Genomic DNA, 72,089 nt, shown 5'->3' with positions numbered 1-72,089 from the left:
ATAAGAAGCGGCCTTGAATAGCGTGAGTGAGTCACTTTGAACGCGAGCAAGCTACGCTACCAAGGTTGTCTGCCTTTGAAAACCAAGTCATTTTTTTCACCGTTTCCGAACGCGATTGCTATTATTTTTTAAAAATAAAATAACTCGCATTTTCACAACTACCAATATTCTCGTTTTTCTTCATCACTTCGAAAATTATTTCTCGAAGATATGTGCTATACTACAAGAAAGTAATGCAAAATTAAAGTAAAAGTTCAACCACATGTATACCCAACTTCATTTACAATATAGAAGAGACAGAATACTTAAAAATTGTTGTTTCAATCGAAAGGAAGGGCGTGGTGTAGTGGTTAGAGTTCTTGAAAGCATTGATTGTGGTCCCAGGTTCGATCCTCCTTAGGAGGTGTTCTTTTTTTAATTCTCCTTCTATTACAAACAAGAGCATGGTAACATTAATTATAATAGCAGTGTATAGTAGCTACATTGTTCTGAAAATGGAATTTATAAAAAAAATAAACAAATAAATGAATTGACACACGTTCAAAGGGATATTTTCATGTATAAGATCGTGAATTATAATACTTTAACGATAATTGTGTACTGCTTCAAAGAAATTGACAAATATTAATGAAAGAACGTTTTATATTTGTGGCAATTCAGGACATACTAATTTTACCCCTTTTCCCACTCGAGTTCAATGCAAGGATACCTCCGTAAATATCGAATGAAAAGTTCTCATCATGTGCAATTCTCCATTAAATGTTTTCTCCGAGTCGTACTACCTTCGTTTTCTTTGTTACAAACAAGTATTGTTTGCACATTACATGTAGGAGGAGAGTTGCATCTACATTTCACATTGGTCAACTCCTTCTACTTACTTTCAGGAGCGAAAGCTTGTAGGCTAGTGTTTAACGTTCAGGACTGTCAATCTGATGGTCGTAGGTTCAAACCCTTCCCGTGGCAGAAAATTTTCGTAAGTTTTAGACCTATCCCATTGTGTTCATTGTTCACCCCGTGTGAAACGGAATGATTCAGTTTCGAATTAACGATGGGGTGACGGGAAATATTAAATTACAAAATCTCCATTTCAACGAACCGAGAAGTGGACAAAAATTGGATAATTCTTATAAATATTAAAATTATATTCATGTTTTTAGTGGTATAATCGCAGGTAAAATCAAAGATCTTACATGGAAGATTTTACCTTGCTCTGAACTAAGCCAAAAGGCATTTCGCACCGATTTTATACATTCTCCAATACATTTCAAAATGTTATTGAATGTTTCATGTCGATAATTTGACCAATGCATCAATTCTTGACGCTGAGACGATATTTTCTGCAACTACCTCTTCTCTTCAGTCCCTTCTGTTCTTCTCTTATCCTTCTCCTTCTTCTCTCCCCTCCTTCTGCTCTGCTTTTATCTCATATCGCCTTCCCTACTTTTCTCGCATCTTATCTCCATCCCACTCACCTCCACTCCTCGTATCTCCTTTCCTGTCTTAGCTTTCCGACTCCACGCACTTTTCTCCTCTTCTTTTCGTTCTTCTCTTTTTCTCTCCTTTACTCTACTCTCCACTCTTCTCTCATCTTGTTTTCCTTCTCTTTTCTCTTCTTTGCTCCATTTTCCTCATCTCTCCTAGAATACTTTTCCATTCTCCTCACTACATCTCCTCTCCTCGTCTATCCTCTCTTTCTTCTCTCCTCTACTTTTCCTCTTCTCCTCTCGCTTTCTCTTTCTCCTGTCCTTTGTCACCTCTCGTTTTCTCTTACCTCTTCTCCTTTCTGTAGACTCATCAGCGATGAAATGCTAGAAAACCTATTATTTTTCTTTCGGAAAGAATTTTGTCACTTGATATTTTTAATACTTTTTATAAACTAATACTTGTTTTTATTTCTTTCGCGCATTTTATAAATATTTATTGTGCATGTGGCAACCCTGAAATTGAGCCTAACTCTACACGCAACCCACCAACGCCTTGTGTAAATTGGGTTGCCTAGTTTAAAATGTCGTTGTCCTAAAACTTTTGAGAGACACTTTACATGAGATACGTAGTATGCTATACAACTGGCGGCCACAAAGACACGTCATGTTTTAATAATCTGCTCTGCAGTTGATCATCCGACCGTCCGACGGGTTCTAGACGTCCACTCCTTCATAGTAGAACTTTAACAAATACATTACTTGACTATCGTCGAACAATTGATGAAAACAAGCGCTCGCTTCTTACTTCGTTTGCCAGTGAATCTGTACTGGAAGCAACGGGGACTGACCTAAACCGGAAGTTCCGGGTAGACCGGGCAAGATCTCACCAATGTTTATGTTTACATTTTTAACACGGTCTATAAGGCGGTTTAGTGGGTTCAAACCCCCATTGAATAAAATACTAGAAACTGATCATAGTTTCATAATATAATTATCCTAAAATAAACATTTGAATTTTAAAATAAAACACTAATGTATTGAAAAAATTCCCAAACCAAAATAAAATTTCGTCTCTGGCGCAATGATTGTCGGACTTTGAAGCTCACCCATTGTCAAAGCTTAGCTAGGGGCATGCTGTTAATATTTTTCTTTTGACGCCTGTTTTGCCTGAGGAACAAACTTTTTATTATTATTATTATTAACTATTTATGAAAATCATAAAAATGTGAAGTAATGGGCAGCCACTCAATAAAAAAAAAATCACATGTTTCCCAGATATCTTTTCATCCGCAGATAAATCCCCACCACGTTTTCTAACTTTTGTGCGAGTTGCATATAGCTTCCTATCAGTCACCTCTTCCATTCTTCTTGCAACAACACAGGACACACAAAATCACACACAGAGCCACTAAGACACGTTCTGAAATGATGGATGGAACAAGGAAAGATGTTGAAAATCGCGTCCCAAATTATTTCCAGGTGCCTTGAGGCCTTTCTAGGAAACGGGACAAATATAAGACTGACCGGTCAAGGTCATCTATAACAGGGAGAAAGAAAGCTTACTGAAAAGTATCACTGTTGCTAACTATTCATTTGGAAAAAGTACACGCTGAAAAAAAAAATTTCGAACTTTTTAAAAGAATGAAACGAAAATGTGAGTTTAAATTTCCCTGTCTTTTAGCTATTTTTCATTAAATTTCCCTTTTCTCTTTTCACCCTCAAATTTCCCTGTGACGAGGGAAATTTCCCTGCTTTTGGCATCACTGTTGCCAGGTCGTACGGCAAGCAGGAGAAAGTTCCATCTTACAAGGCCGAGGATAAAAATGCTTGGTGCAACCCACCGCCGCCTAAATCTCCCGCCTGTCGTTATCCAGCACTTTGTAAAGTGGCAGATTAAGTGGCGATGGTGCAACCGGCCCTTATACTCTTATGTTTGGGTGGAAACTCTGACACAGGTCTGGAGTAGGGATGGCCAGATCCGGATCCTGGCGGATCCGAAATCCGGATCCTAAGGATCCGGATCCTAAAATTTTTTGGATCCGGATCCGTGGATCCGGAATTTTCAGATCCGGATCCGGATCCGGAATTTTCAGATCCGGATCCGGATCCGGTACTTTCGGATCCGGATCCGGTACTTTTGGATCCGGATCCGGAATTTTCGGATCCGGATCCGTTTTGCCATCCCACATGCGCTTCTTTGGAAAGTAAGAATGTGCTTATAAAACATATTGTTACCTGCTAATATACGTATATATATAATATACATACATACACACACACACACACACACATATATATATATATATATATATATATATTGCGCGATTTGTAATTAATTAATACACTTACAAGGGAGGTCTAAGTCTCCCCCTTCGATTTCCATGAAACTTGCAGGGCCCAAATGAAGAAATACGTGTTTTTTTGTTTCGGCAAAAAATTTGTTCTAGGGGGCAACCACCTCTCAAATGTCAAGATGAGGACAAATTGAAGTGGGGATCTGACCCCGAAACCACGTAAATATGGCATAGGAAGAAACGGGGGGGATAGGGCCTCTCTATACACCTGTCAAATTTCATGAGAATCGGAGGGGGACACAGGGGTCAGATCCTTACTTCAATTTGTCCTCATCTTGACAATTTAGGGGGTTTTGCCCCCTAAAACAGTTTTTTAGCTGAAACAAAAAAACACGTATTTCTTCATTTTCGCCCGTTTATATATACACCTGCCAAGTATCATGGAAATCGGAGGGGGACACAGGGGTCAGATCCTCACTTCAATTTGTCCTCATCTTGACATTTGAGGGGGTTTTGCCCCCTAAAACTGTTTTTTAGCTGAAACAAAAAAACACGTATTTCTTTCATTGGGCCCCACTATACACCTGCCAAGTATCATGGAAATCGGAGGCGGACACAGGGGTCAGATCCTCACTTCAATTTGTCTTCATCCTGACATTTGAGGGGGTTTTGCCCCTTAAAACAGTTTTTTAGCTGAAACAAAAAAACACGTAATTCTTCCTTTGGGCCCCACTATACTGCCAAGTTTCATGGAAATCGGAGGGGGATACTTAGTAACCTCCCTTGTTAGTCTTACACTTTGTAATTATTTAACACTGCATATATTGTAATGTTTTATTTTAATTTGTAGAACTGTAACTGTAGAACAATTGTATAATTTTTGTATAACATTTCTATCTTGTTATATGTGTTAAAGGTTTCATCCTGGAATGGAATGTCTCACATTTATGTGTGTTTTTATTTCCAATACATTCGAATGAATACATATTCGTTTCAATGGCATTTACAAAATCACCTCTGACATGTGAGCACGAGTGTGTTAGCCGATGCGTAAAGTCCGCGCGTTTATTATGTCCCCATCGGCAACCCTTTTATAAAACTTAACACTGACAACAATAGCAAACAATAGCCAAGCGGCTCCCGATAAGCGCTTGCACTTAGACGTTGTTGCCACATTTTTTTTACTTACATTTCTTGTAGTTGCAAGGCGCCTCTCATTATTTTTGCTCCATAACCACGTGCGGGGTTGATTCTTTTTAACTATACGACGCACGCTTTTAGAAGCGATATCGGGTGGGGCCACGCAGAGGGTGTGCGTGGCGATCAACCAATGGCAGGAGTGCAACCTGCAACGTTGTACAGTTAGGAGACTGCGGCGCGGAAGTTAAAAGCCATGTTCTGTATTTTTCCTGCGCGCAAGAAGTTTTCATAAAACTCGCCACTTTAAGGTTCATCATAAGATGGGAAAAGACATTTTGAACCTGACTGTCCAAATCCCATAAATTTCCGTCCCCTACAGCCGGAGTTATCGTTCCTTGAAGAAACAAGGGAAACACCTTTCATTTCCTTCAGCCTGTTTTTTTCGTTGCCACAGTGTTGACGCAGCTGAGTTGTGTCTAGCGAAAACTGTGGGTGTTAAATTCGCCTCGATATAAACAATGACCCTTCATTGTTCTGGGCGTTCTCGAACATTGAAAGCCTGGGTCAGTTTGAGTTCAGCGTTTTCGTAGCAAGGCCGGTGTAAAATTATTCGCTCATCGTTCACTCGTGCGCCACAAAGAACAGTTTGTGAAAAGATTAAATACAGCCCTTTCGTGCGATAGTGTGTGTTCCGTGTGCTCTTTTTATTATAAATAACGTCACTCTCAAAACTTAGAACCAGTAGTACAGGCACCAAGGGTGCAAAATCTAATCATTAACCTCCAGGAGAGTGATTCGGAAATGAGTGAAATCAGTGACACGGAGACCCATGGGCGTCCGGGAAGGGAGGGCAAGGGTACCGTGCCCCCCCTGGAAAATGAAAGTTAACCAAAAATTATATATTTTTCACATATAATTTCATCACAGCCACAATAATATGTGTTAATTATTGCATGATTATGATATTCAAATTTAAGCAATGTTTTTGAGGGAACAACACTATTATGGATGAAAATGTGCCTTGTTTGCTCCCCCCTGGAAAAAAGCACCTTCCTTGCCCCTCCCTGGAAAATATCCTGCGGACGTCCATGCGGAGACCGAGAAAGACGACGAGAGCGGTGATGAATAAATACATTCAAGCTTCTTTCAGGTATGGGTTTCTCGTATATGCTACAGTGATATGATATTATAATCCTGTGTAGAAATATTCACTATATTATTTCGCTGTACTCATATATACCGTTCATGCATTATCAAAAATAATGGACACATCGCGAATTTTCTGTCCTTCCCTTGCGCTAGCAGTTAGTTTGGCAACAGCGCAGTAGCACTGGCTGCGTATTGGCCGAACTCATGTTCCTTCTAAAAGCGTGCGCCGTATAGTTGTGTTGTGTTATGGTGCTGTTTTGTTGCTTTGTTATAGTGTTGTGCTTCTAGTTTTTTTTCCTTAGACTTTGCATAATGCAAGTTATCACTCACGGCTGCTAGTGAAAATCCCAAGTATGAAGACAAAACTGCAGAATATTATTTCCTTCATGCAGAGCACAGGTGCCCACCCCCCTCAAAGCCAATGGCGCATTCCCCCCAAAAAACATGTCATGCGTCCCCCCAGATTATATCATGTGCCCCCCCCAAAAAACATCATTCGCGCCATCAAACCATATCGTAATTCCCACAAAGTATATAATTACGACAGTGTGTCTACCGAAAGTAACTTTTTCTTAGCTTTACAGAACACTATACTTGATCTGCCCTTATTCCCTAAACAGGGGTGCCCATCACTCAAGACCACCTTTAAAATCGTTCATAAACCCCCGAAAATAGTTTGGATGAATGTGTAATAGATGATGTCTATTTGAATGAAATACCATGTTACATTGTCCATATTTTTTGATTGTTCGATTTTCGAAAAAACTTAAAGCTAGCACATTGATTGGTTAAATGTAGTAAATTAAAATATGTAAATATGCATATAAATAGTATTTTTGAGTGGGTTTATAAAACTCAATTTGAGTATTTAACACGTTTAATTCAGAATCCCCCCAGAACACCGGTGTCAATTAAGGCCTAATATGTAAGAGTTGGATATTTCTCCCCCCCCCCCTTTCGATAATACCCTCAAACACTTCCTTTTTAATCTTTATCTGTATTTATTTTCTCTTTCCATATTCTTTAATCTTGTTTCTCTTTCTTTTTCTTTTTTCCTTACAATTTCCTTGTCCTTCTCGTTCTTTATCTCTTCAATTTGGCAACATCGCTTTCCTACTCCAGTTTGTTGCTTCTACTTCAAAAGAAAACCGCCAGCTTGGGTGTTTCTTTTAACAAAGAGTACCGCTCCCTTTGTTAACCGCTGGGGATATAATGAACGCGCGGACTTTAGCAAAGTAGAGTGCCACACACGTAAATTTGCCGTTGCGTAGAAACGAATTTTCGTTTCGTCTCCCTCTCTCTTAGCATCATGTGTTCTACCCTGCTCGAAAACCTTCGCTATTGTTGCCACATTGTCATTCCATTCCTGGACACACTCGCGCAAACATCATTGAAAACAATTGAATAGCGCTCCAGCTCGCGGTTCCCACCGTTCGGTAGGGACGCTAATGTGGCAATATAGCACGGCGTAGTGCTTGCTTCTTTTATGCAGTGCATGTTCATTGGCTAGCTAGTAACTAGTGTTGCCAACTGTAATAATGAAGCACTATTTCTGTCACGGAAGGGGAAAAGGCAGGTAAAGTGGCGGTGAGTTTTGTTGGATTGGAAGCACCATATTTTTATTTTATACTAAGTATTTGACCGGTTTGACGTTGTGTGCGTGTATTCCGTGTGTGTATGTAAAAGTGTGTGTTTGCTAATGAACGTTAAATTCCATAATGCCTCCAGTTCTGTCGAAGTTGAAATCAAAAACCTTGCATAGCCAAGCTCGGGAAATTCTAAGCAACGTGCACGAGTTCATGAAGGAGGAAGCCAGTCATGGTGTTAGCATCCCAATAAAGCATTTTGGCAAGAGAGCAGCGAACAGCAGCAACAAATTGTTCATATTTCATAATTTTGGAATTATTCAAAATAAATAAATTATGTGGCTCCAACATCATTTCAACTCTGGCTCCGGCACGTGTTCTTGTAGAAATTGCATAGAGGAGGCTGTCATTTTTGCTGCTTAATGCAATACATATTGTTTTCTGTGTTAAAATTGCCATGCTTTGATGGGTGACCAAGTTCATAGCAGGGCCGGCGGAAGGGGAGGGCGAACCGTCCCATCGCCCAGAGCAGCAAAATTTGAAGAGAAGAAAAAAATAAGCCTATTGAAAACTGTGATCGAGCGAGATATTCTTTTGCGCTGAATAGTATTGAAATAGCATAAGAAGTCTCATTATTTACTTTATATTTTGATGTTTTAGTTAGGAATATATTGATTTTCAATTTTCCGTTGCTGCGTAATGACCGGGGGGGGGGGGGGTCGAAATAGAGCGGCATCTGCCGCCACCTCCCAGGGAGGCAAAATGACTACCGCCGGCCCTGGTTCATAACAAAAGAAAAAGCCGCGCAGCTTATCGTCTAGTGGCAGTATATGTACTTGTTATTGTTGTGGAAGCCGGCATCCTTTGTAAATGTACAACAAAGGCAACCGACTGTCGCCGATCTCAGAGAGGAAATAATAATACTGCTTCAGGAGGAGAGTTATGGTGCAATTGTAGCGGTTTAACACGTTGGCATGTTATTATCTGCCGTTGCAGTTCCATACCAGTGTATACGGGTTTTGGGAGTGAAAAGTTAGAACGCCACCAGTGCATTAATGCAATGAAAAATAATATATATTTTTTTTATTTTGTTTGAAATCACTCAAATAAGGAATCGTATGAAGAAGTCTTCTTTGCAGCATTTTTGGTAATTTTACTTATGTGTTAGTTCATATTTTGCGAATTTTTAGTCCATATGTATGTAGCTACATACAAAGCCACTTGTTAGTACATATTAATCCTAGTCCTGGTATAATGCATGACGTTTAAAACTCAACGTTAGATAGATCTGAATTCTCTAATTTTATTGTTGTACGTAACAGCTGTGCATCGGCGCACTGCAGCGATTTTTCTATCTGCTCCATTAGCAACACTGCTTCTTTAGTTGTTTCGCGCATCGCACGGCAGCATTATCTGCGCTGGACTCTATTTTAGGAACAACACTTGAAAAAATTCTTGTAGGACTAACGAAAAATTTCTTTGTAATCGAAGATCATAATACCTTTTAAGGTGTGGTAATATTATAATGGGATTGAGATACGAAACTCTCGGATCCGGATCCGGATCCAGATCCGAATCTTTCGGACCCGGATCCGAAAATTTCGGATCCGGAACTCTCGGATCCGGATCCAGATCCGAAACTTTCAGATCCGGATCCAGATCCGAAACTTTCAGATCCGGATCCGGATCCGGAATTTTCGGATCCGGATCCAGATCCGTAACTTTTGGATCCGGATCCGGATCCGAATGGATCCGGATTTTTCGGATCCGGATCCGTTTGGCCATCCCTAGTCTGGAGCAAGCCTGGGAAATTCATATTGATGACCAACCTCCCCCCTCTCCGCAACATATCCATGCCACATTTCCGAACAGAGTTTCACATTTTGGCTCATTGTTCAACTTGTATGGCACCCAGAAACATGAAACATGTTTCAATCTCTTTGGAAACATCCAATCTTTGAAGAGAATACTAAGGTTTGCGCCTTCTCCCCAAAATAGAGGGAGAAGAGGAGGTAAACTCCAGATTTTTATGTTGTTTTTTTTTTCATTGAAATTCGGTGGTCGCGCCCCCAAACCACCCTTCCTCGGTTCAGTGTTCTGAATTGTACACTGTTGCCTGCTATGATGTTTTAGCTGCAAACCAAAAAACTTATCCGAAGTAGATTGCTCCCATAGTACCCGAGTTATAACAATTTTCCTCCAAACATGCAAGTTACCTATTTTTCGTAAAAAAACAAACAAAAAAAACACATTTTGGCATATTATTCAACTTGTATGGCACCAAAGAACATGGAACATCTTTCATTCTCTTGAGAAATGTCCATTCTTTGAAAAGAATACTAAAGTTCGCGACCTCTCCCCAAAATAGCGAGGCAAGAAGGGGCAAACTACAAATTTTTATGTTTATTTTCATTGAAATTCAGTGGTCGCGCCCCCAAACCCCCTTCCTTGGTTCGGCGTTCTGAATTGTACACGGTTGCATGCTCTGATTTTTTTAGCTGCAAAACAAAATTTATCCGAAGTAGATTGCTTCCATAGTGTCCAAGTTATAACAATTTTCCTCCAAAAATGCAAATTACCTATTTTTCGTAAAAAACAGTTTCACATTTTGGCTCATTATTCAACTTGTATGGCACCCAAGGAAATGAAACATGTTTCATTCTCTTGAGAAATGTCCATTCTTTGAAAAGAATGTAGCAAACTCCAGATTTTTGTTTTTTCCAATGAAATTCGGGGGTTGCACCCTCCCCCCAAAACCCCCCTTCTTCGGTTCGGCATTCTTAATTGTACACGGTTGCATGCTATGATGTTTTATCTGCAAAACAAAACATATCCGAAGTAGATTGTTCCCTTAGTGCCCGAGTTATAACAATTTTCCTCCAAAAATGCAAATTACCTATTTTTCGTAAAAAAATAATAATCACATTTTGGCTTATTATTCAACTTGTATGGCACCCAAGAACATAAAACATGTTTCATTCTCTTGAGAAATGTCCATTCTTTGAAAAGAATAATAAAGTTCGCGACCTCTCCCCAAAATAGCGGGAGAAGATGGGGCAAACTCCAGATTTTTGTTTTTTCCATTGAAATTCGGGGGACGTGCCCCCCAAGCCCCTTCCTCGGTCCGGTGTTCTAAATTGTACACGGTTGCTTGCTCTGATGTTTTAGCTGCAAACCAAAACTTATCCGAAGTAGATTGCTCCCATAGTGTCCAACTTATAACAATTTTCCTCCAAAAATGCAAATTACCTATTTTTCGTAAAAAACAGTTTCACATTTTGGCTCATTATTCAACTTGTATGGCACCAAAGAACATGAAACATGTTTCATTCTCTTCAGAAATGTCCATTCTTTGAAAAGAATGTAGCAAACTCCAGATTTTTGTTTTTTCCATTGAAATTCGGGGGTCGCACCCCCCCCCCCCCCAAACCCACCTTCCTCGGTTCGGCGTTCTGAATTGTACACGGTTGCATGCTATGATGTTTTATCTGAAAAACAAAACATATCCGAAGTAGATTGCTTCCTTAGTACCAGAATTATAACAATTTTCCCTTAAAAATGCAAATTACCTATTTTTCGTAAAAAAAAAATAATAATCACATTTTGGCTTATTATTCAACTTGTATGGCACCCAAGAACATAAAACATGTTTCATTCTCTTGAGAAATGTCCATTCTTTGAAAAGAATACTAAAGTTCGCGCCTTCTCCCCAAAATAGCGGGAGAAAAGGGGGCAAACTTTATTTTTTGTTTTTCCATTGAAATTCGGGGGACGTGCCTCCCAAGCCCCCCCTTCCTCGGTCCGGTGTTCTAAATTGTACACCGTTGCATGCGCTGATGTTTTAGCTGCAAAACAAAAGTTATCCGAAGTAGATTGCTCCCATAGTGCCAGAGTTATAACAATTTTCGTCAAAAGTGTGTTCGAAGTCAATGAAGATGAAATTTCCTGACATTTCCCTGACTTTTTTTAACACCTCAAATTCCCTAACTTTTCCCGGTTTTCCAGGTCTGTCGCCACCCTGTACATAACTAGTTGCTCCATGTCCATGTCCAGGGATTGATGTGCCAAAATGAGACTACTTTTTCTAATGTCTGTGCTTTAAGAATACAATAGGCACAGTTTTGGAAAGGGAGAAAATAAATTAATTATGAGCTCTGTATGTTTGTACAATTTCTCAAAGAACCAAAACCATTGTTGAAAAAAATTCTGCATCTCACATAAAAAATGATAACACAAACACTTTATTGCCTCCCTGATGGCATAGTGGTAACGTCGTTGCCTTGTAATTAAGGGGTCCCAGGTTCAATTTCACCTAGCAGTTCGGTTCCCACTTTAAACTGTAGGTCTAGACCCGATTAGCTTATCTGTGCATAAAGTGAACCTAAGCAAAAAAACACTTCAAACCGCAACGAACACTTTCTTATGCTGTGCGAAAGTCACGCAAAAGGATAAACAGGAATAATCATAGGTGAGTGTATGTCTGCTATGTAATTTAACCAACATTTTCAAGGCTGATTTGGAAAAGAAATTTGCATTTCATTGTCTCTGGATTCTGAGTTTGAAGTAGAAAATGTTAGCTGGGGGCATGGGCGTCCGGAAGGGGGGGCAAGGGGGGGCCGTGGCCCCCCCCTGGAAAATGAAAGTCAACCAAAAAATATGTATTTCACACACATAATTTCATTTTAGCCACAATAATATGTGTTAATTATTGCATGAACACCATAAATTCAAATTAAAGCAATGTTTTTTAGGGAACAACACTATTTTTGGGGAAAATTTGTCTTCGTTGGCCCCCCCTGGAAAAAAATACCTTCCTTGCCCCTCCCTGGAAAAAATCCTGCGGACGTCCATGGCTGGGGGATGTTTGATAGAGCCTTGGGGTTAGCTGGGGGATGCTCATGTAGTTTAACATGGTGACAGTGAGACAACTAGGGCGGAGGGTTGCTTGCGAAAATGTTTTTTTTTATGGATTTTTATGCTTGCCATATGGAGGGAAAAAGTTTCACCAAGTTTTCTTGCTATATATGCCTTTAGCAAGCTGTCTGGTGGGAGGAACAATGGCTGATGGGAGCAATGGCAGATATCTATATCTTACTGATGCCAATGTTCTGTAAATCAAGGAGAATGTGATGGTAGATTACACTTTAAAACTAGCACAACCGCAAGCCCGGCAAATATCTAATTCGTGGTTAAGTTTCTGTAACTGCAGTGTAAATATGTTAATCTGAATCAGTGTTTTGCTTTTCATGACTTTTGCGAGTAAAAAAATGCAAATTATCCCAGTTTCCATTACATCATTATAACTTACTTGCTTTGTTTGTTGTTTCTGAGTTTGACCCGCACACACCACTTCTGCCATATTAGACACCTCTTGCTCTAGCATTTGGCCAATGTTGGTGAACAGTTCCTAAAAGAAGAAATTTTATGAATTAAATCAGTAGTAATTTATTTCTATTTAAATTGGATTCCTGATGTGGATGAGTAGTCAAATAAATTACTTATGAATTAACATGTGAAATGCTCGGTAGTGCATAGAAGACAAATTGCAGAAACAATAATGCAATGTAATGGACATTGGGCATAGACGCCGACTCCATGGTGCTTAGGGGGGCTCAAGCCCCCCAATGTTAATGATGTGGGGGCAGAGCCCCCCAAATAATTTTGCTTAAGAGGATCTAAGGTATTATTTTTCTTCTCTTGTAAAGTTTACTCTGAATTGTGCCACATGAACTTAACTTAAAATACACATTTGAAATGTTCTAGACCATCAACTTTTGGGGGAGGGGGCTGAGACCGCTAAACAATCAACTTTAGGGGGGGGGCTATGACGGGAGACAGCAAGACACATGACTTATTACTATATACTAAGTATATAATTATTATTTACTATTATACATATATTAATCAGAGACATAATGAATTTAGCCAACGACTTGTTAAAGACTGTTTGGAAATCCCCTAAAAGAATGCAAATATTTAGGAATATTATTGATGTGAATGAGAAGGCTGGCCATATTGGACTGCGAACACTTTGCCCTCGTCGGTGGACATTGAGAGCCTCCAGTATGCAACATACCTTAAGGAACTATGAAAACCTTCTCAATTTTCTTGAGAAATTTTCTGAAGAAGATTCTACTGACGCACCATTAAAATGTGCTGGATACCTGGAGACAATGCTTCACTTCAAGACATTTTTCTCTCTCTCCCTCTACTGCCATGTTATGGGTTCAATAGAAGAGGTAAACTGTAAGATTCAGTTTCCACGCATTGGTGCTACAGAAGTGGAATCAAAACTAAAATACTTGTCTGTCATCTTTCAAGAAAAGCGAATGGGTTTTGAACAGTTCTGGCAGAAATGCACAGAGGGCAAGCCCAGCATCGTTGATGAGCTAGAATTGCTCCGGCAACATCACGTCCCTAAGAGACTTGAAAATCCTGATGCTGCCAAACATCACACGTTCTACACTCCAAAATAGTATTATAAATCAATATACACTGTTGTGTGTGACACAGCAAAATCATGTGTTAAACAAGGACATGAATCTACAGGACTACAAAAAGTAACAGCCGTAGAGAAAGAATGCATCTCAGCTGTGAACAGTTGCACAACAAACTTTGAGCAAACGCGAGAATTCTTTCGCCAAGATTTGGATGCAGATAGGCTATCCTTACACATGTCCTATCTTGGTGATATCACCAAACAGAAGAAAGTGGTTCTAACTACCATGCATGGCATAAGGGAGTTTCTTTTGGAAGACAGCACCCTCCAGGATGCAAATTCATGATGGTCCTTCACACTGTGCCAGTTGAGTTGAGTCAACCACCCAAGATGCTCGGCTACCGAGGCTGGCATAAAACTGTTAGGTTGGTCTCTTAATGTAAATACATACTTTTCAATAAAAATGTTAATTGTTATTTAAAAAAACAAATGAGCAGACACAAAAGACATAAAGAGACTTTGAAACATTTTCTAAACGTTTTTCATGTTACATTTCATTTGCATGAGGAATATAATAGCTGCTTAAAAACTGCTATACGAAGACGTAATTTTTATTTTTAAAAAAGGGAGGGAGTGAGTCATTCATTCATTTATTTCAGTGATCAGAGCCACCCCAATAATTTTGACAAGTCGGCACCCCTGACATTGGGTATATTCTACCCCAGCCCGAACACAACCATAACATGCAACAGTCAACAGTCAGTAATGAACTGACAGGATTATTTTGTTGGGCGACCGATTGTGGAATTAATGTAGAGTATAAAAAGGGTAGTGGTGGAACCTACCCCACATGCAAGGTTGGAGTTAATGTTTCATTTCCCCCATAACATTGCAATTGAATAACGCCAACCGTGGGACCATTATTACCATTACAGCAAATTACTTTTCCCCCCACAATTTAATAATGGAAAATTATTCATCCTTGTAGAATTTTAAAATAATAGGATTCAATTGTCTGGAATGGCACAGCAGCATTTATCAATCGTAGCACCCTTTTGATGGACTTTCAATTCATCCAGCACTAAAATTGTTGCTTGAGAATAAGAACTATATTAGATGTATTTTTTTAAATTATTTTTTTATGAGAGGTATGTTCCTACCTATGATGTTTATATAACTACATATTAACCATTCAGTACCACGAAGGTCCACCTAACTAGCAGACTCACATTTTCATTTGGTTGACAACCCCCAACCCCTCTCATACAAAAATTCCTGGGTGCACCTATGCTTGCACATATTTATTTATTTATTTATTTCTTGTTTTGGATGGCGAAGTTAAGGCACAAGCCTTTTCTTTCACTTAACCATCTCTACATTACATTTTATAAATTGATTTTTATAGCTAACTGTATGTTAAATATATAAAAACTAAAAAACATTAAGATACCAAGAAATGAAATCTATAAAAACTAAGAACATTAAGATACCAAAAAAAGAAAAACACAAGAAAAAATAAGAGAAAGATGCAAAAAAAACATAAAAAATAAAGACAAAAATACATACACACTAAGTAAAAAAAAGAAAATACACGTAAAACATAAACACACACACAACAAACATAGTCAAATTACAGAAAAAGTCGGTGGGTGTTGGTCCTACCAGTTTACACGAAGGTTTAATTTTATTTCCCTGTTTTCAGTTCTGGTAAGTTGACTCCAGAAGATGATTTGTTAATTTTGATTTGAATTGGCTGAGAGAAGAAGAGTTTCTTATGTCGTTGGGGAGGTCATTCCATGCTCTGGTAGCAGTGACCATTAAGGAATTTCCATAAAACGTTGTCTTGTGGGAGGGGATGGCCAGCAGAGAGTTGTCACTCGAACGGGTGGCAAAGGTGTGTGCTGAACTTAGGAGTTGAAATCGAGAAAGTAGGTAGGACGGCTCTCGTGAGTTTACTATTTTGTAGAGCGCTGTAAGAGCGTGGAAGCGGAGGCAAGTGGAAAGGTCGAACCAGCCTAGGTCCTTGAAAGCCGGGGTCAGGTGGTCAAAATATTTGATATTATAAATGTAGCGCACACATGCATTTTGTATTCGCTGTAGACGTCTTGCTAGTTCACCGTTGAGGTCAATATATGTCAAGTCATAGTAGTCTATTTGAGACAGAACTAACGACTCCACCAGTGTTTTTTTTTTTTTTTTTACTTCTTGTGGTAAAATATTTTTAAGGCGGTACAGCGAGTGTAATGCCGGGTAGGATTTTTTGCATATGGCCTTCACATGGTCACTCCAAGTGAGGTTTTCGTCCACAAGGACACCCAGGTCTTTGACCGAAAGCGACAACGAAATGGGGTTTCCTTCGACAAGAATGTCAGGGATGGAGGACTTCTCTGTTGTGGAAATGAGCTGACGTGAGCCAATTAAAATACATTTAGTTTTCTCAGCATTTACTTGCAGACCGTTTGCCTGAGACCACTTGCAGACGTTCATATCATCATCGTTTAGGACTTTGATGGCCATATTGATGCTTGTTTTAGGGAACTACAAATAACATTGGACGTCATCAGCGTACAGATGGTAATTTGACGATTGAAAGTTTCCAGATATATCATTTAAGTACATGGAGAACAGCAGTGGAGACAGGATGCTACCTTGGGGTACATCGCAATTCGTCGGCAGCCACGACGACTTATTGTCAGAAACGAATGTGCATTACTCTCCGGCTGCTAAATATGAGAGAGCCCAGTCAACAGCAGGTTGGGAAAAGTTGAAATAAGATGACAATTTCGCCAGTAGGATATCGTGGTCTACGGTTTGGAAGGCTTTGCTGTAATCGTGGAGAACTAGCATTGTCAAATATCTCTTATCCATTGCCGACCTTACATCATCCACCACTTTAATGAGCACTGTGCTGGTGCTGTGATGTGGGCGGAAACCGGACTGGAAGGGGTTTAACAATTTTTCGATTGCACATAGTTAAAAATTTGCTTGTGAACGATGTTTTCAAATACTTTTAACAAAGTTCGGAGAATACTGATCAGTCAAAAATCTTCAGCGCTTACTGGGTTGGTGATTTTAGCCAGGGACTAAATAAAACAAATAAAACTGATTGAATTTTTTGATATTCTCCTCTCCTCGATTGCTGACCTTCCTTGGAACAATTTGGTTTGATTTTAACCACATGCCTTTGTATGCAGGGCATCTCAAGCCTCAACAGAAAATAAGTCATACCTCCATCCTCAAAAGACTGGAGAAAAAAAATGAGTAGAGAACATACTTTTTTCTTACAAGTGATAAGCCTAACTGAATAACTTAACGACTGGTGCAAGTAAAGAATAAATAAAATTAGAAATTAAGTTTTGACAAAAAAGATACCCAACCGGTGATTAATGGTGAAAATATTGGAAAAGCTGACTAAATATCTAGTGATATGGTCATTCCAAATTTTTAGAGTGGTGCTTATTTAACCCATGCACATAACTACCTAACCTGATAAGCAGCATGGAAACTAATAATACAACACAATCTCTTATGAATTAGTGTGTATCTCATAACAAACATTCCTCATATTACAATGAATAATGAGACCAGATTCAATAATAATAATAAAAGCATTAGCTTCATCACCTGGCACAGTTGGTCACTGTAATAGGAACGACTGAAGATGACTGGACCCTTCTCCGATTTTCTTCATATTTGGCATACTCACTAATTGAGGCCTTGTAATCACGAATCTGAAGTTAAAAGTTGTCGGAAATGTCTAGAAATTGCAAAATAAGCTAAAATAAGGCGTTAGTGTTCGGAATGAAAGCAGTCAATTTTTGCGAATTTTTTTGTTTCACAAGCAAATATATATATTCCTGATACTACGACGACATGAAATTTTAACTATGTTTGCCTAACCTAACCACACGTCAATGGTTCGTGGGGCTAGCATCTATGGTTCGCAATTATTTTGCAATTTCTAGATCCTGGTACTACCATGACATGAAATTTTAACTATGTTTGCCTAACCTAACCGAAACTAACCTAAGCACATGTCAATGGTTTGTTGGGCTAGCGTCAATGGTTCGCAAATATTTTGCAATTTCTAGACGTTTCCGACAAATTTTAACTTCAGATTCATCATTAGCAGGCTTCAATTAGTAAGTATGCCAAATATGAAGAAAATCGGAGATGGGTCCGGTCATCTTCAGTCATACCTTGTAATAATATACATGTAACCAGTCACAGCACTGTGACACTACTGCAAGTCATGGCATGCTGTATCTTTCAGAGGGCTATGGTTCCCAGTACCATGTCTATTTTGTCTATAATTGTATACTTAAATGTAAACAGAATTTTGATTAAGAGTGTCATGTACATTTTGTGTTATCAACGGCTAATTTTATTATTGCCACCAAAGGAGCTGAAGTAACATGAATCGAGATTCAAAAATAATTTACAATCTTACTTCGTGCATGTTGTAGATCCCATCCATATTTTAAAACAAAGTCTGATTGCATAAGTTTGCAAGAATGTGAATTATTTTTTTGCAAGCAATGTAATCAAAAATAGAGTTGGGAAAAACAGCTTGGATACATGTGCGAACATGTAACAAAAAGTATTTTTGGGCCTTTTATACAGTATGTATAAACCTGACCTGCCTAACCTACTGACGTATGTATCCAATAGCAGAAATAACCTAAACTTGACGTACCTGTACTATTCACATATTTATTTCTGCTATAGATAGGATGCACACAAGTAGGTTAGGCAGCTCAGGTTTATACATACAAAAGGGCCAAAAAGGTTTTTGTTACATGTCAGCACATATCTCAAAGCAGGCACAGCTGTTGCTATCTACTCATCTAGCCAGTGTGTAAAATTCTAAAAACTGCATGACAATGGTGCTGCCCTCAATTTACACATTGTAACAATATCGCAGAATGAATTAGTTGAAACGTGAATATTTTTAGATAAGAGGCTGGGAACGTAACAACTTATATGGTGTAAGGTATTCTACACCCCTTCACTATACACAGGAAAGATAGAAAATTTTCTTTTTCAAAGAATAGGGTAAGTTTTGTGCAAAATTTAGGGGGGGGAGGTTATACTGTAAATGCAAAAGGTGAATATTTAGGCCAGAGCTTCACCAGGTGATGAGAATAGCATATGAAATTGCTATCACAACAGCCCTAAACCTGGCCTGCCTTACCTAACAAATGCATTTAGGAATGTAATACCCCTTCATACCTATATCGCGGGCATTGTAAAGTATTTACGAAAGAATTTTAATGCCAACAGCCCCAAATTTGAGCTGCCTAACTTAGCTAAGAAAGCATTTAGGTCTGTAATAATTTTTCATATCAACGTCAAGTGACATTAGCAGCAGCAGCAGTCCACAACGGAACACTTTGCAGTATTCTTCCACGTTATTTTATTTGTGCATGCTGGAAATGTTCACTGCAATAGTGGTACCCTTGTCCCTCTGTACCCCAAAAGAAAGTGAAATATCTTGCATTGTTTATGAAGATTTTGTTGTTTATGAACATTTTCAGTTGATTTTAGCTCTCGGAAATGTGTTATTGTGAAGTAAAGTACATTTGTTTCCTTAGCATATTACTTTACTGTGAAGCATAACAGCCCGAAGGCTTCACGCAAGTGAATATAGCACCCAAAACGACTTTCCACAAAAGCAGCTATAATTTTACGTAGTTAGGTTAGGATTGTTAGGTTTGGTACTGATAGTCATTTTCGGCGCGTTCTTTCGCTATTTTAATGTACATACAAACAATTTTTACCAACAAAAAACATCGAAAATACTTAGAAATTGAAGATTTTAACTTACGTGTGCCATTCTATGGTATCAAATATATCCTTTATTTGTGCTTTCCTAAAGCTGGAACCACTTTTACATTACATAAAACATTGAAATCTGTCCATTAAAAAAATTTCGACGTAATTCTTGAGGGGTACAGTGGGTAAACGGTCCCGCGATAGTCAGCCACGCTCGGCAGAACGATAAACTCCTACATGCTTGATTACGTTGCACGTAGAAATAGGAAATAAATTACACGGTACGTGAGTAATTCTGTTGTGTGTATATATAGTATATATTTTTAAATATATGTATGTTCACACACACCACTTTAATTTCACAATAAAAGTAACATACTTTTCGCACTAATCTGAAACTGACTTTGTTTCTAATCTTAGAGGAAGCAGAATTAATTACAGTAGGCTATATTTAATTTACTTAATGTTGGGAATTCTGTATTTTCGTCGTAAAAAAGACTACTGTTAAAAAAGTAAATATTAATACACTTACCTCTGCCTTTACAAAGACAATTGTCCCATGAAACGAAGCTCAAACCACGCTACTCATCTGTGTTTGGCTTCGTCGGTGTGCAGCATCGTTCAACTTCTTTCACGCAGTGGATGATGGGAATCGATGAGGCAGCTATCGCACGTAACTACGCCGAAAGATCCCTATGTAAGATGTAACGAGCGCCAAAAATGAAAGCACCACACAACGTTAAAGCAACCATGACAGGAAAACACTGAAGTATGTTATGTAAATGAGACTCCGTAACCTTTCAGAAACATGATTCTGACTTCATGTGCTGTATGGGTTCGTAGGAGAATTCAGCAAAAGACTGACAGGTAAATGGGACAAACTAGTATTTTTCTTACTCTATAACACCAGGCCCTTATATGTCTGCACAGACTAGGCCATAAATATATTAACTCTGGTATACAATCCTCCATACTCGTCACACCTTGTACCCTCTGATTACGCCTTGTTTGATAGCATGAGAGAGTCAATACCTGGCCAGAAATTCATCGATGCGGAGTCCTTAGAGGAGGCTGTCCGCTCTAGGAGTCATACCACTCCAAAAGACTCATTCCGTTGAGCACTTATGAAGCTTCCAGACAGATGTATTGGAGCAAGGGAAGATTACGTCCAGAGTGCCTAAAATCTCAGATCTCTGCTATGGTTGGTTGATTGATATGTTGTTTTAAGTCCACTTTATGCACAGTAAGGCTAATCGGGACTGGACCTAGTTTAAATTGGGATCCGAACCACTTGTGTCTCCACCGGGTATCGAACCTGGGATCCCTTGATTACAAGGCAACAACGATACCACTAGATCTCTGCTATGGGATCTTCACATACAAATCAGGAGTGTCTCATTCTGACCCAAGTAATGATAATAATAGCAGCATTCTTGTCACTAAGAGTGTTTATACTTTGTACAGAATTAAAAAATGATTATGTATTATGAAATAAGGACTTGAAATTTGAAAAAATAATAAAACAAAAATTTCACTTTTTTACTATTTCATTTATTGTGCATTTTGCCAACTGGCAACTGACACTTCAAAAACAAGTTCATGTTGAATGTGGTTCAACTGAAATGCTCAATTGTTCAAATAGACATCTAACATTTCGTATTTGGTAGTATGTTGTAGAAAACATACTTATTTTGCATTTGACATTAATTAACATATTGGAAAAGTGAGAGTCACTGGAGCACACACAACAAAAATCATTGACAAGACTTTGCAGGAAAACAAAATTCACAAAATTTTAAAGAAAGGAGAAAAAAAAAGTCTTTCTGAATGCATGATTTTGAATTTCTGTTCTACAGTAACCAGAAATCCGAGAAAATAAAGAAAACTACATTTAATCTACTATTTTGGCAAAGAAAAGACTATTCTAAACAAAATATTATGCTTTTCGTTAACTACCATTAAATTTCAGTGGGCTATCACAGACAAAGCCTGTTGTATTAAGAAGTGTGGTACAAAATTGGTAAAAGTCTAAAGGTGTTTCATAATTACAGTAAGATTACAATAATAATAAAAAAAAAGGTCTCAAGATAAATTACATCACCATCGATAATGATGAGCTAATAGATAATATGCGACACATACATACATACACACTCTCATTACAACAGCATACACATGAAAACATTGTGTGATGTTTAAGTATGATGCAAGCAATAACTGATGAGTTTCACATACAGTTTAAAAAGACAGTACTATGCACATAATTCCACATGTTAAAGCAATGCTTTATCTTAATAACAAATCACAGTTCATTCTTGAATACTTGCAAAGGAGCCAACTCACAGTCATCTTTCCATTTAAATTTTCCTTGCTGAGATGATCTAAAATGTCGCCAATCATTATAAAGAAAATATACAGTATTGAGTGAAGCACAAGCTTTGTGTGGATATTTATATATAGGACATATAAATAAGCCTCATTTACACAAACTCTCATGTGCCTTACTTATTATGCCAAACAAAACACACACGGTTCTCTTAAACTCTCAAAATTAAATTACTTGTTCACCCAATAAATTCCATACTTCTACATGCAACTCTTGAAATATTCACTTTACACCATTTCCTCCAGATTGCACAAATGCCAATAACAAAAAACAACGAATAATCTTCAACTTAACAACAGCATTCGAGATCCTTACACTTACATGACCATAAAAAGCACAACCAAGGTTCTTTTCTCATTTGTTTATAATATAATAATAATAATAATCATAATTTACCACTAACAAAAATATTTTCTGTGGAGAAATCTAGTTTCCTTCACTCATTAACATTACCGCTTGGGAGAAGAGTTCATGCACTAAATATGCTCACTCTTATGCATCACATGTAACTTATTTTAAGATATTCAAGAGCCATTCTCTGTAAAACAGTTAACACAAAGCTTAAAACACATGTTGAGGTATCCGTTATAAAATTAATATAAATCATTATCCAAAATTTAACAAAATAATTGAAACTGGCTTTGCATACAGATATAGTCAGTGATATCATGCAATCACGAATTTTTATAACATCATTAATTTACTAAAATAAGTTCATATATCATGACTCAAGTCACAATCCACTTCTCATTATGCAGACAAGGAAAAACTTATGCATATATTTAAATGCATTTATTCTACTAAAAATAATAACAGAAAATGAATTCCATATTTAATTAACTGAAATGTGTTTTAGTAGGCTGGTCAAATAATAAAAGAAAGAAATAACACATAGAATACTGATAAAGATTAAATAAATTGTAAATTCTAATACACTGAGTTCCGATTCAATTATAGGAGAATAAATCGCATAAAATTCTGGCATGAATGTTAAGCATGTAAGATGATTAATTCATAAGTTCAATGTCTCAAAACGTTAAACCATCAGACATTTCTTCCTTCAATGAAACACCACATGGCATCAAAGTCATGTACAGCATTGTCACATTATCTTATACCTACAACCAAGCTGAATCAATGTTGTAAACTATTGGTTTGAACTTAAGCAATAGCAACAGCTAATACATTCCTGGGATCTAGTTATCGTATAACATTTTTGCCAAATCATCTTGTTCTGAAAAATTGTGGAAGATTAAAGAAGAATACACCAACATTCTTATGTTTTGTGACAAAAGTAGATTTCACAATTAAATGATCATTGTGAACATACGAATATTTTGAAACGCAAGCTCTGATAAATTGATGTCATTCCACGGGAATACTCAATATTCAAATTTACAATTATTCTGAACATTTTAATATATAACTGGGTAGGAAGCATATGTCCATCCATACAAATATCCATTACAATGGGTAGGACACCACATATACATTTTAAATGATTATAGTGCATGTCTCCTCAACTAGTTTGCACAGGAACATGCCTGTGAGGTGCATCCATCCAACTTTTTGTCTGTATTTTTGAAAGATTGAAAAATTCACGATAAGTTTCCTCATGGTGGAAAAAAATTACTTCATTAATTGGAAAGTAAAATAATTCTCCTAACAGAAAAGAATGTGTGTAACATTGTGAATAATGAGGATGTAAGATAACTCATATTAATTTTCAAGCTGCAAAAAAATCATGCAATCACAATTCACACAGAAATTTCGGAACATTATTATAATTTATGCTTCAAAATGAATTCATTGAACATAATACAACAGTTCTCGAAGAAGTAGTACAACAGAGTACCATGAAACTATCAAGCAGTGATTACATCAGAAACTAGCATTTCCCTTTTACTCCTGAAGGATGATGGGTTTTAGATAGTTAACTTTTCATACGTTATTAGTGTTCTTAGTTTTATTATACTGTACTCAACGTGAAAAAGTAGGAATGTGACCTTTGAAATGAAAGCAAAACTTTATTATTAGTGGTAAAAAAAAGTGAGGCATGTCAACTTTATGAAAGGATTACATCTGAAATATTGCAATTAAATATTAAAATATTTTCTACAAGCTAATATTTGTAAAACATGATATTCTCTCAGTCTCCTGCTTTTCTATATCATGCAGAGGGGAAATTAACAGGAGCAGTTTAACAAGATCAATTGTTGCAATGTTTAATCATCAGTATCAGCTCTTCAACGACAACCTCTAGTAAAATGATGTTTTGTTCATTTCTTGTGGATTCTGGCAAGTTTCAAACTAAAGGAATGCCATTACCTAACACCATATTGTCCATTAAGAAATGCTGGGGCTGACCGATGTTCCTTCAATTTCCACTGACACTTTTCAGTAACATCTGAATCGAAAAGGGAAATTTTTACAAAATTGATTTGTGTTGCTTGTTCAAACATTTGAAACCCATTGTTGTGAGCCCTAAGAGTGGAGACACAAACATGGAATTTTATCCCCAACCCTTTCTCTTTTCTTTTTAGTAAAAAAGTGACAATATTGTTGTTACAAATTAAATTTTGAAAGAGAAAAAGATGTTTTCCAATCTACTCTACCAAACATCTGAATGCTGTATTGTTGTCCTGTTGTTTACATGATTTTGTGAGTTTCATCATGTGATAAAGTGATGGTTGATTGAATTGATGTTTTAAGTCCACTTTATGCACAGTAAGGCTAATTGGGACTGGACCTACAGTTTAAAGTGGGATCGGAACCACTATGTGCCTCCACCGGGAACCCTTGATTACCAGGCGACGACGCAACCACTGCGACATCAGGGGTGGAACATAAGAACACTGTTAAGAGGTTTCTACTCTGTATTTACTGTTCACATTTACCCATAAGCAGCCATAGGTAAAGGTAAAGTTTCCTGTGAATATAGCACCATGCCTTGAAGGCACGTTTAAGGTATGTGGGGGTAGGGTCCCACACATTCTCGATCTCTGTCACTTTGGAGGTGATATGATCAGCACCATGCTCCAAGCACCTTTACCAGGGTTGCCCCCAGGTACCCACTGATTTGATGCTGAGTGGGCCCAAGTTGGAAAAATTCCAACCTTAGATCACCCACCCTGGGAACTTAACATGGGTCTCACGTAGCAGTCAGACATCCTAGAGACTACCCCTGCTACAGGCTTAGCTGTAGGGATGTGCCGAAGCAGAAAATTTACCGATGCCGATAATTTTTGGAACCGATTCCGATACATAAGATTATTAAACAGAAATGGGATGTTATTTTCAGCATGACAAAAATAAATTTGCTATGTGAACCTTTAAGAACAACATGGATTCTCAAGAGATTTCACATTAGTACACAAGCAGTTATTTGAAATGCAAAACGAATTCCTGTTCTGCCAGATTCAACTTCAGAAACACTAGATTTGGAAGCACTTCAGGAAGTAACCTACCTTCTCTTATCGAAAATCTGTTCAGCAATACTGAACACTTGATCACTGAATACTGATGCAGCAGGTATGCCCAAGTATTATTTCAGCACTTGCCTCAGGTTTGAATATTCATTTTTGAATTTCCAATACAACAGCAGATTCTGGTTCAGCAATGTACTGTTTTATTTCCGATTTATAGTTAGGTTGACCCTCTGAATGAGAGTTTGCAATGATTTTATTACAAAAACTCTACAATAATGACGAATCATAACCAAATTTTCAAAAAATCTTACAAAACTAGAATATAAAACTTATTAGAAGGTAAAAAACTCTAGTATAATCTGTACCGGTTTAAATATCGGATTTTTGCCGATGCCAATCTGTCAATTTCTGCCGATTTTCATATATCTGTAATCGGCTTCAGCACATCCCTACTTAACTGTAAATATCGTAAGTAATCTTTTATCAGTCATTACCTTTCTTGTGATAAGTTCCTCTCGAGTTATCCAGTGGTTTTCATATTGGTCCAATTTTGTAACATTATTTTTTGTGGCTCAAAGCATGTTATACGAGGGTTGGATATTTAATAGTGGCAACACTGCTGTATGTACGCCATACAATGGAACTGGTGCTTCTTGCTAACACCACACGTTAGTTTGATACCTAACCTACCTCGCAGTAAATGGACTCTTCCTTCCCACACTAGGCGCATGCACAGTGACGAGAGGAATAGAGTATCAGTGGAGTTGGCGGTCTAAAGTTGTGTAGTCACAACGATGTTTTCGAAGCAGGAACAGCAGAGCTGGATAAAGATGAAATGTGCCTGTTGCCATACAGCACAACAGTGTCATCAAGATCTTCGCGAGGTGTGCAGGAATCTGCGTTGCCTGTAACCTACGTTGCGAAAGAAGAGGGGACACTTTCTGCTGAATCCTCCTATAATTTTGCAGGACAATGCTTGTGTGCATGTAGTACCAGTGGCTGATTTGTTAGCTCGATGGGGCTTGCAAGTGCTCTACCATCCCCCATACTCCTTTGACTTGAGCCCATGTGACTTTCATTTGATCCCTAAGATGAAGGGCATTTGCTTCCGAACTGCTCCAGATACACTTCAGGCAATAGACCGCTCCATTCGAAGCAACAACAGAAAGGTGCTGCTACAGGTAAACGACATCCATATCGCTGACAATGGTTGTACACAATGCTGGTGACTACATCAAAGAGCTGTAAAAGTTTCACAAAGGCATCTCTTATCATTAGTAATTAAATAGTTGCCACTATTAAATCTCCAACCCAGGTATAATGCACGGCATTATACTAATGGTATTCTTCAAACAAAATGGATATTTTTCTACTTTCATAGCAACTTATGCTTTCTGCAAAACTTTTGCAATGATAAACTTAAAGAGGGAAAAACTGCCCATGAAACCACATATCAAAGAAGGAATATATGTAAATAAAATTACAAAAAAAATCAGGAATGCATACATTTTGGTACTAGACCACTTGGTTTATTAGTTAGGCAAATTTCAAATTTATATTTGAAACAGCGCTTATGATATTTTTTCGACTTCCATAAAACAAGAAATTTAGCACTAATAGCCCAGCTAGGGATAAGTACTGTATGCTGTGCACACATTGCTCACAGATTATAAGTAAAGGTTGTGGGTGTAAATTAATGAAGACGATTGAAGATGTGCTTTTGTGCAAGGTTAGTGTTTCCAACTATAAAATGTAGCGCCATTATATAGTTAATTCTAGAATGATTGTACAAACAAACCTCAAACTTCAATAATTTTGGTTTACTTAGTGTGTTGGAAACTAGCCACCAATTATCTGTTTAGTGATTTATTTCTTCCTAAAGATAGTTCCATAAAATACTGATATTACATTGACCATTGGCTAACATTAACCTGCCACATGCTCAAGTAAATACTGCTGCAACCAAAATTGTATGATGAATGAATTGTTCATCATAATATGACATTTACAAGGGATAAAATGTACAATTGTGGGAACCTTACAATTATACAATGCCGAAGTAATACTTGTAAAATATTGTTGCTTTATACACTTTAAAAATGTTAGGAAACAAAGTTCTCTACATAAATAAGCCATAATTATGGGATGGGCAGTATATTTCTCTTACTTGAATTGAAAAATAAACTGAAATTTCAACTTAATGCCTACATTGCCACCATGACAGATTTTAGTACATTTTTCATGTACAAAAATATCCTCTCATCCAATTTAGTACACATATGTACAGAAATGTACATTTAGATATGGAAAATTTTTGCATACGACTGCGAGACACAAATACTCAGTAGAGAGAAGAAAAATACTCTATCTTATGCTTTGGTGGATTATAAATGATGCTACGTAATTTCGAACATAACACTTTTATCTGTGGTCATTCAAAGTGGAAAAGTATTTTAAAAAATGCATAAAATTGTTATTAAACTCATTACCTTGCTTCATGTCACATTCATATCCACTGCAAATCTTCAAGGTAAAAATAAATATGGACGTTTACCTTTAAAAAAAGAAAATCTACCAAAAAATACATTAGTGCCTACAGATTTATATAATACTTGTTCAAAAATACAAGTTAAAGCCACAAAAAAAAAGTTTCAAAATAATGAAACACATTAACAATTTCAAAGACTGGGCCAACACACAACATTTAATTATATACATAGTGCTGTCTTATATACACATTCACAATTCTTCAAAACTGTTTCATCATTTATGTACACTTTTTCTTTCTTTATCTAGTGCTCATCAAACACTTGGAAACCTAGTGTGGAGAGTTCTCTTTATTATCAAACCAGTGATAATGTCATAATGGATTATGCTTGTTTTATCTTATGATGGTTACCTTCAAATACAACTTGTCATTAACATCACAGCACTGCTCGAATAAGATACTACCAGTATGCTCTTTGACCTCCTACATCTGCTTGTAATCAAGAGGCATACATGCGATTTATCTCGTGTTGATATCTCTCTTGAATCACTTTTCTCTTCAGTTTGAAGGCTGCAGTGACAAGTCCCAAGTCAGGGGACCACACTTCTGAGCAAAGCTTCACTGCAGCAGGAATCTCGAACCTCAGCAATTTACCTGAATTATAAATGGAAATCTTAGCACCATTGCCAAAGCTTCGATTATTTATATAGCCAAAACATGCAAAATATGTAGAATAAATCACTGAAATACATAAAATATGTAAGTACTGAAAAAAAAACCTTCCTCTTTTTCTTTTCATGGTATTATATTTAAATATATGTAACTAAACAATACATTTCGATAACCACAATCAGATATATATGTACGTGGAGGGGGTATATTTTACTTCGTAGTGAAATAATGTTCTAGTGAAAAAGTATTCAAGGGGTAAAATAAACATAACAATACTGTGCAAATTACACAAAATCATTTGCTACTTTTCTCGCTGTGAAAATTTGCTTACCATTTCACACTTTTCTGACTTTCAAAATTTAATTACAACAATAAAAATGGCTAATGAACTCATGGAAATTATGATTAACAGTCATAAACATTCATGCTGTACTCTTGAATTTCCATGTGTTTCCTCAAAATTCCTTGTGTCTATGTGTACGTGTGCTTGCATTCACAGGCTCAACCAGAAAGTTTTTAAGGAGACCAGGCTGCTAAAAAAGGATTTTAAATGTCATTGTTGGTACAAAATTGAGCAAATGACTTTCTTTAAAAAGAAAATTAAGTCAAAGGAGGATTCTGACTTCCCATAACCCCCTTTGGTGCACCTACCATGCTCGTGTGTGTGGGTGTTTGTGTGCAAGTGTAGCAAATACATGTAGAAAATCTTAGGTGGAACCTGGCAAGATTTCCAGTCACCCAAAGTATTCGTCTAATACTTGTATTTGGTCATTTAGCATTGCTTTTCTATCTATTCAAATGCGACAGCGAGGACTAATCTTTATACTATTACTATAACGTTAGATGCAAATCACATTTAATTTTTGAAATTAAATCTTCATGCAGAATTCATGTACTTTCAGTAACAGATAATTAAAATTTCGGTTTTGTGAATATATACAGGGTGGTCCAAAAGTGCGGAAGGGGCCGAATAAAACCGAACTGTATGCGGTTATTGAAATTTTATGTGTGTACATGTAGTTTGGGGATGGGGAAAACCTACCGAACCGCTTTTGAAATATGGTCGCCATCTTGGATCAAGATCACTTTTTTTAAATGGGAACCTAGGCATGTGAAAATGAAATTACACTGGAAAAAGCTCACAAACACGATAATAGCACTCATTCTTGAAAAACTTTATTAGTGTTCATGCTACAGGGTATTAAGAAGTGATTTCAATGGTTTCTCTCATTGTTGCAGGTGCACTAAGAAATGGAGCTCACACAAGCAGAACGCATGGAAATCATCCTGATGTGTTGGGAAAGAAGCTCGAAAGTCATCGCGAGTTCAATCAGCACCATCCACAACGAGCTCCCATTGTTGACAGCACTGTTCGGAAAATGTTCGCTAAGTTCAGAGAGACTGGATCTATTGCAAACAGGCCCAAATCAGGTAGGCCTATGGTGGTATGGTGTGGCATATGGGAAACCCATGTGGTAGGACCTTTCTACATTGACGGTACCATCAATGCCGAGGATTATTTGAACTTACTGGATACACAAGTGTTTCCATCTCTCATGATCGAGGATGGCAGTTTCCCTGAGTTCTTTCAACATGACAGCGCTCCCCTGCATTTTGGTCACAATGTTAGGGACAATCTGAACATCCAGTTTCCCAATTGGATGATACGTTGCAGGGGGCCTGTGGAATGGCCACCACGCTCACTGGACCTGACCCCTCGATTTTTATCTGTGGGGCCACATGAAATCACTGGTCTATTTAGTAAAAATTCGTGATATGGAACATTTGAAAGACAGAATTGTCGAGTGCTGTGCAAGCATCACACCCAACATCTTATCGAAAGTCCATCAGGAATGGGTGAATTGACTCAATATGACACTGGCCTACAATGGTGGACACATTGAGCATATGCCCTAACATCCTGCAACAATGAGAGAAACCGTTGGAAACACTTTTTTAACACCCTGTAGCATGAACATGAATAAAGTTTTGCAAAATTGAATGCTACCATCGTGTTTGTGAACTTTTTTTCAGCGTAATTTCATGTGTCTCATGCCTAGGTTCCCATTTAAAAAAAGTGATCTCAATCCAAGATGGCGACCATATTTCAAAAGCTGTTCGGTAGGTTTTCCCCCATCCCCAAACTACATGTATACATATAAAATTTCAATAACTGCATGCATTTCGGTTTTATTCAGCCCATTCCGCACTTTTGGACAGTGCCTTTCAGTGTAGTCTTCCATGAAGCAGCGGGTAACACGCTGGGCGGTGGGAGGGCATATGCAGACATTCAGAACCACAGCTGTATGCTGACCTTGACACTGGACGCATCAGTGCTTCCATATCCAGATAGCTGGTGTCCAGTTGAGTTTGTACGTGTTTGTGAAGTGTTAAGGTGTTAACAAGTGTTTTAGATTGTTTTGTTTTAGTATTACTGGTGCTTTTCTGCTGTCTAATAATGCCACGTACAATTTAAAACAACACATTTTTATGTACGACTCTTATGTCATTACAAATTCTTGTAGGGAAGTCAGGAGTTTTGCAGCAAAATTTGCAAATGTTCCTGTTCCACACAGAGAAATGTTCAAAAATTTACGAGGGTCACTATTTATATTTTGAGCCTAGCAATGAAAAAAACAGGAATTTGGCATTGAAAACTGCTTTGTTGTTTTTCGAAGTATTCTCCTTTATGGTCAATACACTTTTGCATTCGATCGAACCATTTGTCAAAGCAGTTTTTCCAATCTTCTTGAGACACCTCCATAATATGGTTTTTGAACGCATCAACGGCATCTTCCGCCGACGAAAATCGTTGTCCACGCAATTTATTCTTGACATTCGGGAACAAGAAGAAGTCATTGGGTGCCAAATCAGGACTGTATGGCGGATGACCTATCAATTCGATTTATTGACTGTTCATAAAGTCTGTTGTTAGACGAGATGTGTGACAGCTGGCATTGTCTTGATGAAGAATGATCCTACGGCGTTTGTTTGTTTTCCGTATTTGACCAAGACCTCTGGTAAACAAATTGTTGTGTACCATTCAGAGTTGACCCTTCTACGTTCCTCTAAAGCCACAGTTGCCTCCATCTCACAGTATGTCACATGACGATCTTGCAGTATTAGGTTTTGCACAGCATCAATGTTTTCTTGAACAACAACTGATTTTGGACGACCTTCGTGAATCTCCTCGGTGAGCGAATGGCAGCCACGATTAAATTCGTTATACCAGCGTTTCACAGTGGCAAAGGATGGGGCTTCATCGCCAAATGTGGAAATAAGTTGATCGATGCACTCTTGTCTTGATAATCCACGTCGAAAATCGTAAAAAATCATCGCACAAAAATGTTCACGAGTTAATTCCATTTTATTGTTGTCGCGCAATCTCCAAGGCAACATAAACAACACAAATCAAGCTATTGACAAAACACAAATCAAGCTATTGACAAAACATTTGAAGTACGTTATGGTCAATAATGCCAGACGATTCCGTGCAAACGTCAAATCGCGCCTAACTTCAATCAGTGTTGCCAAGGCTCAAAATATAAATAGTGACCCTCGTATGAGCAAATTTAGGGAAACAGGGTCTGTTCTTGATAAGAAGTGAAGGGGAAACAGCGTATGCTTACTGAGGAGAAACTAGACATTGGAGCACGATTGGGACACACTTTTCAATCATCCCTCCGGTACCTTGCATAAGAAACAGACATTTGCATGACGTCTGCATGGCAAGCTACCAACCAACCCCTTAAACATGAAGCCATACATTAGAAGAATTGAAAGAAAGTATCAGGAGAGTAATTGAAACAATTTCTGAAGAGGAACTGATGTGTGTTAGTGAAAATTTCCTTAAAAATGCCTTACATGTGTGGAAGTAGGAGGACACAATTTCCAACACTTCTTGTAACAAGGTATGTGCTCTATTGAATTTTAACTGTCTGTGTAATTGTACGAGTTTATTTCATTACATAGCTAGTGGTTCCATTTACGCAGATGAAGCATCCAGTTTGTCGGCAGATGTGCTCTCGCTGCCCGGCGTAATAGCAGCTGCTCTACGGAAGACTCAACCGTGAAAGCATCTCTCACTCTAATTATCACTTTCATTAAAATAATTTTTTTTTGATTATATTAAAAAAAAAAACACTTGTCGTTATTTTAATATAACATATTACTATTACCATCCACATTACATAAAACTAGTTCTTGCTCTTTTTGTGGCACAGTAATTCGTTTCTGCTGTGTTGACAAGCTGAAGGTAGTGTGGTAGCATGGTTTCCATCTCCCAATAAAACTAAAATAGCACACACAAAAAAATAGTTGTGTGTGTCGGGGGTTTCAATTTCTACTGATAATTTTCAAATCTCTGTCTAGACCACAAGAAAGAAAGAAACCTTTCGGCAACCTTAAGGAAGGCATCAGTTTGGCTGGAGTATGGCAATAAAATCATGAAATGCATGGTGTATGGTTGGGAATGTTTGTACATGAACTGCAGGAAATGTAGTTATTTTCATTTGACATTTTCTTGGTAGCTAGATGCTTTTAAGAGGACTAACTGGAATTGCATCTCAATTAAATCAATCATGGTATTTCAATATGGGAGATTAAACTTACAGTTACAAAACTTTTGAAAATACATCGCATGTTTCTACAACTACAAACATACATTTCTATCATACCTCACTGATCTACTAGTAATTAACCCCTTCCCTGCAGCAATGTTGAAGGCTTCCAAAAAGAAATCATCTATATATAGACCAACTGCATTTTAGTTTCATTGTAAATAATAACTATGAAAATACTTGCCGCATAATGAAGCTGGGAAAGCAATCTACATACAGGGTGTCCGGCTTAAACGTCCAATAAAAGAAAAATTCATAACTTGAGATGTATTCGAGATATTTCTACAGAGCTTAGTTCTACAAAAAGAGTAACTCAATTATTTTTTTTACATTAACTAGTATGTTTCAATATGTGCACAGTTTGTGGTGCAACAGACGTCTAATCTGTATTCTCTTTCTCTCTCAACGTGTTGTTCAGCATTGCAGACGTAACGTTGTTGATAGCTGCATGAATGTGACGAGCAATTCACGTAAATCACAAACTAGTGTTTAATACATTTTTTTTACAAATCCCCAAAGGAAAACAATCAAGCTACAAACCCCCAAAGGAAAACAATCAAGCGACGTACTGTCTGGGCTTCTAGGGGGCCAAGAAATTGGATGGCTACCCCTACTAATCCAACACCCAGGAAATTCACGGTCGAAAAAAATTCTGACAATTCCTGCATAATGACACGGTGCGCCATCTTGCTTGAATATCACGTCACGAGGAAGTTGTGGCACAACATACAACTCCCAACATATTCAGGTAATTTGCTCCATGAACGGTATGCTCCGTGAAGAAATATGGCCCTATAACCCTGTTCTTCAACAATGCACACCAGACATTCACTTTTGGAGAGTCACGTTAATCTTCTCTCACTACACGGGGTGGTTCCGTTCCGCAGATGTGACAGTTGCATTTATTCACCTTCCCGGAAGTGTGAAACGTACACTCATCTGGAAAACAAAGCGAATTGAGGTATGCCTAGTTTTCATCAATTTTAGCAAGAATTTCTTCCGCGAATGCTTTTATCAGCAGCTTGTCCTGAGGTTTTAGTTTCTGACAAAGCTGCAATTTCTATGCCCATAGGCGCAACCGTTTAAGGAGAACATCATGTACTGTCGACCTAGGTATCTGTAATTCCCTACTTGCTCGTCGGACGGACTTCCTAGGGCTTCATTGGAAGGACATGTAAATTTCAACACTAGCCTCTGAAACTGCAAGCTTTGTGTGGTGGCCCGACATTGACTGCACACTGCCGGTTTCCCGAAGGCTTTTGTCCCATTTCTTGATGGCTTTAAACGTGGGAACATTGTCAGTTGGTCGTAATTGATACTAACGCCGAAAACGACGTTGTACAAGACTTCAGCTCGGCAAAAGCAAGCACACAGAAAACCTTCTGTTGTGGAGTCCACATTCCTACTGACGTATGTGCTCGCCACAAACAATGCATTGGCGTGATTTCGCAAATAATGTGGTTATGCGCATGCATATGTGCAGAGCAACCACACAGAAAAAAAACATTTTGAGTTACTCTATTTGTAGAACTAAACTCTATAGAAATATCTCAAATACATCTCAAGTTATGAATTTTTCTTTTATTGGACATATAAGCCGGACACACTGTATATACTCTGCCCCATAATGAAGCTAGGAAAGCAATCTATATATAGACACTGTCGCAAATTGTAAAATGCAGGAAAACACTTATTACAAAAATATATATATATACGGGGATCGTTGCCCCGCACCTCCACCATGTTGTAAGCCCGTTTACCTGGGCTTTGAGAGGTACAGGGTAGTTTCATTTAAACATTTTAGGTAGAGCTTAATAATGTTTGATGGCTGAACCTGCTCCGTAGGAGGGTAGAGATATGGAAAGTTGGTGTAAAAGGTTATTCACGCTTGTTCATACCTGGTAGATGTGTGTGATGTCTTGTCCTAATGCTTCTCGCAGACCGAATCGTGAAAGTTCCAAGGTTCTATCCAGCGATCCTCAGATCACCAAGCCGGGCGATCCCTTGCACCTTGTAGCATGCTAGGCAGCGGTAACTCCGTGTTCCATCGTCGTAGTTAGCAGTGTAACGTGTTGTAGAGTAATCGGACTAGTTATCCATGTAGCGTCGATGAGTGTCAGAATCAAAAGAGCGCTAGCTCCGGGTAGGAGCTTGCTTTTATCATTATCGGCGTCGAAAGGTTGTTAAACCTTTCGAACGCGGTAGATCCTGTTTAGATCCACGCGTTTGCCTTTCCAGTTCCTGGTTTTTACGGAAGTTACAAGCTAGCGCATTCTTGAGATCGCTCGCTGGTCGGACAAGTTCAGGAAATGAACAAGTGTGAATATTAACATGACGAGGTTTTCTCGGTCTAATGGTCTCCATATCTCTACAATATATATATATATATATATATATATATATTTTAGGAACTGACAAAAGCATCAACAATGGATTGTTTGCCCACATAGACTACTAAAAGCACAAAAAAGTGGTGTCTACAAAAAATGATTTCCCGCAATACAACAACCATTACTGCCTATGTATAGACCCTATGGGGGCAAAAAAACAAAAACAAAAAAAAACCTTTTAGTGTGTCTATATATAGATCTGGAGCAGGATCTGCAATTTGTCTCTAAAATACACACACATCCATGGCACTTACTTTTCTTTCCATGAGTTTGAATTTCCTTCAGCACTGCCTTTTCAATGTCTGGATCTCCGCACATATCTTCAAGGGACACACTATCTCTTCCCAGCTTTTGAGCCAACTGTGAAAGTTTGGACTGTTGGGGCACAATAAGTGCGACGGTATAGTCCTTCTTTGAATCCCCATATACACATATGTTTTCCACCAATGAACAGGTTTTTAATTCTGCTTCTACCTTACCAAGGGAAACATACTCCCCAAAATTCAACTTGACTAGATCCTTTTTACGGTCTGAAAAAAACAAGTGAAAACATACTGTTCTAGTCCAGACTTTGTGTGTACATTCTCTTTATGCAATTACTATCTTCCAACAAAATATAAATCAAATAAAATAGAATTTTCACTTGAACAACCATCCAGCCTGAGGAACATTAACATTTTTAGAGGATTCTTTGAAAAGATGGAATTAATGTTCATTCTCATTCTTATTAGGACATACACAAATGTACACTTCTCCAAATGTTACTTGACTGCCCTGAAAGATTTCTAAGTACAGAACTCGTTAATTTGGCAACATAGCTCTGCAGAACCAGCAGAGTAGCCAACTCTACTGCAGGTCCCTTTACTAGGCGACAAACTTAAATGAGAACTTCACACTGTTCACCTGAGAAAGAGCCTTCATGAAATAAACCTCTCACTTTACATCAAATCTCTGTGCAATCTCCAGTGCGTTTCTCGTGCTCAAGATCATTACAACAAAGCACAAGGAAGTATATACTCTGTCCCAGGAATCTCTGGAGAAAGCAAACGAAGGTACGTTTCTGCGCAAGAGGGGGTCGAACAATGAAAACTTGTGAGGAAACTGGATTGCAGTCTGAGGAGACTGAAGTTACCAGCTGTTTAAATCAGCATCTGCTTCGTTTCGCCCACTTGCAGTCTCCCCTTCTCTACCGTTATGCGCGGCATTGCTCCAGAGATTCCCGGGATAGTGATGTTGAATGGGAAATCTTGACATTTTCCAAATATAGGATTTCCATTGAAGATCTGATCAAAAAGGGAACCGATATAATGAGTAATTCATAAAATATTTCCTGACACAAATTTCAGTATTTTCATATCATCAATTACAATGAATGTTTTTTTTCTTTCAAATTATAAAACAATTTAATACTGTACAAATTTCAATAACTTTCTACTTTCAGAAATCAAATTGGGTTGTATATAAACTGTATTTATCTTTAATATGTTATTTACGGTAAATTTATAAATATAAAAAATAGCATTTTAAGGATTTTGTTCGTCTAAAGTCTTTTAACCAACATTTCGTACGTAACCTTACAAAATATAAAATACTGTTGTTTGGTTCGAGAATTATTAAAACTTTCAACTAGCAGTTATTCACATAAAATATTGTATATAAATGGTGAGCTTTCTACAAAACTACTATTTTTGATCTTCAGAAATAAATTTGTTGATATATTTTGAAAGTTTACACTACTTGGAGCATTTCTGAAAAAAAAACGGAAGTTGACAGGTGCCATCGTTCCCAAGCTATATCAAATCAAAAATATCCAATATGGCGTCCATCAGCACATACATGGCGATTGGCTAATCCACTGAATGTGTGTTAAGTGGTATAACAATTAATTCTACCAAGACCTTTGCTTTTATCAAGCAGTCAATGATTCCAGACTTGACCGCAGGACTGTGATAATGACACACTTGTTTGGTACTGTCCTCCATTTGGAGACACATTTTATGGTGTACCTTTCATTAAAATACATTAAAACTTACATAATTTTAATGCTTATAAATTAGGCTACAAGTTTTATTGGAAACAATCTCTTGTCATTTAATTTGTTCAAAAGTTACAAGGGAAAAGTTAAGAAAGTACTAGAAAAATTTCACCTTTTAAAGACTATTTTTTAAATTACGGCAAAACCACCAACATTATTGGAAAATTGAACATAATCTTTTTTTGAAGCCCATCTAATGTGGATAAACAAGATAACCTGTCGCCGACCATTGGTTACGGAGATATAAGCCAATAACAGTTTGCGAAATTGATGTTTCGGGGGGGGGGGGGGGGGGCACCATGAGCACGGGCTTTTGGGATTTTGCACTACTAGTAGTGTTCCAACAACTGACCAAAATTGAGCTTATTCAGCTTTTACAGAATTATTCCCGACATCAGACTTTTTTGTCCTTCAAAGACTGGTCTAAGATTGTTTCCGATTCTTCACCTTTTTTCTTTACTATTTTTTCTTCATTTCTCATAGAGGACTTGTAAAAAAGGTAAAGTGCTCCCCTGTGCTTAGCACTATGCCATGAAGGCATATAGGGGGTGTGGGGGTAACGCCCCACACTTTGTTGATCCGGTCGTGAGTGGGGCTGATGTGATCAGCATCAGGAACCGGCCAGGAATCTAACCCGGGACCTTTAGCATGGTAGTCAGATGCGTTACTGCCTGAGCCACCGTGGCCACTTCATATAGGACTTTTACATCTTGATAATATTGAAATTTTTTGTATCAACAATAAACTTATTAGTCCAGGAGCCAGCCCAGATATCGGTACCATCCAAGGTGACAAAACATAAATGGTACTGAATTAATTGTTGCACCAATGTAAGTAAAATAATACATATGTGATAACCTTTTCAAGTGAGTAACTTTTTCATTTTTCTCAGAGGTTACATGTCTTCACATCAATTGCATCAGACATGCGTCAATTGCGATTATGCAAGTTCAAAACTTACACGAAAGAACCATATTCTGTGAGAAAATTCACTGTCTTTCTTAATATAATCTTTTTACCATTTAACAGAACACAAGGAAATACAGTTTCAGGAATTGCATTCTGGTGGGAAGATAAATCTGGTGGGAAGATAAGCAGTGTAGTTTCTCACAAATGGGAGGAGGAGCCTATTATCCTTCTGAATGTCCTACTTAGACATGATGGAAGATCTTGCTAGGCCTGATCCGAGCATTTAGAGATGGAGATACGATGCTACATTTATCATCCATTTGAGCAATGATACCATGCTGCTTTTCATATGACAGACTGAATTTTGCATGCTGCCTACTATACTACTGTGCACACATGTGTTAGCTGGCCACTACACATCCAGATTATGTGCACTCTGAATTAATGCGAGGCTTTTGAGTTCAATCGAGCTCCACCAACACTTTTGGCCAAATTTCTGTTCACCAAACAATTGAAGAAAGTATAAACAAAGATACCCCAGACACAGGAGGGACAAAATGGTTTAGTTTGAAGGAAGGTGTAGTGACAAAGTACTGCAGTACCTTACAGGTGAGTACAAAAGCATGTATTTGAAGCAGCTGAGACACATGATAGATCAAAACAGGTTCAAATTGTCCCATCACGATCTTGAAAGCCCAAGGATCAGGAAAGGCGAAGCAGATGTGAAGTCCCTCGCCGATCGCATGGGGTAGCGAAGGATCATCTGAGAACTCTTGAAGTCAGAGAGGAAGCCTAACAGACATGTAAACGAACGCGGTTAGATGAGGATCCACCTTCAGTGAAATTTTATGATGAGATGGCCAAAAAAAAACGTGAAGACCTTCTCCAACGTCTGCACAAAGAAAACCCAAACATCAAAGCAGAAGTGGTTATAAAGGCACACTTTTAGTCATAGAATGCTAGCAACTGAACATGAAAGAGGCCCTCTACCACGCACTGGGCTCTGGCAAATGTTAATGGTTCACTTAGCAAGACAAACATGGCCACATTTGCAAGAGAGCTCGAAGAGACTGTTGCCTTAGTTCAATCTATTCCAACATCTTCAACCTCCATCACTGATGGGATGAACCTTGTGCATAAAATGATTGGAAACAACAAAACCTTCTCAAAGCTGGCAGTGTTGGCTTTGAACAGGACCCTCCATGAGGGAGTACAGAATGAAAGGTAGATGTATTTGATGTCTACTGCCAGCATTCAATCAAAGGTGATGAAAGATTAAAGAGGGGTTCAGCCACGATACGCAAGTATAGCAGAAATGCAGGAGGACACCATATACAGGAGTGAAAAAAATGTTGTGTAGTTCTCTCAATAAGATCAGGATTATTAACCTTGAGACTCCTGAGCAGGTTTACGAAAATATCCCAGTTCTCGCCCGGAATTTTAAATTTGAACACTCTTTGGAGGAAAATTGTTATAACTCTGGCACTATGGGAGCAATCTACTTCGGATATGTTTTGTTTTGCAGCTAAAACATCCGCGCATGCAACCATGTACAATTCAGAATGCCGGACCAAGGAAGGGGGGCTTGGGGGGACACGACCCCTGAATTTCAACAGAGAAAACATAAAAATTTGGAGTTTGATCCCTCTTCTGCTATTTTGGGGAGAAGGTGAGAACTTTAGTATTCTTTTCAAAGAATGGACATTTCTCAAGAGAATGAAACATGTTTCATGTTCTTGGGTGCCACAAGTTGAATAATAAGACAAAATGTGATTATTTTTTTTTTACGAAAAATAGAAACTTCGGATAAGTTTTGTTTTGCAGCTAAAACATCAGCGCATACAACCGTGTACAATTCAGAATGCCGGACCAAGGAAGGGGGGCTTGGGGACATGACCCCCCGAATTTCAATGGAAAAGAAACAAAAATCTGGAGTTTGCCCCCTCTTCTCCCACTACTTTGGGGAGAAGGCGCAAACTTTATTCTTCTTTTCAAAGAATGGACATTTCTCAAGGGAATGAAACATTTTTCATGTTCTTGGTGCCATACAAGTTGAATAATAAGCCAAAATGAGATTTTTTTTTACGAAAAATAATAATTTGCATTTTTGGAGGAAAATTGTTATAACTCTGGCACTATGGGAGCAATCTACTTCAGATAATTTTTGTTTTGCAGGCAAAACATCAGAGCAAAAACCGTATACAATCCAGAATGCTGAATCGAGGAAAGGGGGTTGGGGGGCAACCCCGAATTTCAATGGAAAAAAAAACAATAATCTGGAGTTTTTCCCCTCTTCTCCAGCTATTTTGGGGAGAAGGCACAACCCTGAGTATTCTTTTCAAAGAGAATGGAACATGTTTCATGTTACTGGGTGCCATACAAGTTGAATAATGAGCCAAAATGTGAAACTCTGTTCAGAAATGTGGCATGGATATGTTGCAGAGGGGGGGGGGGGAGGTTGGTTATTAATGTGAATTTTCCAGGCTTGCTCCAGACCTGTGTCAGTCTCTCCACCCAAACATAAGAGTATGAAGGTCCAAAAAGAACATTTATTTCGTAATCAGCACCATGATACCATCGCCGCAGTACGACCTTACTCTGATGATAACATATGGTATCATCGGGAGAGTAAAGGTTAAGGTCCTAGAAGAAGATTAGATATCCACGTGAGGCAGAAAGATGCTGAATGACAGGGCCCTGTATGTGACCTGCGAGGAAACCTGCTACAAGATAATGGAGAGTGAGTGGGAAGAAGTGGGAGATTTGCAGTCCACACAAGAGGAGCTGACACTAGACTGTTCCTGCATGCCTTGCATGCTGCAAATTCTGGGTCACAGGCAATTGTGATTGTAGCTGAAGATACCGAAGTCATGGTTCCTTGTCTGGGGTTTCAAAAAAATATTCACTGCCCCATTTACTACATGTGTGGGGTCTCAGAATTAACACATTTCATTGTCATCAACAAGCTAGCAAATTCAATTGAACAACCCATGTCCTACAGTCTAATTGGCTTAAATGCCTTTAAAGGGTGCCTTTGCCGGTTGTGTGGGAAGATCATACCTCTACAGATGGTCAAAAAAGACTGCTCCTACTAGGTCAGTCATGGAAAGTGAGTGATGAAGTCTCTGACAAGATCGAGCAGTTTACCTCCTGCAGGTATGTTGAAGTTTCCAAAACTGGTAAATGAACTCTGCTATCACCTATTCTCTACCAAGAGGGGAGAGATTGAATCCAGCTACCATGGGAGACTCATTTAACGCATGTTCCATGAGCCAACTTCCAGGCAGCAATATGGAAGTGTGACCTGCAGGAAAACCCTATGGTGTCAAACCCTTCAGAATATGGATGGACAAAATGGTGAAGATGAAAACCTTGTTATTAAGTGGATGCGTTCCCCACCTGCAACTGGGGAAACTGTTAGCAATTAGCATGCAATTGTGTGCATTCCTGCAAACTGAACTTGCCTGTCCAATGGACTCAAGTACACATACAAAGGCAAGTTAGAAACATTCAATAACCAGAAACAGCAGGAAGATGAAGGATGTGATTTTCAACTCGAGGACTCAGACGATGATAGGTGAGAGCAGTATCATGATTGATTGTTATAACTAGAGCCCAGATTTTAGGCACTCTGAACAATACTTTATGTTGCCTTTTTTGCCTATTTCACCTTACGCTGCCTTTTTCAAACATTTTTGCCTCTTTTGTCATTCCGACAAGGCATTTTTTAAAATTATATTTCTCTTCTATTTGATTTCGTTTTTCAATAACCCTTGTTATTCAAACGGCACCACATATTTAATTTACACAGCAACAATTCATGCACAGGTTTTAAATTCAATACAAGACAGTTTGGCAACATTGCATTCGTTATCAGTTTCGCAGAAACAACAATGCAACTTACTACTTTGCTGAAGCAAAACAAACGTACTTGATCTCACGTCGCGATAAGAGATAGTTAGTCTCGAATTCGCCTCGAACAGAAATTCGCTGCCAGTTCTCTTCTGTAATTTGGAGTGCAGAACCATGTTAAAAATGCCTCCCAGACAAAGTGTGCCTTTGAAAAGCAAGTTAAACTGCTATGTGTCTGAATTTGGAACCAACATCTTTTCTTCTGTGTAAAGTGTGTGAGAAAGCTGTGAACCACGGGAAGAAATATTTCATATCTCAACACGTGTTGTCAGAGAAACATAAATCAGCTGCAAGTAGGAAGATCGGACAGAAGAAAGTACGTCAGCTTCCAGAACTTCTGATAGATCACAGCCGAAAATCCGAGTTTTCAATGGTGTTATGCAAAGCATTTATTGATGCAGGTATACCGCTGTGGAAAGTAGAAAATCAGTCTTTGAGAGAGAGCTTGCATAAGTATACAAACGAGACAATACCAAGTAAGTCCACGCTGAGAAAGTATTACGTTGACATGTGTTACAATAGCATTGTTGACCGTATTTGCGCTGAACTACTTGGGAAGATGATCTGGATTTCCATAGACGAGGCTACTTTCCACAAATGTGGCAACATGATCACTTCTGTTCCTGGCCCTAAAGGCAAATTGGTTAGTGAGAAATGTGTGCATGTTCGTAGTGAAAATTCTGATCTTGAGGAAATGGAAAAGATCGGCAAAATCCTAGAGGGCGACAATACTGTCACCGTTGAAATCAATCCAATCGTGACAGCATGCTTCAAATACACCCCTGTAACATCAGTTGACGTGGAAAGGTCCTTTGCGGCTATGAAGAATGTTTTGTCTGACAGAAGACAGTGTTTCACGACTGACACCTTGAAGAAAATCCTAGTTGTTAAGTGCAACAAGTAAATACGTACTGTGCATTACTAAAGTGTCCAAAATGCATTTTCTTAAATTTTATTGTTGCAATATCTTTGAGACGTGTGTTCATTTGTGTTTATTGTTGCTAAATCTGCAAATTAAGAAAAAGAAACATTCATTGAAGTATTAATATTTGTCCCATTTGAAGGCAGTGGGTATGATAAAACTTTTAATGTGCGTTTTTGTATTTGTTTCTTTGTTTTGGCCCATGTAATATTAAAAATACTACTAAAGTGTATGTGGTGTTTGTTTTTGTTGTGCAGCAAGCAACTAAATTAGATTTTAAAAAGGAGCCATTTTGCTGGGCATCGTAAATATTGAAAGTAAAATCCGAATTGTTTACCCTACGTAACAGCAGCTCAATAATATTTACTAATTTTAGGTTAACATGTAAATACATTTTTAAAGATTTAAAAAGAATTTAAGTCCTTCTCTTCAATTTTCACTGCCTCTTATTGAAACTTGACTGCATTAGTCTACTAGGCCTAAAACTAATGACTAAGAATTTAGTTGCTATTATTGCATTCCACATTAATGCACATAATAATTCCACATATAAAATAATTTTATTGCTAACGTTGCTTTGAATTAAGTACTTTCTAAAAAGTAGCCATTGTAATCAGTCAGAAAAGAGTTTCACGGGGTTTGGAGACAAAAGTGGTTATAACTCCCATTAAGCTACCACTCTGCTGAGGTTATCACATCAGAAAATTTCCCTCACGGCTGGAGCATTGCAAAAATCATCACTAGCACTTTGTGACTGTCTTCTACATTCACAAACAACCAATATTTACTTTATTTCGATTGCGTACAAGTTTATAAAATTAACAGGGAACTATTGAGATTAAGAACGCTGTATCATTGTCGATATTTGTTTTAAGTTGTTGATTCCGATTTGTTTTTGTTATATATATGTAAGAAGATTGAATTAAAAATGTCTTGTGTTAAAAATCGAAAAATGAGTTTATATCAAATGTTATAAAGTGAAATAATATTTTGGAAGTTGAGCTGTGTTGCTTAATTCTTGCAATGTAAGTATAATAACATTATGAACCCCAGTTGAGCGCTGAGGACTTGCAATTTAATTCTAAAATTGTGTTAGTCTGCTCATCCTTCGCGTACAATATATATTCAGTGTGAAGTATCGTTGCAAGAAATTGGTGGCCAGTGTGCGGGAATTTGGTTACACTGAAGAATTGTAAATTTTAGGCTTATTAGTGTCCCTTCCTTTGTGTACTTCATATTTTCGTTCTGTTGTCGTGAATACAAATTAGTGCAATGACAACGAAGAATGTTCCTATCGTGCCATTACCTACAGGTACTTCAGATTTTAATGCTCAATTATTGGTCATGTTTCGGGAATTGAAGGAATCGAATGACAGCGTAAGGCAAAAGTTGTCTGAGCTTGAAAAATCTCACAAAGAGCAGTTGTCAGAGCTTGAGAAATCTCAGAGAGAGCAGTTGTCAGAGCTGGAGAAATCTCAGAGAGAGCAATTGTCAGAGCTGGAGAAATCTCAGAGAGAGCAATTGTCAGAGCTGGAGAAATCTCAGAGAGAGCAATTGTCAGAGCATGAGAAATCTCAGAGAGAGCAATTGTCAGAGCATGAGAAATCTCAGAAAGAGCAGTTTACAGAACTTGAAGACAGAACGGTGAAGTGTATGGAAAATATGAACAACACTGTTAAGGAGTTGGGCAACTCACTCCGGATGGAGATTGGGCAGGTTGCTGAAGCTTGCAAAACAGCAAATGATCAAATAAAGGAACACGTTAAAGTGTTGGATGAAAATTTCCAACAGTTGAATATATCTGGTGAAGCGAATACCAACAGCATTCGTAAGTTAGAAGATAGTGTTGCTGGATTGAGTTTGCAGGTAAACGAGCAGTGGAATGTTATCAGCCAGATTAGGGAAAATAATAATGAAGTTTTAATTCAACGTGTTGAGATCTGTGAAGCACGATTAAGTGATGTAACAGCTAAATTGCTGATGACTAATGCTTCAACAATCCATAGAGCTGCTGGGAACAATGGCAACAACATTACTGAAATTTCACGTAATCCAGAGCATCCTGTATCTTTATCCTTGTCATCTTCCAGTGCTTCAGAAGATGAATCTTTTCCATTGCATATGTCAGGAAAACGTAAATCTACAGGAAATCCTAAATCTAATTTGTCAGCTCCTACTTCACCAGTTAATTCTCGATTAAAGAAGCCTCATAAAACTTCACATGTTAGTTATGTTGATCCAGCAAATAATGCTTCACAATCTAGCAATATAGACTCTGATATGTCTGAAGTAAACAAAACTAGATATAATTCGCAAGCAACTTCTGGTAAACGATTTAAACCTAATTATAACACGAAGCACCATAGGCACGCTACTATCATTGATTCTGATACAAATAAACCATCTACTTCTAAGGAACAACCACGAAAGTATCTACGGTTGAATGACTTGAATATGTTGCCTAAATTTTCTGGAAATCCAGAGAAATCTAGCCCAAGGAAGTTTATTAAAACCTTAACTTCACATTTGGATTTGCTTCAGATTCCAAATGTTCAGAGATTGGAATGTATTCGGAATTGTTTTCAAGGGCCAGCCGAGGGATGGTACAATACGCACGTGGATTCCTTTATGACATACAAACATTTTGTACATGAGTTTCTGAACCAGTACACTTCATACTCATTGACGCAGGCTCAGTTGTCCGAATTGAGGAACAGAAAGTATGATCAAAATAGCGGTATGAGCATGGAGGCGTTTGCCACTCGTACTTATTCAACATATTACAATTTGGTAGAGCGTCCTAAAGATGCAGAAGTCATAGACATTTTGATTAATCAGTTTCCATCAATTACGGCACAGACGATATTAGGTGCTGGCCTAACGAAGGTTGACGACGTTATTAACTTATTGAAGAGACTGGATTTGATAAAGACCAGATCTGGTAAGAAGTGTGATTTGCCTAGTGATTTTGAAGTGAGAATATCCAGGTTTACTAAGTATTCAAATGCGTCAGATTTCAGAGATAAACAAAGGTACAAAGTTCAGACAGTTAACACGCAACCAAGAAACAGCGAGCAAAATCCTAATCAAAGGAATAATGGACAGTTCTCTCGCAACAATAGAGATTCTAATTCTGGTTCTACATCCGGTGGTAACTCGTATAATAGAGGGCAAAATGTAAATGACAATTCTGATCGGCGTCAGGACTTTACATTCAGAAGAAGGAATCAAAATAATTATGGCAATCAACAGTTCTTTAGAAGAAACTTAAATGCAAATAACAGAAGTTATAACAATACCCAATTTCGACGAGACAGTGCGAGACCACAGAATGATAGACGTTCTAATACAAGGCAAGGTTATCTACAAACGAGGTCCAATTCAGATCCTAATGTGGCTTGTTTGCCTTATTCCCCGAACAATAGTCAAGGTTTAATCAGTGAAGTAAATTTATGTTGTAATTGTCGTCAACCCTGTGAACAATCATTCGCTTCTCTAAACAGTAATGCTATTTCAGGTAGCCGATTGAATGAAAATGCTGTTTCATTTGATCCCAGAGAAACACAAGTTAAAGAATTAATACAACCAGCGATGGAGTCACAGTCAAACGAACGCCGTGGGTAAATGTAGCCCGATTTACTCGCAGTGAGAATACAGAGGGCTGTGTTGCTAGTTTTAACACGGAATATGGTTCACAAAATGTTCAGTCACAAATTACAAATATTTTTCCTGTATATGATAATTTTAAAGACAATGACCAGCTAGCAGTGTTTTTCCAATTGGAATGGTACGAAGAGGAACCTACTTGGACCATGGATGATAGTGGTGTACCATTTCCTATTACCGATCAACCTGTTATTTTTGGGTCCATTTGTAATTTAACAATTCGATGTATTATTGACAGTGGAAGTCAATGTAATCTAATGAGTTACGAATTATGGTGCAGTATCAAGTCCATTGTACAAAGTGCGAGATTGGAATCCATAGATCAGGTAAAATTATTACCATTTGCTGGACAACAAAAATTTCGAGTTGTTGGTAGGAAAATCCTTCACCTTTTAATACAGTCGGAGACTTTTCCGTTGGAAATGTTTGTGTTAAAACAATTACATGCAGATATAATCTTAGGTATACCATTCCTTAGGCAATATAAAGCTATACTGAATTTTAGACAGGAAGAAGTTACATTGGTATCTCCTGAAAAACAAGAGGTGACACAGTCTTTGTTACGACTGAAGCCTAACGATCAGCATGTTGATAAAAGGGTTCAGTGCATTTCGGCAGAAAATTTGCCGATGAACACAAATTCCAAAGAAATCTACATAGTAACTAAAGAGAAAATTGTATCAACAGTACAAAATTGTAGTAAACTCTCCTCACGTCAGCAAGCGCTCTTACGTGAGTTGCTATTAAAATATAGAACACAGTTTTCGAATAAGCCTAGACCCGCTAATGTTGGATACTGATTTACCAATTCGTGCTCCAATTTATCCGGATCCTTTTGCTAAAAGAACAGCTTTGGAGAGTGAATTGAATAAGTGTAAGAACTGGGGCATTATAAAGGAAATGTCGTCCCCTTACCTAAATCCATTGCACATAGTTCCAAAGGCAAATGGAGAATGGCGTCCAGTGGTAGACTTCCGTCGTTTGAATCAGCATGTGATTTCCCCTCTCACTCAAGTCGAACCCATAACTGAACTTCTGCAACACTTTCATGGTGCTACATTCTTTAGTTCAATTGATTTATCATGTGGATATTTCCAGATACCGCTAACTCCAGACTCCTATCCATATACGGCTTTTTCATACAGAGGGTGCCAGCAAGTGTTCTGTTATTTACCTTTTGGTATTAAATCAGCGGTGTCTGTGTTTATGGATCGCATGAACAACCTTTTTGGACCGGAAACCAGTTCTTTTGTGTTGGTATATATTGACGATATTCTTATTTTTAGTTCGAATGCTAGTGAACATTTCAAACATTTGGAGTATACATTGCAGGTTCTTCGAAAGGCAAATATGTCCATTAAGTTTGCAAAGTGCAAGTTTTTCCAGGAAGAAATTCTGTTTCTTGGACATGTAATATCTGGTACAAAAATTAAAGTGGATCATTCTAAGGATGCAGCATTGTTGCAATTTCCAGTCCCAAACAATAAGAAATCACTGAGAAAATTCATTGGATTGGCAAACTGGAGAAGCCGATTTATTCCTAACTACTCGCATATAGTCACACCATTATACAGCCTGTTACGTAAGGATACTATTTATGAATGGACTCCGATACATCAAGAAGCTTTTGTTAAGTTAAAGAATGCATTAGTAGCTGCTCCAGCCCTACGACAGCCAGATTTCAGTTTGGAATTTTCTATATCCGTCGATGCTAGTCAGAAAGGATTAGGAAGTGTACTGTGGCAAGAAGCAAGTGATGGAACACGTGTCATTCAATATGCCAGTCGTACACTTCGTGGTACAGAGGCGACTTACAGTACTCATGAACTAGAGTGTTTAGCTATTCTTTTTGCAGTAGAAAAATTTTCGATATACCTTAAGGGAAGGCATTTCCACATATACTCTGATCATAAGTCACTTTCCTGGTTGGAAACTGCAAAGTCATTGAACCCTCGTTTAACGAGATGGGCACTGAAATTACAGTCCTATGATTTTACCTTTCATCACGTGTCAGGTTCCTCTAATTTTATAGCAGACACTTTAAGCAGGTTCCCAGTGAGTGAATATAATAAAATATCTGGAGAATATTTGTATATAAATCAAGTGATACTAGATTTTAAACAGGAGGAAGTCTCAAATATGTGGTGCTCTGCACAAAGGTCAGATGAGACCTGTAATCGTATTATAAATTCACTTAAGGAGGACTCCTTGCATAGAATTTCAAGTAAATATTTTCTTCATGAAGATATTCTGTTCTATAAAGCAAAGCCTGAGGAAAGATGTAAAATTTTTGTTCCTGAGGAACTTATTCCCTTAGTGCTGCATAAAGTCCATGATTTAAAAGGCCACTTTGGTTATGATAAAGTTTTAGCACAGTGCCAGAAAGTTTACTATTGGCCACGCATGAGAAGGAGTATTCGACGTTATCTAAGAGATTGCTTGGAATGTGCAAAATCTAAATCAATAAGCCAGCCAATATTTCGGGACGAATATCATATATTATCTACTCAGCCTCACAAATTTCTATCAGTAGATCTTATTGGAAAACTTCCCAAATCTAAATGTTACGAATATTTGTTGACTATTGTGGATATTATGTCAAAATACATTATGATTTATCCTCTGAGAAAGGCCACTACCAGAGAGATTGTTAATCGTTTTGAGGATGGTTATTTCAAGCATTATCCTGTGTGCAAAATTCTTCTGTCCGATTGTGGTAGCCAGTTTACTTCCAAAGAATGGAAGTTGTATCTGATTTCAAAAGGAATAATTCATTTAACAACAACGTCTTACAATCCCAAAGCTAATCCCATAGAAAGGTATAATAAGGAAATTGTAAGATTACTAAGATTATTTTGTCATCGTGATCACACCACATGGTCACTTAAGATCGATAAGGTTATAAAATTAGTAAATAACTCCTGTTCGAGCATAACCGGTTTTACACCTAATGAATTATTTTTGCACGAGGAAGTCCGAGACTCCATAACATCTGAACTCAATTGGCCCGAGGAAATGAGGAAGTTGCCATGGAAGGAAAAATTATATTTGGCAGAGATAAATTCAAAGAGGAAGAAGAATAAATCAAAAATAAGGAATGCTCCCAATGCAGTTAAACTGAAACCAGGACAATTAGTGTTGGCAAGAAATCGACAAATGAGTTCTAAACTGGATAAACAAATTCATAAGTTATTTCAATTATATATTGGACCATTTATGGTAAAAGAAGTTAAAGGAAATTTCGCATCTTTGTGCACTTTACATGGTGATAATTATGGAAAGGTAAATTTCTCTAATTTGAAAATGTTCAACTGTTCCGAGGAGAAGAAAAATCAGTTATTGGGAAGCAATTGTAACGAAGTTAATTGAATTTAATAATTGTATTGTTCTATTTAAGCATAAATTTATCTCATTGTGATTGTAGAATGATATGTGGAAGTCAGTCATTATAGTTGTGAAATGTGCTACTTTGAGGAGAACGTTTATTAGTAAACTTGTCGCATATTGTTGTATGTCTAAATATTATGCAAGGATCAGGCATGTTTTAACCAAATATCTTGTATATATATATAGGGATCAAATAATGATAATCTGAGGCAAGTTGTTTATTGCATGAGTAATGTTTCAATAATTAATGTACTGAAGAGTCGTGTTATGACTGTACATATTGTATTTTATTTATATTAAGTAGTTTAGCCAACAAGGAGATTGGGTTCCGCAAGGCTACTTCTAAGTATTGTTTCTCGTATGTGTGAATTATATATGCCTCATAATTTGACCCATAATTTTTATGTCTTGAGAAAACTCCTTGTGATCTGCACATTTTGGATAACATACAGGGTGATCATAAAATGTTTGATCCCTCGAGTAGTTTTCTATACAGAATGGGGGACTATGTGACTGTCTTCTACATTCACAAACAACCAATATTTACTTTATTTCGATTGCGTACAAGTTTATAAAATTAACAGGGAACTATTGAGATTAAGAACGCTGTATCATTGTCGATATTTGTTTTAAGTTATTTTCCTGTAGTTTACGGTTATTACAAGCATAAGAAAACAGTTTTTCTTTGTGATGTTTCAGGAGAACACACGCTCCTTTCATCAGACATTTATTTTCATTTTGACTAAAGATACAGTTTTAACAATGGTTAGTAATTTTTAAACAAAAAGAATCTGTTATATAATGGATGTTGTCAATGTTACATTGTTGTAATATAGCAACTTAACTGTGAAAAAAACAGTCTGTTTTATTTTTATTTAAATTATGAATCCAAAATATCATCAGGCAATTCAAATTCATCATTGTTTTCACAAAGTCTCTTGATGTTTTCTGTTACATTAAATTTTAAAGATGGTGGCTTACTCCATTTGTGAAAAAGAAAACTCCATACTGGATCTATGTTACCATTTTCATTATTTAATTTATTCCAGTGTTCTTCTGCAATGAACGAAGCTTCCCAGACATTCAACTCTGTGTTTCCCGTTAATCTTTTTAAAAAACGTCACAAAGAAAAACTGTTTTCTTATGCTTGTAATAACCGTAAACTACAGGAAAATAATTCTATAATGCAAGCAATGCGTACATACAAGAAAAACTATTGTTTTAAGTTGTTGATTCCGATTCGTTTTTGTTATATATATGTAAGAAGATTGAATTAAAAATGTCTTGTGTTAAAAATCGAAAAATGAGTTTATATCAAATGTTATAAAGTGAAATAATATTTTGGAAGTTGAGCTGTGTTGCTTAATTCTTGCAATGTAAGTATAATAACATTATGAACCCCAGTTGAGCGCTGAGGACTTAATTCTAAAATTGTGTTAGTCTGCTCATCCTTCGCGTACAATATATATTCAGTGTGAAGTATCGTTGCAACTTGCCACCTCAGGGGGTACCAATAAGTGAAATTTTGAACCCAAGCTCATGGACTATATCCAGTCCTTCACATTTGTTTGCATTATCTTTTGTTAGTAAAGTACTAAACAATGTTTTTCTTTGATACAAGTAAGTGTAAATAACACTTATTTTATTTAATCATGATCAAGTTAGCTGAAGACAGCAGCTATGATTTTAATTATATAGTTATAGTATAACAATTTTTACAGCAAGAACCATTTACCTCCCTTCCCTACCAAGCCTCCAAAATATTTTACTGTTAACTTACCCTGCCACACAAGGCCACGTTAAAAAGTGCAAATGAAACTTTAATGCTTACCAATGATTTTAATCACCCCATCTTCATGAAATTCTCCAACGTCTCCAGTTTTGAACCATCTCTTTCCATCTCCATTACAGAAGTCATCCTGAGCCTCTCGTGGCATTTTGTAATATCCAGGTGAAATGTTGTCACCACCTGCAAGATAATTTTCAAAATGTACAGATATCGACAAAATATTGCAAGAGACTTTAAAAAAATTAATTCCTTATAACTGAATCACTATTAGTTTTTCTTGTCTATACGCATTGCTTGCATTATAGAATTATTTTCCTGTAGTTTACGGTTATTACAAGCATAAGAAAACAGTTTTTCTTTGTGACGTTTCAGGAGAACACCCCTGCTGCTATCACCAAGTAGTTTGGAATGTACATTTAATGAATTCAAAATGAGAAACTCTCTACCAGATGTGGAAACCACAGGAATATATAATATAAGTTGTTCATGTTCAAAAGATTATGTGGGACAAACAGCAAGGAAAATGGCACGAACATGATTTGGACATTATAAATCTAAACCCAAGAACAGGTTTGTCAACTCATATCATCGAAGAGAAGCATTTGATTAAAAAGAGAAGGGTTTTAAAAAAGATTAACGGGAAACACAGAGTTGAATGTCTGGGAAGCTTCGTTCATTGCAGAAAAACACTGGAATAAATTAAATAATGAACATAGATCCAGTATGGAGGTTTTTTTCACAAATGGAGTAAGTCACCATCTTTAAAATTTAATGTAACAGAAAACATCAAGAGACTTTGTGAAAAGAACGATGAATATGAATTACCTGATGATATTTGGGATTCATAATTTAAATAAAAAAAATAAAAAAAATCTGAAATAAAAATAAAACACTGCTTTTTTCACAGTTAAGTTGCTATATTACAACAATGTAATTATATAACAGATTCTTTTTGTTTAAAAAAATTACTAACCATTGTTATAACTGTATCTTTAGTCAAAATGAAAATAAATGTCTGATGAAAGGAGCGTGTGTTCTCCTGAAATGCCACAAACAAAAACTGTTTTCTTATGCTTGTAATAACCGTAAACTACAGGAAAATAATGAATCACTATTGGTTTAAATTTAATTACTGATGCAATCAGTCACAAAGCACAAAGATAACAACAGGCAAATTGCTAATCACTATTTTTGTTCTTGTCCTCTGCAGCTTCAGGTTTTTCGTATCAAGTCTGGAACCCCATGTTGCAGAGAAAAGCATGAATGAACATAGTGGAGGACTATTAAATTTGCCATTAGTTGTACCACCCAACATGCTTCAATAACTTGAGTATCCTTGTCTGTGAACAGAATGTACAATTCTTTATTTTCGTGCCAACATGGTGTGGCAAAAATTATTTTGTTAAAAAAAAAAAAACTAAAAGTTAGGGTTATTACTTTTTGTAGAATAATTGATTTCCTGTGTCATAAATCTATGAACTCTTGTTCAAAGTTAATGAAAAAAATTTAATTCTGTTTAGTTTTGTAAAAAAAATCACCCCAACATGAAATTTCTAAAATCGTATATAAGTAAAATATGGAAGTAGTAGCACTATGACTTTATGGAACTTTCTAGAATGTTTTGGATGTTATACCTACTCTGGCCATAAATACTGTTACACATTATTTTGTGAATACATTGAATATGGTTTCAATGTTATTTTAGTATGTTACACTTACTTATATTATTACACACAAATAGCACCAATCAGTTTTCAAAATGTCCCCTTTTCGCCCTCACAGAGGCTCGAAATCTCTCTGGCTAGACATCTATTGCAGCAAGGATGGTTTTGATGGGAAAGTCCGCCCCTGCTGCTATCAAGGAGCACTTTTAACTTTCAATTATAGGGTGCCTCTTCTTGCAGACAGTCCCCTCTAGCTCTGGGCACAGTCTGTAGTCCAAGGTAACGAGATCATGGCTATGAGATGGCCAGTCAAAAGTGGAGATGAAATCGAGTACACTGTTCTCCAGGCACAGTAACGTCATCCTTGCCTTATGAGCTGGGGCAGACCATTTCTTGAACATTGAACATTCATTGTGAAACATTGTTTTAACAGTGTCACGAGAGGGTCCAGGACACTTTCCACATACACTTTCACATGGCTTTTAAGCCCTTTTCTCAAAACTAAGGCCTGGTAGAACTCTAATAGCTCACCCCCCACCAAAACATGACTGAGGAGGACTGGTGGCATCTCTGATTTTTGGGAACTCTCTCGCAAACTTCGAGAGTTTGAAGCATACACCCTTTCATTTTGGTGGTTAAAACTTTATTCAATGGTGAACAATTTCTTGAGTGAAGAGAACCCTGCAATGCTCATTGGCAACGTACCGCTGCAGGAGCAGTCTCGATTTCAGTTCCCTCTGCTCCTTCACTTGTGTCGTCAGGAAATTTCCAGTACTCCATCGGTAAGCTCCAATTCCCAAAGTCTTCATTAAGTACCCTGAACATTGATTGTTGTGAAATTTTCAGCACCTGTCCCATTCACTTGCTTCCGGACCACTGCTAAAACAGCCACCGCTGTTCATACGGTGTGAAGTCTATCAACTCTTGGGCGATATTTCATGCTACCAGTCTCAAGTGAATCTCTGGATTCTCTGATACACAAACCTTTTGCTGATCTTCAGGACTTTTAGGGGCTGGAAAATCTCGGTGAGTGACTTCCCAACCATATGCAGAGCAATTACGGCTACTCTGTTTTCATATTTGCCCCACTCCATGCTAAGCACAAGAAGATACAAGCTTGCTCTTTCACAGCTGAACACACAATGGTCAGGAGTGAACTTCAGCACAAGCATGCTTCATGAGTCTGACTACTTGATGTACTCCAAGCCGAAAGTTTGTAACAGGATTTATGGCCAGACTAGGTAGCACTTTCTGGAGTCTTCTAGAACTTTATGAAACTTTCTAGAACTTCGTAGAAGTCTCTTGAACATTTTTTGGAACAATCATGGTTTTAGAGTGGTAATTGTTTCTCTGAAAGATCTCTGTTCCGATTAATAATGCCCTCTTGCTGACAAACAAGAGTTGTCTTAATGTAGTATTGGAAGATGCCAGTAGGCAGTGCTGGTACATACAGCAGGACATCTGAGAATAAAGAGGAAATGCTCCGCAGCAAGAAGGAAGAAGGCAACATAAGGTGGCCCAGTAGTGGATGTCACAGACTTGAAACCGGAGGGAAAGAGCACTGTTATGCAGACTATATTCGACAAACATTGTTCGCGTGCAACGTTGGGGAACAAAGAAACTTAGAAAACTGAAGCTGTGTAGTGTCATTTTGTGACGTCACAGTGTGGTGTGTTGTGTATAATTGTGCACTTAGTGATTATTTTGTTGAAGTACGAACTATTCCGCAATAATTACAATCGCCAAGTATAATTTGTAGTAATCATAATGTCTTAAGAAAATTGCTTCTACCACTGTCGAACCCTGTTTCATCTCTCGGTTTGTAGATTAAGTTGACTTTTTTTGTAGAGTTGAGCATTCTTGTAATTCAAACGTCCTCAATGCAATAATGGCAATCAGATGGCCGAGTTTTCACATGACATCTGCTAGATTTGTAGAAATTGTGACAAAACCCGAATTGTTCCGAACTCCCTTCTCGGGAACAAACAAGGACAACAATAATTTGCCACTGGAAGAGTATCCAGTTAATCATTTTAGAGTTGTAGTAACTTGTTTGAAAATGCCCTGTGTATGATTTCGTTTTAATTTTTAATCCAGTTAGGATAGGTATTGGTTTGCTGTCTTTTCTGTAAAGTTCAATGAACTAAAAGCTTTCGTCTTCAGCCGGTCGATCATACAACATTCACTTTCTTGTCCTGCCACTGCGTGCATCTTGGGGCTGGTGGAACAGGTGGACGCGAGCTGTTCCCTCTGAAGCTATTTCGCAGCATTTAGCCAAGGCATTTAGCAGACACTTAGGCTGTAGAAGATTATTCCAGTTCATTATGACTGGCAGATGCAATTTAGCAATGAGATTAGGAAACTATAGACTTACTACACTCAAAACTATCACTACGACGCAATTAAACCAAAAACATGAAGGAAAACTAATTAGCTATGTCTCTCGTAGGGAACAGCTAGTGTGTTCAGCTTCCGTGGTGGGAGGTAGAACCATGAGGATCGTTTACCTTCACGCGTGGTCGGAAATACTCTGCGTCAGGCAGCAGAGGGTGGAACGACGAGGGTAGGTGAAGTAAACAAACGTCCAGTCCCGGTGAAAGTTTTTCTTCAGTGTGTTGATTTCGGAAGAAAGAAGTGTTGTTATAGATAATTTAAATAGCTTAAAAGGGCGATAAGTAGAAGGGAACAGCCTGTTCCCTCTGTTCCATGGAGGGACCGCCACTGTAATCATGTATTATGCTATTCCTACTTGTAAGTTTGTAATTGTGTATGTTATGTTATAACAATAAACTACATATAGGCAAAATAGATTTTAAAATAGATTTTTCGGTTTGGGGGTGACCTTTTTCCAAAACTAAATTAAATTATTTCCTTTTTCATTACCTTTCAACAAAAGTTCATCAATTTATGACACAGAAACATAGGGTTACAAAAAAAGGCAGAACCCTACCCTGTGAATAAGTTGAATATGGTTTCAGATTTTTAAATTTTCTTTTAGTATGTTACACTTACATGTATTACACACAAACAGCACCAAAGTTTTCAAAATGTCAACGTTTTGCCCTCACACACGCTCAAAAATTTCGATGGCTAGGCATCTATTGCGGTACGGATGGTCTCAATGAGAAAGTCTGCCACTGCTGCCATCAAGGAGCACTTTCAACTTTCAATTATAGGATGCCTCTTCTTGTAGACAGTCCCCTTTAGCACTGGTCACAGTTTGCAGTCCAGGGTATTGAAATCACAGCTATCAGATGGCCTATCAACAGTGGACATGAAATCGAGTACAATGGTCTCCAGTGACCATCCTATAATCCTCGTCTGATGAGCTGGGGTAGAATCTTTCTGGAACCTCCTGGGTTCATTGTGAAACACTGTTTGGTTCATGAGAGGGTCCAGGACAATTTCCATACACTCTTGCAAGGGTTTTTAAACCCAGGGCTGGTGGAACTCTCTCTCGAGAGCTTGAAGCGTACACCCTTTAATTTTGGCGGTTAAAACTTTCTTCTGTGGTAAACACTTCCCCATCAGTGACCAGAATCCTGCGATGCCAATTGGCGCCATACCACTGCAGGAGCATTCTCGATTTCAGTTCCCTCTGCTTCTTCAGGTGTGGCATCAGGAAATGTCCAGTACTCCACTGGTAAGCTCCAATTCTGATACACAACCCTTTTGTGAATCTTCAAGGTGTTTAGGGGCTGGAAAATGTTAGTGGGTGACTTCCCAACCATATGCAGAGCAATTACGGTTACTCTGTTTTCATATTCGCCCCACTCCATGCTAAGCACAAGAAGATACACACTTACTCTTTCACAGCTGAACAAACAATGGTCAAGAGAGAGCTTCAGCATAAGCATGGTTCATGAGCCGAAAGGTAACAGTATTTATGGCCAGACTAGGTACACACAAGTGTGTTTTATTATAACTACTTTTAATAAACTCTTGTTTATCTCTCAAGATACTGGAAACTGTTCTGAAATGCAGGAGAAGAAGTAGAAGTCAAAACACTTGTAACTACACCTCTTTTATCTATTCTAGACTTCCTCTTTCTCTTTTCCATTTTTAATGTTAACATCAGCCATTATGAAAATATAAAGTGTTACTCTATAATCAGTTGGCCTACAGTTTCAACTGACACTACAAAGATATAATCAGATCAATAATCAAACCTAAGACACCCTGATCAATGTTACAAACTTGCTTACAGTTTCAGTTGACTGAAAATTTTTTGCAGGATCTGGCAAAAAGATCTGATGGTTTTATGTTCACTAGTACTCAGGATGGAGGGTTAGAGTTGTCAGAGTGGTGGTGCTATGTGCTACTACTCTTGCCATTTCAGTTACCATGGAGCAGTGGAATGCTATGCATAGTGTGTTTGCAGTGAACATATTTTTTTAAAAAAGTAACTAATCTTCTAAGAATATTCAGGTAAACTTGATATTCACTGTGAACCAAAATCTTCTGTCTGCATTCATTTTTCAGGGTGAACATGAAGTATGAAGTGAGGTTGAAATTGGCATGTGCTCCTGTAAATGTAAACACCTTACACATGTATTATTATCGAGACAGAATAACTGCATTGAAACTCACCAATTACAATCTCACCACGTGGATATGGTTTATCAGTAACTCTGTAATTTCCTTCTTCCCAGTCTACAAGTTTAATATCGCACATTGTTGTTGGAGGACCAACTCTTCCCATGCTTCTGTCATCCCCTAAAAATGAAATGTCATGTTCAGACAATATCTCAAAATTAGTAAAGCTGTGTTTCTTGCAAGTAAAAACATATTCTCATGACTGGCACTTCAATCACAGCAGATATTAGAGATAGGGAAAATAAATCTGTGTTGGTCAATACATGCAATTGGCAAATTATCAGTAAAATTGTCAATAATTTGATCAATCTGATATACCTATAAATAGCATGTAATTTAATGTTAGTTTGTCATTTTGTTATTATTTTTCTCTCTTGACACTGGACATCCTGGGGCTAATGAAAAAAATACAAAAAAGTAATAGTATCTCAAAGAGTGGTACATAAATTCATGTAACTAGCTTATAGACCATTGCATAAAACAATAACCTAATTTTCAATATTAACATACAAAATTAGTTATGCTATTGAAGTATTCAGCATGATTGTAGGTACTACGTTTGGAATTTTTCTATTCACTTCAGATTAATGTGGTGGCGACATGGGGATCCCCAGAAAGGGATTTCTTGAGTAAATTACCTTTTTTCTTCTTGTGAATTGAATTGATCGATTGATTGAATTAATTTATTTTACTTCACTTTTCCAATTGTGAAGATGAGAATGAATGGTGATAAGATGGATACACATAGGACACAAAATGAGCCCACAGAGAATTATGCTGACTGAGTCCAGATGCCACAGCCTTGTTAGTCTGTAAAATGTAGTCCAGGATGTACTAAATGGAAGACAGGTTGATATTTGGGTGCCTTCCAAGAAGGTCATCTCTTACACTCCTACTGCCTGTATCCAGATGGAATGCCAACATTGTACCTCCAGTGAAAGCACTAGCCTTTCCATCCAGACTAAAATAAACTTCAACTCTCTTTTAACAACTAGTTCTCATTCTGTGAAGTTTCGAAAACATTTTTGGGCATGTGAAAAGCTTATGCTTTAAAATTCACAACCAACCACAAATAAAATACAGTTCTTGCAAACTTCTACTCTTATTGCTGTGAAATTCAACCCAAACACACACACACACATGCACTCAGTACATATTTACACCAGAACTGAAGTACATCTCTGGTTTTCGAGAAATGACATGTACAATGCCACCACAAGGTGCTGGGACAGAGGTAATCCCAGCTATCCTTAAGGATTTAGAGCTGCTTTAGATATGCTAAAGGTTTATACAGAACTACTAATTCAAAAGGTCTGGTGAGAAATAGTGCAATGTCATCTGCACCCAAGACACCACTACATCAAGACAACACATGCAGTGGATGTTTCAAAATTAATAGTCACCCATAGTAGGCAGCTTGTGACTTTTCTGTAGGTGATGCTGTTTTTTCTTGCATTTACAGTGACCCACTGCCTGCCTCCCCCCACCCCCACTCACTCACTCACTCACTCACTCGGAACCATCAGTAAATGTAAGATTTAGTTTTTCCTCTGAGGGATCTGGGATTGTAAAAGTTGATATCACATTGCTGCTTTCTAGGTAGAGATAGGATACACTATAAAATATTTTACAATTACAATTTTTAACCTGTTTAAAGTTGTTGAAGGACAAAAATGGTAGTCACAAATTATTTGAAGGGGAGTTTGCATTTACCACTTTTGTTTTTACGCCAGAGTTTTTTATTGCTTTAATTTGCAAATTTAGATTTTCTCAGAATTTCAAGAGGAGCATTTTCCTACCCAAAGACAATGTTTCCGGCCTAACAAATTATAAACAAAACAATGATCCATTAAACCATAGACAAAAGTGCAAACCATACACGTTTTAGATGGATGATGTGTAAGGATTTTGTAAACCACTTTTCCATATGTAATTTCACTTTATGTTATTGTTACCTACCCATCTGTGTTAGGCTATATTTGGTATTCTAGTGATAGTATTTAGGCCTCTGGGCTTTCACAACGACAAATTGGTTGCACTTTCGGTTTGGGTGCAAGCAGTACCGTGTTCGACTCCTGGTGGAAGAACCCAAAATTTCTGGGTTGACCTGGCATCTTGAGGACAATTGAGGAGCTACTTGAAAAGAAGTAGCAGCTCTAATCTCAAAACCTAGAAAATGGCAGTGATCGGGCTTGATGTGTTGCCCATGCATGAACCAATTAGAAATACACTTGGCAGGCCCTGAACCTTAGAGGACTGTTGCACTGTTTTTATTTAGGCCTCTTATAACTTCTGAAGTATGGAACACTGTTCAAGTTCTGGTGAAGAGATGCGCTTCAGTTTAGTTACAGATGCAGAGCTGAAATGTGTAATAAACCAATACATGCTCCATTAAAAACTAAAACTTTGCTGATGAGAGAGCTGAACTTTATTTTTTCACTGAAAGACACTTGTGGGAAGTGAAATGTTCAATCTTCCAACAAATGCAGTAAGAAAAAGAAAATTTGCATTTGTATGAAGGTGTGAGTGTGTGCTACAATGGAGAACATGCAGTGCCTTCCAATCTTTATGCTGTGCTGTGATTACTTTTACATTGGGTTTCATTTTTCAATATGGCTACTACACCCATGCTTGCATTTTATTTACAGCTGAGGTCACTCTAAAGAATATCAATGATTTGAGCTTCAAAACTCCGAAGAATTAAAAGTAAAACTTACATTAAATATACATATAACACATGCCCAAAGGTGGATTCTAAAGTCCAGTTGTAAAGGACAATTCTTATTAGTGAAAAATGGAAAGAGGGGAAAGTTGCTTGAAATATGTCCTTTTCAATCAATGTGCTGAATATTCAACGTAGCATGCACAATTAAGGCTGTACAAGTCTCAATGGTAGCTGAAAGTGCCATGTTGCCACATGTTTCATTCAGAATACTATGTCATCGAAATATCATACAGTACTGAGCAAATTAAGAATTGACAACTATAATTATCGGTATAAAGAAAGGAATATGTGACATGAGCAGCCCTCTGGACCATTAGAAAAGGCTGAACACATGTTTACATTATTTTCATTTGCAACATGGCATTTTCGGCAACCATTGAGACTCATATGAGTGTACATACAGCCTCAATGGTGCATGCTACGTTAAAATCACTTTAGATTGAAACCAAGATATTTTCAACAACTTTCCCCCCTTTCAATTTCATTTTTTTACAATATGCACTAATAAGGGAGCTGTCCTATGGGAACAGACTTTTGATTCTCCCTGTGAACATAATGCGCACGCACACACACACACACACACACATATATATTTTAGGGATGAATTGATACAAGTTTTTGCTGATACCGATAGAGCCAAAGTGGTCTAGCCAGTGGGTAAATTGACTACCAGATTTGATTCCCAGGATAGGTGATCTTGGTTGGGAATTTTTACAACTACATAAAGTGGGTACCTGGGGGGATGGGGGTAAAGCCAGTCAAGAGCATGGTGCTGATCACTTTATATTTGCTTAAAGTGGCCAACATCAAGAATGTTATGAGTACAATATAAAAAAAAAATATTTTATAAAATACTTAAAAGTAGGGATGGGACCGATTAATCGGTACTCTATCGGTATCGGCCGATATAAGCATATCGGTATATCGGCATATCGGTTTATTTACCGATAATTTTACCGATCCGATATATTTTTTTTTTTTTCAAAAGTTGACAGAATTCTGTAATTATTTCCCTTTCATGGAAGAAAATTAACAAGGTCACAGAATTCCTCATATATTCCTCTGAAAACAGACCGCAGGAATCTTTCAATTTAACTTTTTTTTTTAGCGGAGTAATATTCATAACGAAGACAATCGTAAAAAACTGCAGCCGGCAAATCGGTTCCAAATCTCACGTTCATGTTGTGAAGTTAACCCCTTCTAAATTTTTTTTTAGAGGAACGGTGTGCAGAGTGAATCCGACCATAAGCAATTGCAGTCAATAAACCAGTTCCAAAACTCACATTCGTGCTTTCTCATTGAAAGGTAATGAAGTCTTCGCTACCATACCTTTGCGTACATCTTCGAGCAGGTTGACAAGAAATACATGCTACGCACGCACAGCTTGATCGAGGGATCTCACTTTTCGCACCCGCAACTTCACCGCTGCTTGCTCCCTTCGACTTGTTACATCATGAAAAGTTCCGTGTGTTAATGCTGAGAAATCTTCCCAAAGAATACGTGACGTCAGACCACAGAGGGGTGGGGCTTGTGTTCGATTTGGTGTGCGACCAGATAATACCGCTTTCTTGACAGAGAAGCGAGCAGAGGGGAGGGAGCATGGAAGATTTGCAAGCCAGTTGTTAGCCATGCGTTGCCAAATTGTGCGTCGTTCTTCAACATATAGTTGTTTCCTTTATTCGATAGCAAGTGTTTGTATCGTCATGAAAGAGAAAAACGGACACAGAAAAACTAGACATAATATTTGACCTTGATAAAGGTTTGACAACAAAGGAAGGGCAGGAATTTATTCAGATGGCAACGTGGCACTCGAGCGCAAGAAAGGGGAAGCAAGAGAGAACAAACTTATCGCAGTAGTCACGCAGTATTGCCATATGAACGAAACTTCCACTAGGAACAGGGAAAGGGGATATTTTCATTTTGTGGCAGTTGAAAATTGTCAGTAATGCAGGTAGTACACCTGAGCCGACTGAATCGAAACTAGTGATAATGGCCTCAAGTGGAATCCAGGTTCTGTGAAAATCGGCTGCATTATCCCGTTTATATGTTTTCAATTTCCGCAACTTTTATGCTCCTTTTGGTTTGATTTCACTCCACATGGAAAGGTGCTCCAAGATTCAAAGGTAGTAAATAAAATTGCATTTTCTTTTGGAAAAAGCACTAATAAAAAAACTGATGGTGCCAAACAGAGGTGGACCCCCCCCCCAAACACACCCACCCACACGCAACTCTCCTTAGTCGGCAGCTGTCCTACAGAGAAGCAAAATTAAAAAATTCGTGAACTTTCATATTGAAAATGAATTTTGCACGTAACATTTAGAGATATATTAAATTTGTCTGCTCCCGTGGGAATTTCTCCCACCTCGACATTAATATTTTTTGGTGTGCCGTTACTGATCTCGAACTATATTAAAATTCTCTCAGAGTTAGAATAGCCTATTTTTGCATTGTATTTCACATTTTTAAAGCACATTTCTGGGGGTGTGCAGGAACTCGAGAAAGTCTGTTCCCGGATCGGCGGGGGGGGGGGGATATCTCGATACAGACTTCAGAAGTGGCATTTCTTGAAAATAGCAATTTTTATTCCAGAAATGCAAAAACAATTACTTGAGGGGAAAGTAATGATTAGAATTTGAGATATTCACAATGCTGGTGAATTTCAACATTTCACGCTTCGTAAATTTTCCGACTTAGACGAAAAATGGAAAATTTTTACCCACCCAGAACATTCGTTTCGTAGGTTAAAAAAAATTCCCCATCCCGCACACACTTAAATATCCGATCTAGCGACAATAGCGAACTTTGCAGTCCAGTTGTTGGAAACACTGTCTCAACTGTGCTGCATGCTCACTCGGCCTGCTGCTCTCTTTACTCTCTCTTTGTTTGTGTGCATCGTGTTGAATACATCGCGTCGCGACTTTTGTGTCTAGTTATCCAAGTTCGTTTTTTGTTGTGTGTGGTTTTTTTTTTGTGTTAAGTTTCTGCGTAGAGACATGCCAAAAGAGAAGAGTACAGTGTGGAAACATTTTAAAATTAAAATTACCGATGTTTCTAAAGTTGTGTGTCAACATTGTTCTGCCGAAATTTCTAGAGGCGGGAAGTCGACAAAATCATATACCACGTCTAACATGCAATATCATTTGAAACGATGTCTTCCACATCTGAGAAAGCTGAAAGATTTATATAGTGAAGAAGTATTTGCTGAAAGTGAGAACTCTAGTTCCGGGGAAAATAATGCTGAAAAAGAAGATAAAGTACCGCATGTGCAATGTGATGTTTTTGAACCAACACCTGGCCCAAGTTCATCTGTTCTTGCTATCCGTGAAACGCTATCAGGATATCAAAAAAACAATTCAAAACTTACCATGCAGCCGACAATAGACTCTTTGTTAAACAAGAAAAAAAAAATATTCAAGAAATGACCCAAAATCAATAGCAATTGATAGAAAAATATGTGAAATGGTTGTTCTGGACATGTTACCGATGCAAACGGTAGAAAAGGATGGATTTCGAAGGTTTGTCAACTTTTTAGAACCACGGTATCAGATACTTAATCGGAAGGCATTGTCTTCCTCACTGATACCTAAAATGTATGAACGTGTATCACAGAAGGTCCATATAATGCTGGAAACTTGTACATTCATTGCTGTAACAACAGATGTGTGGACCTCAATTGCTGGGCAAGATTTTTTGAGTGTGACAGCACACTTTATAGACACAAATTTTAAATTAATAAATTTGAATCTTGAAGTAGTGCCTTTCAGTGGCACAAGTCACACTGGACTCAATATTGCAGAAAACCTCAAAGAATGTTTTAATAAATGGGGAATTTCCTCGGCAGTAAAAGTAATCATTACAGACAATGCTCCCAACATAAAACGTGCTGCAGGCTTGTTGGATGATCCATTACCTATATGGATACCATGCATGGCACATTTGCTTCAGCTTGTTGTCAACCAGTGCCTAAGTCAAACTGAAATATCTTCGGTTATTAAAATTGTAAAGAGAATAGCAACGCACTTTCATATGTCACCAAAAGACTCCAGAAAATTAAAGGAAACCCAAGAAAATCTAGGACTTCCAGCTCATAGTTTAATCCAAGATGTTCCCACTAGATGGGATTCAACGTATCTTATGTTGGAGCGTTTCTTTGAACAAAGACTTTCTGTAACAATTGTAACATCATCTTTGTCACTCCCAGTCGAAATATCATCATCACAGTGGACCCTAATCGAGAGTTTGGTAAAGGTGTTGAAAATATTCCATGAAGCTACTGTATCATGTAGCAGTAATAGCACATCGATATCAGATATAATCCCAATGAAGAACAGTGTTGTACAGGCAATGAACAGTTTTGCATCTGAACGCCGAGTGAGGAACTTAGCAGAAGATTTGAAATCAACACTAGAACGTCGATTTCAAGAACTTCAGCCTGGGACAAAAGAAGTCTACATGAAGGCAACAAGTCTGGATCCTCGCTACAAATTAAGGTAAGCATAAATCAGTAACTTTACAAGGACCTTCTCTGTTATATACCTGTCACTTTTTTACCAAATTTGTTCTTTTTTCCTTTGCATATTTTCAAGGTAAGACTCTACTTTATGTCCTTTTCCTAAGAAATACGTGTCATATATCGTTGGAAAGCTTATTGTATAAGGAATTCAACAACTTAAATTACCTGGAGGAGGAAATTGATAAAAACTGAGGAACGACTTGAGATGACCGGACCCCTCTCCGATTTTCTTCGTATTTGGCATGCTCACTAATTGAGGCCTCCTAATCACGAATCTGAAGTTAAAATTTGTCGGGAACGTCTAGAAATTGCAAAATAAGCAAAAATAAGGCGTCAATGGTTCGAAATTTAGACATGACCGACAATTTTTAACTTCAGATTCGTGATTAGGAGGCCTCAATTAGTGAGTATGTCAAATATGAAGAAAATCGGATAGGGATCCGGTCATCTCAAGTCATACCAAAACGGATATTGTTCGGATATGAGTAATTGAACGTACTGAGGAAATTTTTCGATGATGAAGCACATATTTAGAAGTGAAATGAGTGCTAATGGAACCTAATGTAAAAGGCCTAACCTAACCTCGTAGGCATACCTCGTCCCCGTGAATGGTTCGTGGAGCTACCCGTCCATGGTTTTTGGAGCTAACATGAATGGTTTGTGGAGCTACCCATGCATGGTTTCGGGGGCTAACGTGAATGGTTCATGGGGCTATCGTGAACAGAAAGTATAAAAAGAAAAAAAGTACTTACCCGAAGAGATGCCGGCTGTCTGCAAGCACGGTTTTGAGCAATGGAGTAAATTATTACTGGGGATAAACGTATTTTACACTATCTACAAGTTTTTAGGAACCTGTTCTTCTTCATGCATCATACACACGCACAATGCCCCGCGAACGCAAATGAGCAAAGCACATGCATTCACAATGCGGACACAAAGACGAACCTGCAGTGTTGTTAACTCCCATCGGTTACCACCAAAAGGCAATAAGGACGTAAAGTAGAGTCTAGCCAATTCCAAAATGTATTCAGAATAGAAAAAAGGTATCTGCTATCTAAGGTGTCACTTTATGTATTATTAATCAGAACCCAGCAAATAATGCCGGCAAATAGCAAGAAGAATTAGGTTAAGTCTCAAAGTACCAAAATTGTGTCTGGTAGATAATTGGAAGTTAAGTTTGGCTTCAAATTATCAAAACAGTCATCATACACAAATTCCTTTTTTTCTGATTTTTTTAAAAATATATATATTTCTGAATTATGCCTTCATTAAGGCAATTTGCCAAAACTGGCAATAAATCAGTGCTAAATAAAAAAAAATGGTAAATGTTTACTATCCTTCGGACACCTATAACTTCTGAGTTTCGTCAATTATTGACATTTCTACTTACCTATCTGCTTCACGGATCATTTTTTAACGTGTATTCACGTTTTTTTGATCATTTTTTTTTTAAAAAGTGTTTTTGTAACTGAAGAACGTACGTTTCCGCAAATGGTTTGTGGGGCTATGTGAGAATGGTGTCTGGGGCTATGCGAGAATGGTGTGTGGCGCTACGCATATTTTTTTTCGAAACCAATTTTTAACTATTGTAACCCATTGTGACCCTACCTAACCTAACCTTAGCGGAAATGGTTCGTGGGGCTGTGCGTCAATGGTTGAATTTCCGCTATGAAACATTCCCACATCACACAAAACACCTTCCAGATGTTAGACAATACTACAGGAACTTATTACGGTAAGTAGTTTCTTCTGTAGAAATGAAGAAATCTGTCCGAAGGATAGTAAACTAGTACCAAAAAAATACAATACAGCAGTTTGTGATTTTTTTTTTTGTTCCTGCATTTGACCACAGCAGAACATTACTTCTTGAGTTGTTTTTTTTAAGTTCACTTTATGCACAGAAAGGTTAGTTGGTACTGAATGTGCAGTTTAAAGTGGAATCTGAACCTTGTGCCATATGCGCTCGTGTTGTGTGATGCTACAATACCCAATATGACTCACATAACTTTACCAAACTCCAATATTATAACTTCTTTGTGTAATTTATCGCACAAACAGCGATGCGAAAAAAAAGTTTTCGTCAGAGTTTTCAGTCCTCGTGATATGAACGGCTAGACATAGAGATTATTTATTCATGGGCGAAGTTCAGCCTGTGGCAGCTCTACCACTTAACCTACAAAACTAATATATCATCATGAAATTTTATTTTTAATCCTATCTAAATCCTTTATATTTTGTCAATGGAAGTGTTGTGCATTTGTTTCAAAACTCTTTGATCTGTGGACGAAATTACTTTAAAATGTTAAAAAGTATGTAAAATAAACCACATCAATCAATTGTTAGATCATCCACAATAATCTAACAATCTACTATTGTTCTAGAAGTGCTTATGATTCTGGTAGGCTTTTTTATGACTTGCATCATGCCGAAATGTTTCCTTGGTTAGCTGGGTGTGCTGAGAGAAACAGAATATTGTTTTGCTACACATGTACTATCTTTTGGGCAAAAGACTGAATGGCGTATGGTGTTCTGAGTTGAACAACCTAATTAGAAAATGCTATAAAATACCAGTCTTACAAACCTTTGTTGCATGGTGAGGCATCTCATTTGCTAGCATTTAAATATGCCTGGATCATGTTTTATCAGAAGCTGCCTAACTTCAGGCAACACAATGAAACTTTACTTTCAAATAGACAATACTTATATTGAATAATCCCATAAGTAATCTATTAGGCAAAAATGACTTTGGACTTGGCATTCCCACTCGAAATGCTCATGGTACGCCATTGGTATTTATGAGCAACCATTCATTTACACTTTTCATATGTATATCTGGGCTGCTGCTATCTACTTCACGTGCTTGGGGTACAAAGAGGTATTAATTACATTGCAAAATGCTTTTCTTCAGTTAGGTGAGTCAGGTTTGGACTCTTAGTATTAATAGAACACACCTAAATGCTTTCGGTACTAATTTACTATTCCACAAACAGATTTCTTCATTTTTGCACAAGAAACTACTTACGGTAATAAGTTCCTGTAGCATTGTCTAACGTCTGGAAAGTATTTTCTGTCATGTGGGAATGTATCATAGCGGAAATCCTTTATTTTTGTTGAAAAGTAATTCTTCGACGCACAATAGCCTTTGGCGCGTACACCTCCGTAGATTGTCGTGCTTGTGTTTTGTCGATTGCAGGGTTTCCAACCACGCCGATGTTTTCCGAAAAGATGATGTATCATGGATGCGTGGTGAAATTCATACCGGGTGTGAAAGATCCACTGGATTTTGTAATTGGGTACTTGAAAAACAGTAGCCCCACAAACCATTGATGGATAGCCCCAGAAACCATTCATGCATAGCCCCACGAACCATTTCCGGCAAGGTTAGGTTAGGCAAGCATAGTTAAAATTGTGTTCGTAAAATAATGTGAAGAAGCTTAAAAAAAATAAAAACTTCATGAGTATTTTTTGGTTACGAAGGTTGGAAACACTGCATCGACAAAACACAAGCACTACTCGCGATGATGTACGAAGGTGTATGCGCCATACTGTTTCTTACGTAAATAAAGAAGTACTCGTAATGTGAAAAATTGAAATTACTTTCATGAAAAGAAATGTGAATCCACCTTCAAGAATGTTCCGCGAAGCAGATACATAAGTACAAATTTTAAAAGTGACGAAACTAAGAAGTTACATGTGTTTGTGGAATAGTAAATTCTTACCATGCTTTCATTGTTAGGTTAGGTGTTTCAAGTTTAGGGCTATTAGTATTAAAATGTCCCTAAATGATTTCAGCATCTGATCACGTAAGATTCAGTGTAAAGCACAAAACCCCCTGTTGAGCCTCACATGAAAAAAAAATGATAGAACTATGTATCCAAGACGTGAGTAAACCGAGAACAACTTCTCACTGTGAAGTGCAAACAATCATGTACACTACTTTTCAAATCTTACTTTATCTGGTAAATAATGCTTTTGAAGCTTTTAACTGTGCTACTTAGCTTATCCATGCTTCAAATTTACTTTCCAAAACTGTATTCTAAAGCATTTTTCTAATTAAAAAAAACAACATGTAAGGGCTTGTATGGGGATCTGGTGGCTAAGTAAAGCCCATTTCTTTTAAAGGGCTAATTTATTGCTAGGCCTTAATTAAACTAGTCGGTAATTAGACAGGTTTTTTTTCAGTATTGTGGTGAGTTAAGTCGGTAATTTTGACTGACTAGTTTCCATCCCTGGGATGAAGTTGTAGTAATGGTTGTTGAAAAATAGAACTAGTTCCCTCAAAATAAAATCTGAAATACACCACCCAACAAAAATATTATGATTTAACACATCTTTCAATTTCTAATTCAAATTAGTAAGTGTGGACAGTATTAATGCAGTTTTCAGTGTAGGATTATTGCTAAAGTTCATTTTTCTAATGTACATGCTCATACACATCAGAAGTAAAGTTTTTTTCATTTCATTTTACAGGATTTTTAGAGAAGCATCACAGTCGACTCTAGTAAAAGAGTTGCTACAGCAAGAGTTTGAAGCCTCTACCTCATGTACGGAAACTGGTGGAAACCATGATGAACAGATTTCAAGTCAGTCCAATGGTGAATATGGACTTTGGGGTATTTGTACCCAACTTCTTGAAGAGTGTACCCATAGTGAAACACGTTCCACATCTCCTCTGGAAGCTGAAATGGACTCTTTCTTCAATGAACCATTGATATCTCATAGTAACAGTGCCCTTGGTTATTGGGAAGGAAACACCAAGTATCCACTTCTGAGAAACTTGGCAAATAAATACCTAGGTGTGCCAGCATCTTCAGTTTCGTCTGAAAGACAATTCAGCACAGCAGGATATATCTGCAACAAAAACCGCACAAGACTGAATCCACAGAAGGTTCAGCAACTTACATTTTTGAATAAGAACCTGCCAGTTGTAGACTTCAAGTGGGACTAGTTTGTGTTATTTCTCTATCCATTCAAGAAAAACCAATTGAAATATCTGCATGTTAAATGTGATTAAAATTTATTTTTTATTTTTCAGATCAATGTAAACAATGCAATACCTCAGAGTTTGTTGATAGACAGTGCATATTATATATGTGTAGTTAATAGATGTATTTTTATCAATATTTCTAAATATAACTTACATTTTTCTCAGATATTGATTGAAGGACTGTATATTATTCCAATTTTCCTATACTTGATACTTTGTATTGAAGGAACACCATGCACAAGGTGTTGAGATTGCGAGTTGACCACTCCACACAGCTACTACTTTATATCGGATCGGTAGAATATCGGTTATCGGTATCGGTAAATTTCATATCGGTACTTTATCGGTATCGGTAAAAATTTCATATCGTCCCATCCCTACTTAAAAGTACTTACAAATGGCAAGTATGTGATTTACATGAAACTATGTTTTGGGATATAACTAATCCCTTCATCAGGTAGGCATACTATGCCAATTTAATTATGACATTGGCTGCGTCAGACAAGGCGTGGATCAAGAGGTATGGTAAAAATAGGTAAAAAAGTTAAAAACTATAACTAAAGGCTGCTGAACACGTAAAAGTGCCTTATTCCTACCATTACGTTAAAAACACTGATTATATTATACTCGGAACATGTTAAAAACCACTTTTTCAGGAGTAGCTCTATAAATGCTATACACTAGACTGAGGAGGCCTCTCATGGAATGTCGGAAGTTGTGCGGTGCAGTTTTCCCCTCTTACTTCCTTTCCCTCCCCTTTACTTCCGTTGGGTTATGTCAAATCTATTAACTATTTCAGTTTCAACGAAGAAGTATACATCCAAAAAAGGGATTAGCCATGGGTAAATAACCCTATTTCGGGGATCTCATCAGGGGTGTCCATGCACTTCATAGAAAAAACTGCCCTAGATCAAATGGTAGGAAGTATTAAATATTTTGGGAGATACGTCGATGACGTTTAATTAATAGAGGGAAAGGCTGATCTTCTGAAACTATTTGACGAACTGGGGAAACAAGATGCCCGAATTAAATACACAAAGGAAGAAATGGACTTTTTAGATCTAAAAATCATCAAAACCAAAACAAAAATTAGAACCGGGGTTTTTCATAAAACCCTCCCTCGCTGGAGATTTATACATCCATAGCAAGTCAGAACATGCCAAAAGAACAAAACAAAGTTTTTCTTAACTTTTC

At 37.6% G+C, this 72,089-nt stretch overlaps 2 protein-coding genes across 2 annotated transcripts; one reads left to right on the top strand and one right to left on the bottom strand.

Moving 5' to 3' along the window:
- Positions 1 to 21,342: 21,342 nt before the first annotated feature.
- Positions 21,343 to 58,786, bottom strand: LOC145983356 (long-chain-fatty-acid--CoA ligase 4-like). Its single transcript, XM_083116494.1, has 4 exons — positions 58,665 to 58,786; positions 52,453 to 52,590; positions 36,045 to 36,320; positions 21,343 to 28,763 (listed from the first exon to the last, which is right to left on the bottom strand). The coding sequence occupies exons 1-4, from the start codon at positions 58,774 to 58,776 to the stop codon at positions 28,609 to 28,611; spliced, it is 681 nt and encodes a 226-aa protein (XP_082972620.1). The 5' UTR covers positions 58,777 to 58,786; the 3' UTR covers positions 21,343 to 28,608.
- A 5,283-nt stretch (positions 58,787 to 64,069) lies between these two features.
- Positions 64,070 to 71,063, top strand: LOC145983355 (zinc finger BED domain-containing protein 4-like). The gene is made up of 2 exons (XM_083116492.1): positions 64,070 to 65,885; positions 70,379 to 71,063. The coding sequence occupies exons 1-2, from the start codon at positions 64,855 to 64,857 to the stop codon at positions 70,854 to 70,856; spliced, it is 1,509 nt and encodes a 502-aa protein (XP_082972618.1). The 5' UTR covers positions 64,070 to 64,854; the 3' UTR covers positions 70,857 to 71,063.
- The last annotated feature ends 1,026 nt before the right edge of the window (positions 71,064 to 72,089 follow it).

Source organism: Lepisma saccharinum, unplaced genomic scaffold (assembly GCF_977018435.1).
Source record: "Lepisma saccharinum unplaced genomic scaffold, izLepSacc3.1 HAP1_SCAFFOLD_860, whole genome shotgun sequence".
Lineage (NCBI taxonomy): Eukaryota > Metazoa > Arthropoda > Insecta > Zygentoma > Lepismatidae > Lepisma > Lepisma saccharinum.
The sequence above is the reverse complement of the archived record's forward strand: the minus strand, read 5'-3'. Positions and strand labels throughout refer to the sequence as shown.

Bases quoted from the DNA above. Each gene is read 5' to 3' on its own strand.
- LOC145983356 (XM_083116494.1), bottom strand. From the start codon at position 58,776: ATGGGAAGAGTTGGTCCTCCAACAACAATGTGCGATATTAAACTTGTA. The intron at 36,321-52,452 runs GTAAGCATTAAA...TGTTTTTTTCAG, and splicing joins TGGGGTGATTAAAATCATTG to ACCGTAAAAAGGATCTAGTC. The intron at 28,764-36,044 runs GTAAGTGCCATG...TTTATAATTCAG, and splicing joins TCAAACTCATGGAAAGAAAA to GTAAATTGCTGAGGTTCGAG.
- LOC145983355 (XM_083116492.1), top strand. From the start codon at position 64,855: ATGGTTGTTCTGGACATGTTACCGATGCAAACGGTAGAAAAGGATGGA. The intron at 65,886-70,378 runs GTAAGCATAAAT...TTCATTTTACAG, and splicing joins GATCCTCGCTACAAATTAAG to GATTTTTAGAGAAGCATCAC.